Genomic DNA, 72,089 nt, shown 5'->3' on the forward strand with positions numbered 1-72,089 from the left:
TGGCTTAAAATCTAGAGAAACAAGGGTGGTTCTACCGACATCAGAGAGGTGTTGGACAGAATGTCCAAAAGAGACCCAAATCTAATGTTTATATTATTATATTTAGATATATAGACTTTTTATATTTTTTATAAGGTTAAATCATCATAAAAATATGATAAATCGAGGAAAATCCCTTGATGCAGAGCACATGTTTGATTAAATACCTCAAAGAGGCTGGAGCAACCAATCTCGATGAAAACTTGATCAACCTCTAAGCTAAAGTTAGAGTACCGATCGCCGCCCCCTAACATCAGTTCGCATATCTTCCCTTTCTTCTCTCCCGTGCTGGTATAGTTCTTCGTCTTCTTCAATCTCCTCTGGCGCCATCTTGAGATTTAGGAGCAGTTGGAGGGGTCTCACTCCCCTCTTCTTTCTCACACAACCACATGAAGGGACCTCCGCCATCGCTATGGATCTCGGTCAAAAGATGCAAAAATTAAGGGCCTTCGAGCCCCTTTAATGGCTTGGAAAGGACCTCCCAGAGCCGTTGATGGAGGGGGACGACCCTAGGGATCCTCCCAGGCCATCAGATGGCTTGGCAGCCCTCCCTGCCAACTGAAAACTGTCGTCCAACAACGACGTCGATGACCAAGGGCGGAGATGGACGGATCTGCCCTTGTTAGTCAGATCTCCATTATAATTTGTCCAACAGCTGCAATTAAATCGCAGCCCTGGACCCTTATTATCCGGTACACCCATCAGCCACGTTAGGCACCCCATCACCCTGCCCCATCATCGTTCCTCCTTGTGATTTGCCAGTTCGTGTGGCCCCTCCTTCACTTCAGCGCCTTACAACCAATTAGAAGTTTACGAAAGATAAAAAAATGTTTAAAATTTGTGTGTACTAAATCTCACTATCTGATCTTCTTTAAAAAGATTGAACAATTGAGATTAGATCAACTTCTTTAAGAAGTCCCATTATGACTTAGGCTTCAGGCCAAGTCGGCTCGAGGCCTGTTCAATATTTCCTATATTCTTTTTAGGATTGTGGCCCGTTGGGCTGCAATCAATCGTATCCTTATCAGCCCGGCCCAGTGTGTAGCTGAAAGAGGTAGTTAGCTGCAATCCCATATCTAAATAACTTAAAAAATGTAATGCTGTATTACTCGTGTTTGATTTAATCTACTGAAATAATTAAGACTTCCCTCTCATTCGCGTGCACGAACCTCCATCTGGACCTTATGTGGACCTTTGTGTGATGCCTTAGGTGCAGCAGTGCTAACCAACTAAAGGTAGGCATGAGTGCCTTTGTACTTGCCTGCTTGTGTCCAACTTGAGTGCTGTTGTGGCCTACCTATGGCCGGCTGCACTCCCCTGCTCTGCTCATAAACCAAAATTATTATTATTATTATATACTTTTTATAATAATTTATTATTATAATTTTTATTATACTTTTATCTTTTTATCTCTTTCCCTAACATATTAAAGGGATGAGATAAAACCATTAAATATTTTAAGCATATGCTCAATAAGAATTACTGGGTTGGTGAATTATATATTTTAGGAAATAAAAGAAAATTTGAGGAACTATAGTACTGATTCAAGGAAAATCAGCTTTAATAGGATATTTTTGGTAAGGTTTTGGGGATTCTAAAATATGTAAAATTCATATTTTTATATTAGAAAAGTGATAAAATTAAGCCTACAAAAGGAGATTTTGATAATTTCATTATAAATATTAAATATAATAAGAAATAATATTTTTTAGGGATTTAGAAATATGTACAGTGAATCATGTATATTGTTTTGAATGGATATCCTAAGGATAAGATTTATAACAATCATAGGCATTAATTGGGTTGACATATTTTTCGAGCAAATGGTACTAATATAAGAAATAGATGGAGTTCCTAATGGATTATATTATCATATCTATATATATATGGATAATACACACATATGTTTGGGTATGGACAAATGAGCATCAAAGGTGGAAAACTCATATTTACTTAAGTTATGACTTGATATCTATTATCTTTGTGATGTAGCTCAGAAGCCCATTTATTGAGAGACATTAGCAAGTGGTGTCCCAAGATGAAGATCGTTCTGAAAGCTGACATTCTCTGCAAAAAAAAGGCCTAGAGACCCACAAAACTCTCTAACAGAGTTTTCTCAATTGGAGTTCTCTTAGAGATTCTTCTTTTGCTAGAATCTGAAGAATATCTCTGTTCATGTATCACTTGATACGGATGACTTATCTGCCGGATCACATGGTACTCTGATCGAGCTACAAGCACGAGTAGGTAGGCGTCTGCTAGGGGTTAGGCTGTGTTGCTTGTTCTCTTTATTTACTTCGTAACCTACTCTCACTATGCCAAACTTCTATGTAATCGAATCCAGGTCAGCCGAGTTCTTATTCCTAGGCCCCTATGCCGTGACTTCGACCTATAGTATGATGATATAATGGAAAGATATTTTTTATAGAAGTCCCACCAACCTAAGAGTTCGTATCGTATTTTAAATATGATGTAATACGATCCTGCCGGGATCGACGGCTCGTATTACGTCCCAGTAATGATAATGAGTTGAGTTTGTAAGCTTGTTTAAGTGAAATGAAAGTCGTGAGAAAAACCCCGGATGAGCAATATAGGGCGTCTACGACTAGGATGAATGATCAAAGACCTTTCAATGAGGAAGATATTGATCAATCTCAGACTCCCAAAGACCCTTAAGACCACTTACGACGACTGCGATGTAAGGGGCGTCTAACGGCCCTGAATTGTTCCAGCCTAAGGATCAACGATTAATCTTTATACCCCAAGAAGTCCTATCTCTCGACAAGTGGCTAACCTATAGCAATGCTCGTGAAATCTTAGGCAGAGGAAGCGATAGCAGAAGACGGCACTGCAATAGGTAATAATACTGAAACGTAATTGGGGGGGGGGGGGGGGAGACGAGGAGATACCTGGTTGACGACGTCCACGACAAGTTGTTCAAACACGACTTGAGCAAGGACAATGACGAGGTACTGAGAGGGCATGACGTCGGTGATAAAGAATCACGCACGGGGTTGGTGCGAGGCGAGATTGGGCGGCGCACGGACGGGTGGAGCCAGCTCGCAAGGCTCATGGGTGTGCGCGCCGAAGGGCGCAGAGGGCCGCGGGCGCGCGGGCTCTGACGAGACGACGCCCCGGCCTGGATGTTCTAGCGCGTGGCACGTTAGCGCATAGCACGAGGACGGGCAGCGCGAGGGCGAGCGGCCACGGTGGGCGCGCGCGGGCGTACAGCCACGGGCGGGCGGTGCGTGGCATGCGGTGCGTGGCGTGAAGTCTCGGGCGGGCGGCGCTTATGAGCGTGCGGCCGCAGATGCTCGGCTCACGGGCGTGTGGCCACGGACAGGCATCGCGCGAGGCGGGCGCGTGCTCGTGCGTGCGCAGGCTGGGCGTGAGATGGCGAGTCGACGCTTGACGGAGGAGCGGCCACGGGCAGCAGCCGAGCGTGCGACAGAAATCCGGTGTGAGAGCAAGGGCGGCTCCGCGGTGATACCCATGAACCTGGGTTTCTTGAAGGTTAACCACCCAAGAACCCCACGGATAATGACGATTTTCTTGATTCTTGGAGATTTCTTGGGCAAGATCGACGGGTCTTGGCAGATGATGACGGCGGCACGTCCTCGGAGTAGTCTCGACAAGGAGAGGCTGGCGGTATCAACATCCAAGACTGCAATTCTTGGATCTTTGGAAGACGACCTCGGAGTGGTCTCGACGAGGAAGCAGTGATGAATCCCAAGAACTGCAATTCTTGAATCTTTAAACTCGACCTCGGAGTGATCTCGACGAGGCCGGGTGATGACGACTCACGGAGTAGTGTCGACGTGAGGTCATGAGGCGAAAACCCACGGAGTGATCTCGACGTGGGACGGGACATCCACGTTCCCTCTACTCTCTAGATTCTATCTATCTCTATCTATCTAAGAACTAAGGTAGGAAAGAACACAACTTTTCAATTCAACAAAAGCCTCTTCCACTTGGGCATGCTATCCCCTTATATAATGAGGATAGGTGCCAAGTGACGTCATGTAGAGGACGAACCCTCGCAAGATGTGGTTCGACCTCTATTCAACGGTTACAAGAGAAAAGGAAAAACACAACATGGACAAGGCCCAAACACCAGCCCAGTCCATGAGATCCATGAACAAAAATACAACCAAACAAGACAAAAATAAAACGTGAAATGAAAAGATACTCACGCAGAGTACTTGAACCCCGGATGGCGAGCGTCGGCGCGAGCAGCCCGGTCTGGTTGGACTCGTCCCGTCCCGGTGTCAACTGGATGGTCCCCCATCAAAATACCTTCAGCACAACAGGTTCTTAACATCCAAACATCACAGAGATAGATATAGAGGTGAGAATTTGTTGAACGAACTGCACTCCTTCCATCCAACATAAGCAAACTTTTTTGGTATTGGTTAGGAATGGGCGTCAATATCCCAGCTCGGATCCAGCCATTATTTACTTCGTAACCTTTTGATGGGGTACCATCCAGTTGACGCCAGGACGGGACGAGTCCTACCAGACCGGGCTGCTCGCGCCGACGCTCGCCATACGGGGTTCAAGTACTCTGCGTGAGTATCTTTTCATTTCATGTTTTATTTTTGTCTTGTTTGGTTGTATTTTTGTTCATGGATCTCATGGACTGGGCTGGTGTTTGGGCCTTGTCCATGTTGTGTTTTTCCTTTTCTCTTGTAACCGTTGAATAGAGGTCGAACCACATCTTGCGATGGTTCGTCCTCTACATGACGTCACTTGGCACCTATCCTCACTATATAAGGGGATAGCATGCCCAAGTGGAAGAAGGCTTGTGTTGAACTGAAAAGTGTGTTTCCTTCATATCATAGTGTTAGAGAGATAGAAATAGCTAGAGCTTAGAGAGTAGAGGGAACGTGGCCGTTCTCATCCTCACGTCGAGACCACTCCAAGGGTTACCGCCACACGTCTTCACGTCGAGACCACACCGTGAAGTCGTCATCATTCGCCCCGTCGAGATTACTCCGGGACGCTTCTTGAGGAATCAAGATTCACAGTTCTTGGAGGCTGTTGTCGCATCGTTTCCTCGTCGAGATCACTCTGGGGATTTGCTGCCGCCCGCCGCCGCCATCAACAACACCATCTAAGGCGTCAGCCGACGTCGCGCTACAAGAACTCCCAAGACTCCAGCACCCACCATTTCCTTATTGGAGTACTTGAAGCGGTTACTTTCAAGAAACCAAAGATTCTTGCGACATCACCGCCGCCGACTACGCCGTCACCATCGTCGCCAGCATCTCCGTCCACCTCTTGCGACTCCGGTGCAGTCATCCGGCGTCTCGTTGCTGCACCTGCCCGCGCGCCGGCATTCACCACTCGTCTGTACGTCGGCCGCCAACAGCTCGCCTGCGTGCCGGCCTTCAGCCACCGCCCGCGCGCTGGCCCTCGGCCGCCCACCCGTGCGCCTGCCCACGGCTGCCCGCCCGCATGCCGACCATCGACCGCCTGCCAGCGCCAGCCCTCAGCCGTCCACCCGCGCTGGCCCTCAGCCGCCACACATTCGTGCACCCCTGCCTGCTGTCTCACGTGCGCCCAGGCTGCGTGCCACTGTGCAAACCCACCGTGCCCCCACTTGCGCCCGCGACCCGAGCGCCCTGGTTCGTTCGCACGCCACAATCCAACCCGTCGGTGTCTCGCCAATTCTGGGTGTCTCTTCATCGCTCTGATTGCGTCGACCCGGATATTCTTGTCGTGGACCCCGTCAAAATCAGGTATCTACTCATCTCCCCCCCCCCAATTACATTTCAGTATTATTACCTATTGCAGTGCAGTCTCCCGCTATCAATTCCTCTGCCTAAGAACACGACGATAACTGCTATAGGTTAGCCACTTGCGGAGAGTTAGGATTTCTTTGTGGTAAACGATTACTCACTAATCCTTAGGCCTGGAACTCATCAGGGCCGTTAGACGCCCCTTCCACCGTCGTCGTTGTGTTTAGTCTTAAGGGTCATTGGGAGTTTAATCTGATCAATATCTCTCTTAGTGGACGTTATCAATTGTCACTCCTCATTCGTACTCATCTCGTATTGCTCAATTGGGGTTTTCTTATCGGCATTCATTTCAACGGATTTATCAAACTCAACTCATCGTCTTGTTGTGACGTAATACGAACCGTCAATCCCGGTGGAGTCGTATTACATCACCTTTCATCATTCACCTTTTTTGAGGTGAATTTATTCTGCTTTGTCTAATCAAAATGTTCCAGATTGTCGGGTGTGGTTGTGAAAAAAAATAACAAATGTGTCATTCCTGATATTCCAGATTCTTTCAAGTGATTGACAAATAAGGCAGGAGGTTATTCTTTAAAAGTAAATGTTTATTTTTTAAAGAATAACCTATGGATAGAAATATGAGCACTATTTCAGTTTGAGATTCAGAACAAATGTTTATTTTTTGTTTGACTTGAAAATATCAGGATCTTTTTAATTGTCTTCATATAATATTTTTAACATATCTTATCAACAATAAAATAAAATTCATGTTATTATTGAAAAATTATGATAAGTAATAAACTTATGGATAGCAATATGAATCTTTTTGTGACTGCCAACATTCAAAATGTTTGACTTGTGTGCTTCTCTTAGTATGGTACTTTGGGATTTATTAATTAATATTAAAACTTATTTATCAATCTTTATGGGCTCAAAAGTTTTGTCTTTATTCAAGTCTGTCATGGGACAAATTATGTCAACTAATTCAGCCAATACATGCGTTCATATTTTTATCCTTGTTTGACCCAATTTATTAAATAGGTATCCATTTTAATAGCCTTTTATATAACAAAATTTGGCAAATTTTATGCAATTATCTCCCAATTAGATAGGCCCATAGTCTAACATAAAGTCAATATTTATCTTCCCATGATATGAGTTTAGTCGATTATTGTGAAAATGATTAAGTCTGACAATATTTCTAATACATGTGTATCTTATTTTTTATACTACCTTAAATATTGATAGATGATCCTAAATGATATCTAACCTAAAACATCCTCAAACATATCCCATGATTCTACATTTCCAGCTGAAGGTGTTCAACTATGTTAAGGTGACTTGTAATAGCTTTTATGGCTTCCAAGATATTTTTTATACAATTTTGAGCAAAAACAGTAGGTATAACTGGAGAACCATACAATAATTATCAGATGTTATGTCTTCACATAGCAACCAAGTCAAGTATCACATTGTTTTATTGGCCATAATTATTGTGGACTACAATGCTACAAAATTATTATTAAATTGAAAAAAGGGTACTCCTCCACACATAATCTCAATAATGATATGTGTTTATCTCTTTGGGAATCACCCTTGATCAATCTACTTGCTTTCATATCACATGATAGCATTTTATTAACTCACTTTTAACCTACTTCAATTTCATGTGATGTGTTGTGGTGTGATATTCAATCCAGTATCTTAGAAATTCCACTAAATTATTAGGACTAAAATTTTGTTTAAACTCTCCAAAGTATATTCGGGGATCATATCAGTTTCAGTAAATACATACTATATTGCACCGATAGATTTAATAACTCAAATCAAGTTTCATATGATAATGAACTCAATTTCCTTTAAACCACCTGAATTAATATCTATCCATCTACTAATGCAAAATATCGAAGTGAGGCAGCCTCAATGCACAAGGGGTTTTATACATACCACTTAAGGTTCAGGGTTGTCCATAACGATAACACCTTTGAAAAGACAACTTGAAACATCAAGAGAAAATAACACTATAAGATAAAACAGAACATCATAAGCCTGAAAGGTCTGAAAAAGTATATTCTACACATTTTGGGGCATTCTGTCTGAAGATATCGTGTGGGTCTAGAAGATTTTGATTAGACAAAGCAGAATAAATTCACCTCAAAAAAGGTGAACGATGAAAGGTTACAAAGTAAATAATGGCTGGATCCGAGCTGGGATATTGGCGCCCATTCCTAACCAATACCGAAAAAGTTTGCTTATGTTGGAGGGAAGGAGTGCGGTTTGTTCAACAAATTCTCACCTCTATATCTATCTCTGAGTTGTTTGAATGTTAAGAACCTGTTGTGTTGAAGGTATTTAAAATACGATACGAACTCTTAGGTTGGTGGGACTTCTATAAAAAATATCTTTCCATTATATCATCATACTATAGGTCGAAGTCACGGCATAGGGGCCTAGGAATAAGAACTCGGCTGACCTGGATTCGATTACATAGAAGTTTGGCATAGTGAGAGTAGGTTACGAAGTAAATAAAGAGAACAAGCAACACAGCCTAACCCCTAGCAGACGCCTACCTACTCGTGCTTGTAGCTCGATCAGAGTACCATGTGATCCGGCAGATAAGTCATCCGTATCAAGTGATACATGAACAGAGATATTCTTCAGATTCTAGCAAAAGAAGAATCTCTAAGAGAACTCCAATTGAGAAAACTCTGTTAGAGAGTTTTGTGGGTCTCTAGGCCTTTTTTTTGCAGAGAATGTCAGCTTTCAGAACGATCTTCATCTTGGGACACCACTTGCTAATGTCTCTCAATAAATGGGCTTCTGAGCTACATCACAAAGATAATAGATATCAAGTCATAACTTAAGTAAATATGAGTTTTCCACCTTTGATGCTCATTTGTCCATACCCAAACATATGTGTGTATTATCCATATATATATATAGATATGATAATATAATCCATTAGGAACTCCATCTATTTCTTATATTAGTACCATTTGCTCGAAAAATATGTCAACCCAATTAATACCTATGATTGTTATAAATCTTATCCTTAGGATATCCATTCAAAACAATATACATGATTCACTGTACATATTTCTAAATCCCTAAAAAATATTATTTCTTATTATATTTAATATTTATAATGAAATTATCAAAATCTCCTTTTGTAGGCTTAATTTTATCACTTTTCTAATATAAAAATATGAATTTTTACACATTTTAGAATCCCCAAAACCTTACCAAAAATATCCTATTAAAGCTGATTTTCCTTGAATCAGTACTATAGTTCCTCAAATTTTCTTTTATTTCCTAAAATATATAATTTTCCACCTTTGATGCTCATTTGTCCATACCCAAACAGGTGTGTGTATTATCCATATATATATAGTTATGATAATATAATCCATTAGGAACTCCATCTATTTCTTATATTAGTACCATTTGCTCGAAAAATATGTCAACCCAATAAATGCCTATAAAAAATCATATAGATGTTGATTCAGGGATGGTATATTGAATCAGTTATCCATTTATATAAAAAATACCACAACTCAATTAGGAAACTGATTGGAGGAGATCGTAACATAAATTTATTCAAGTTTGATGAATATAATAATATTAATGAAGGAATATTTCTACTAGAAGTTGAGAAGAATAAATTGGGTGTATAGATAAAAAAATCTGAATATAAAATGACACATTAATACCAGAAAAGGAAAGATAAACAGTCATTAAAAATCAGTGGGAATCTCAATAAGAAGTAAATTAAAAAAGCAAAAATCAAAAACATAGGGACTCTTACTGTAGAAATACTATCAAATTTGAGTGCAAGTTGAATAAATCTTGGTAGAAATATTTGAATCTCAGAAATGGAGGAGAGATATACTGAGAGAAAATATCTGAGTGAGAGTAAACTAAGAGAGGGATCATAAAAAGGATACTGAGAATAATGAATAAAGTTAATGTAAAAAAATAGAGCTAAATAATGAAATGCGTGATATGAATGATAGAAGCAAGGCAGCCTTGGAAAGCAGATAGATATTGAAAATGAATAAAAGGTAAGAATAGAAATATTTTGAAATGAGAGAGAAATTTTTTTGAGAAGAATAACCTGTATTTTTAATATGAAATAAAAATTATAACTCAGACATTATTTAACAACTAAAATATGAAAGAGAGCATAGATGTTAGGAGAAAATGAATAAAGATATATATTGATAAAGTGTATGTTCATCGATTTCAAAAACCTATCATTAATTGAGACAAGAGAACTGAGTTAAAAAAGAACCTCAGTAATTAGTGGGATACATTTTTCCAGGAGAAAAATTAATTTTGTGGTGTTTACCTTGTTATTATGAGTTGTGGTAGAAGCTTTAGTGTTTATTCTCCCTTCAACCTTCAGCTGGGTTACAATAAAGTGTTAGTCATTTCCCTTGCTTTATCTTCTTCTTTTATTCCCTTTTTTTAGTTTTAATTGTCTTGAGTTTATCATTTCTATAAGTAAATATAGTGGGCCCAAAATAAAAGTCAGCATGATAATTAAAAAGTCAGCAATGAGAGTGCATTATGTAGTTAACAAACTAATGGGCCTAAAATCACATCGTGGCTAAAATAGAGCTAAAATAGGAAAGAAGGTGTTATGTAGTCCAATCATTCTGAGCACAGAACAGGATAAAATATTCATTTTTAAAAATCAATTTAATAAGTATGAATGAAATTTTCAAGTTCCAAATCTCCAATTTCGTACTGATCTTTAGTTATCTAGGCCAAATTGATCTGTCTATACGTCACCTATCAATCTATGTAAATATTTAGCAACATTTATGTCTATATACATGTCTGTATCTATGTCTAACTTTATAACTACCATTTTGTAGACCACGATTGAGACTCATTTTATAGACCATTTTGGATGGATACAGGAGTGAAAGATGAAGCTGCCATCAAAATTTCAGCTTGATCAGCTTTTTAGATTATCGAATATCAAGCCTTAAAGTTGTATGATTATAAGCTGTTGATATAATCCAAAGATTTCTCTCTCCTCGTTGTCGCTGTCACCTTGCATTTTAGGTTTCTCATCCTTAATCCCTCAATTATTCCTCCCAATTATTGGCCCTGAATTTTCACCTCATTGTGTATCAATGGCTCTCATTGCAGCACATGTCCCTAAGCCATATAAGAATAAGAAAAGACAAAAAGTGGTTAAATAAATGTGTGCACATGGCGACCCATCAGCGCGTGCCACGTCAACCTTTTTTTTGAAGCACCAATTAGTTTTAAGGACATGCTCACCATGAATACATGTGTGCGTCATGTGTATACGTGGCAGCATTATCTGTGAGACATGTAGGCGGCCACCTAGTCTTTGACTGTTCAACGACAGAAAAAGTAATAAAGGATGAATATTGGAATCATCTCTCATCACTCCACGTGATGGCATTGCTTGTAAAAATTTGCCACTTTTTTCATAATGCCACATCACTGCTGTCCATAAAAAAATTCCTTTAGTAATGATTGGCCCTTATGGCATCGAAATTAGCAATACCATGATGCTCTTTCTCACAGTAATATCTTGTGCAAACCATTTTCCCTAACAGTGATTGGTTGTCATTCGACAGATCGAATGGAGATACATAGCCGGTTGATAAACCCAAATATGTTAATTTATTCATAAAAAATCATATATCATCTAAATAAATATATATATATATATTGACTTAGAAACTATTATTTTGGAGAATTTATTGTCAGAAAATTCAGGGAAAAACATACTTAGACTTAGAAAAATTTATTGTCAAAAATCCTTTACATACCTAAACATTCAAATTATCATTCTAAAAATAAATTTAATCATTTTAGAATGGATATCACGTATTTATAATTTTTTAACGTTATTAAACATGTAAATATTGCAATATGAACCCAATATTTGACATATTGTCAATAGAAAATGCCGATGGTGGGTACATAGTATGTAAAACATACTTCCAATCTTTGGTCTAGGCTGAAAATGCAGACCAATAATTTTGGTTTGTTTTGTTCTCACTAAACTTCAGATATACCGCGATGTTCACCGATAAGATCTATCTATGTATATATTTAGAAATATGTATACTAACTATCTAGCTGTATATATGTCTTTCCATATATCTATATATATCCATCAATAAATATATTTCTATATCTATTTTTTAGGAAAAAATAATTATATTGATTTTGGTGTTAAAAGTACATGTTGCAGCCAGGGCCGCTTGGGTATGAATTACAATGATTGAACAATATCAACTCTTCCGACATTGAGAATTTCCATAAAGCTTTGTAATTCCATAAAGATATGGTCATCGTCTCGATTATCCAGCACTGTGCCCTATGACTCTTGAATTTGTGGTGGTCTTAACTAAACACGATCGGCTTTATCCTCATGCTTCTTTATAAAAACAAATTTATATATCAAGAGGACCTTGAATAGTCATGAATATTAGTAGATATCTCTAAACTGGGTAGATGAGCATCTACTATAGAAATACCAAATTTATTCCCTTTCATATTCTTTTTAATTATATTGGAGGTTGTTATTCTTTTAATGGTTATTGCATTTGAGTTAAGGTATTCATGTTGCCATGGATTTGGATAATTTGAAATAGGGAACTCTCAATCTAGCCGTTTGGTTTTTGTCCTTGTAAATTGTACGGGTTAGTAGTGCATCAGCTACATGATTTTATTCTTTGTAGGTATGTGCCAATTAATAATCTTGCTAATTTGATTATCTAATAACTCTCACCATACCAATAATTTCTATATGGTGCATGCACAACTAGTCATCCTATGATAAAGAGATGCAGAGATTCCACCAGTAGGATACTATGCCCATTTGGTTTCAGAGCTCCAACCTATATAAAAGTGCAGGACATTCAAGTTCCATGTTTGTTCCCTCTTGTGACCTCTCTATAACTGTGGAAATTTAAAGTGTATTTGATGTTTTACGTCTTGAAGAATTCCTTCCCATGCATATTTTCCTGGATTTCCTTTAGATTCCCCATCAATGTTTAACTTAAATAAGGGGAAAGGTGGTGGCATGTACCTAATTATGCATATTGTATGTATGCACTGCAATGGTCCTAGTTGTAAATTCCAAACCTTTTAGACCATACAATTTCTTGTTGATTATGACATCCAAAGGTTTTTTAAGATATTCCCTATACCTCATCCATGTCTGCAATTGTCGGATGATGGACCAGTACCATCTGGTGTGTGTATTTCCCATTTCTTCCTATTCATTACTCCCATAGTTCCCATTGTAAGAGTAGGCATAAGCATTTCTTGACTTGGATTTGATTTTAACAAGCATTTGATCCTATTCAGTGGCGAAATGTCTGTTCTACTTGACATTACCCAATTGTATGCATGTTCCGCCCATTTTCCTTCAAAAGAATGGTTTTTTGTCCTCAATATGTTCGCCTTTAAATAGTGAAGACATTTTGACGCCATATGAGTTCCAATATCTAGGAATTGCTGTCTATTGGTTAAGCGTTTTAAAAACAAATCCACATAAAAATTGTATAAGTACAGAGATGAGTTTTCCACATCTCTATAATTAAGTAATTATTCAGATTATTGATCCAAACATATTGTCATGCTGATTTGGAAGTGAAATTTCCATTTTTAGTGAGAGTCCAATTTGTTGAGGCTTGGCCATCAAACAGATGGGTGTTTCTACTGCTCATTTGAAAAATCACATTTTCTGGTATCTCTTTCTAGCAAAGATGCACATTTTGTTTTAGGATGTGTTTGGCTTCTATTTCTGCGTCTTTCCATGTAGAATCCACAAACTGCCTTAGATATCACACTCCCATCTGATCAGTAGTGCATGCATTTATGTTACCGAAAAATGACATTTTGTTGATGGCAGTCAGGGCTTTTTTTAACTTCATAGACTAAAGGAATATGTATGGGGATACTATTCAAAAAGTGGTTGATCAGCATAATTTTTCCCATAGTGATATCCTTTTGCCGTTCTGTCCTTCAATTTCCTTCAAAAGATTAGTGGTTGTCACGATGTTTGGACTTTGGTTAACCTATCTATATCTATCATCTATATACCGAATTATCTATCTGTTGATCAATCTATTTGTTTGTCTATCTATCTATATATCCATCTATCTGTCAGTTGATCTATCTATCTATCTAACCATCCATCGTATCAATCTATCTATCTATCTATCTATCTATCTATCTATCTATCTATTTATATATCTTTGTATCTATCATTTATCTATGTATCTGTCTGTCTATTTTCTAAAAACATTAAACTTAAATAATATTGTTCATACATATTGTTTTTCTATCTATCAGCTATCCCTTTTTAAAATAAAATTTTATGAACTCATTGCAGATATTCTTTTGCCCCAAAAATTTTACATCTTCAGGGGTACACCAGTAAGTCATGCAACATATCTGTTTTTTTTTTCATATTACATTGCAGAGTCATATAGACAAATGTCATGGTACCCACTTTGACAAGCCAAGTGGATTTTTTATACAACCTATCTATATATCTGTATAATGTGTGTCTAAAGCATCTATCTCTTCATCCTCTATCATTTTTAAAATTAATGTTCATTTGACATAGAATTTTCACATATTTGTTGTCATCGTAAATTTCAGACCAATACTCTATGAGGCCATTGAATTCAAAATGCCAGTTGGAGGTGCTTCCCTTAACAGTCTTCTAGTTGATCGATGATGAGTTTATGGATGCGCAAAGGAGACCTTTTTAGGAGTGCTCTTTCCATGACTCCCTCCTAGTGTTGTTGTGATGAATCATGTAGTGGTTACCAGTGTTATCATTTGTGATTTTACGTGTGCATGCCTTGATGCTACTAATTTTGGGGTTTCTTTTGCTTTTATTTCTTACCAACATTGCTATAGTTGTGCTAGCATGGCCTTAAGCTCAGCCCAATTTGATGATGTGATCCAGTGCTTTACTTCCAGTTAGTATGCATTAAGCCTTGGAAGCTAGCACAACTTCTAGTTAATATGATCAGAGTTATGGGCATTGGCTAGCTGCTGGTGGTGGCTTTTGTTGTGTGTGGTAACGGCTGGTTGCTGCAGCAAATATCATGCGGCTTATTGCTGCTGGATTTTTTATATTTGCTACTGCTATGTACTACTACTAGAAGTGGCTATGGGCTACTGGGTTTGATTGCTACAAGCACAGCTGCTTGTTGTTGTTGACAATGGTTAGCTGGTGATGTTGTTGGCTGCTACTTCTTGTGGATGGCTGGTTTCCACTGGCTACAAGAAAGGGTTACATGTTGATGTTATCTATCCATCTAATTGTCTATTTTTCGTATATACATAGATATACATACATAGGTATGTATATATGAAAAATATGTGTGTGTGCGTGTCAGTAGTCTCATTATATTTAATCTCAACTTGAAAACGCTTGTAATGATTTAAACAAACAGGAATAAGCTGAGATTGTTGACCTTACTCCAGTATCCCATCCCAAATGAGATGGTGGGATTTTATAGGCTAACATCCTAAATGAAAGGAACCTTTTGAGAAGGATCAGGTCTCTAGACTTGGAACATTTAGAGATATTGTCCTTATTGTGTGATTCACTTTCTATCTCAAGAGGGAGAATTTGAGAAAATAAAACCAGTGTTCACCTTTCAATATCTTACAATCTGATATCAGTCATATAGGAAAATGAAGATGATATCAGATGATGCTATCAGATATCGGCCTAATATCAGATATTTTCCTAATATATGACATAGAGGTTGGAACAGTGTAGACGACCTTATCAAATATCAATTGCCAATGTTCTGATATCACAACCAATAGCGGCGCCGAATATTGACTTCTAAATCTTGAATATCGACACCCAGATGTAGGATACCACTATCTAATTGTCAAATTTTAATGAAGAGATATTGTCCCTTACGAAACCAATTAAAAAGTATAGGTCTATATATTCTTCGCAGGGAGCCCTCTGGTGTATTAGAATTCTATCACAGATTACAAATCTCCACATGTAACGGTCGTGAGACTAGTCAACTCAAACCTTGAGCATGTAGAGAACTTAACGGTTGTGTTCAGTCTGGGATAACTTGTCCTTTGTTGACTTTGACCGTGAACTGTCTTGTCTCAGTTCTCAAGAGATTAGTTTTTCCACCAAGAAAAATACCCACTAATTTGTCCCTTATTGACCTTTAACTTTGTCTAATTCCTCCAATAAAAAAACTATTGTGTTATATTTTGTCCCTTTGACTATTTTTTTATTTTGTCCCTTTAATTACGTATTTAAAATTTATGAAGTAATACCATTTTTTTTTCAAAGTATAAGTTGGATATAATAAAAAATGATATATGTGACTGATATCGAATACCGAACCCTTGAGAAGAAGGTGCAATCTGACATTGTATGTATCGGATATCCGTAATATAGCGACGATAATCGATATCATCATCTGATATTCATATATCGAAAAGTGTGTGTATTTGATTTCCCACGTCTTATATTTATTTGAGAATTCATGCCGATATCATCATCCAATATTGACGTCCAGATGGGGGAACACTAACTGAAGCAAACATCTCCATTTTTTTAATTGATTCTCTAAGTGAACCCTACGTTATATGACACGCCACCCGTGTATGTCTTAAACTCTTTAAACTGTTAAGCAATGGTCCCATCCCCAAACCGTCGGTTCGATGATTCATAAATTCTTAACCCTTAACCATAAACCCTAAACCCTAAACCCGTACTCCAGGTACCTATCTAGTGTTGGCGTGACGCATCTGTCTCAAGGATGAAAAGCCTCTTGAAAATGAAATTAGGTCTTAAATATGCACTTTTTTCTCTCCCTCTCCTCCTCTTCCCCCTCTTTCTCCCTCCAACTCTCTCTATCTATCCCCCAAACTCTCTCTAACTCTCTCTCTATCTATCCCCCAAACTCTCTCTAATTCTCTCTCTCTATCTATCCCTCTAACTCTCTTTCTAACTTCCTCTATCTCTCCCTCTAACTCTCTCTAACTTGTTTTCTCTCTCTATATCTATCCCTCAAACTCTCTCTAACTCCCTCTATCTCTCCCTCCAACTCTCTGTAACTTGCTTTACCTCTCTATATCTATCCCTCAAACTCTCTCTAACTCTATTTCTCTCTATCCCTCCAACTCTCTCTCTAACTCCCTCTAACTCCCTCTAACTCTCTCTCTAACTCGCTCTATCTCTCTCTATATCTACCCTCAAACTCTCTCTAACTCTCTATCTCTCTCTATCTATCCCTCTAACTCTCTCTAACTCTCTCTATTTATCCCTCTAACTCTATCTAAATCCCTCTAACTCTCTCGCTAACTCGCTTTCTCTCTCTCCGGTCCCTTTCTTAACCTCCCCCTCTCTCTCTCTCTCTTTCTTTCCCTCTTTCTCTCTCTCTTGGTCTCTCTCCCCCCCCCTCTCTCTCTCTCTTCCCTTCTCTCTCTCTTTCTCTCTCTTTCTCTCTTTCTTACTCTCTCTTTCCCTCTCTCTCTCTCTATCTCTATCTCTGTTTCTCTCTCTGTGTCCGCGGCAGATCAGCCTCGCCATCTCTTACCGCTTCTGATCCGTCTTCAATTGCCCCGGATAATTGGTAAGTCCAACTTGGTTAACTAGGATTGAAACGTAAACTACAGAAGTAATTATACTGTTCGAGGTTTTTTTCTTTTTGATTTCGGAAATCGATGAGTGAATGCACATTAGATAGAGATATGATAGATGTTCGAGATTTCTCCGTTCTTTCTTTGTATAAAATCAGATGTTAAAATCTCTTGCGAGTTCATTGAGAAGATTTAGTTTATAATTAGATTTACCTCAATGGATAAACGTAAGTAGAAGGATGATCATCAATTTAGAGGTTTATGTAAATTAGAGAAAGAGATTGTTAGCTTACCGATGCAAGTTCTAGCCTGTGTTTATCTCAGTGAAACTGTGATTTTTGAGAAATGCAAAATTATTGTAAACTAGCAATAGATATGTTTATATTTTTCAATATCTACGTACAGTATTACTCAAAATAGATAATTTCTTGGGCCACTGTTTGGTGATCTGCATGATGGGCGTAGAACTGGGTCTTCCCGTCAGTTCTTGAATTGAATGATGGAATGGTGTTGATTCCACGAAAGACGATCAATGTTAACTTTGTCATATTTGTGTCATAATGATCGAATTCGGTTACTTAAACTTATTTGGAGATTACGCATTACGGTGATGAATTATTCAGACTTTTTTTCATCTAGATGGTTTTGTTTTTTCATCGTGTATGCAACTGGTATCATGAGATTTTAGAATGATTTGTCTCGTGTGCATGTTCCTATAAATGCCGTATTTTTCTTTTCCATTTCAACATGGAATCATTGGTTAGTCGCTTCAATCTGGTTGAATGCACGCCTAGTTTTTAACTGATCATTTTCATCTTGATGGATGGATGGTTGGATGAATGGATGGGTGGATCATCGATCGGCGGATGGATGGACGGATGAAGGTGGATGGTGGATGGAGGATAGATGGATCATGATCAACAAATAATGGATGTGTGGGTCGATCATAAACTGACTAATGGATGGAGTGATGTTGGATGGATCATAGATGGATTAATAGATGGATGGTGGATGGATCTTTGATAGATTAATGGATGGATAGATGGATCATAGATGGATTAATGGATGGATGGATCATTGATGGATTAATGGATGGATTGATGGTAGATGGAGGATGGATGAACTGTTACAGATAGATGAATCATTTGATGGATGGTGGATAGATGGATGGTTATGGATGGATCAATGGTTGGAGGGACGGGGGATGGATTGATGGAAGATGAATGGAGAATGGAGGATAGATGGATGGTTAAGGATGGATCATAGATGCATTAATGGATGGATGGATGGGGGATGAATGGAAAGTGGATGTTGGATGAAGGGATCATTGGACAGGAGATGGATGGTTTTTTTTTTAAATAAAGATTTTGACATTGACTTTGCCGTGCAGGTATTCTAGTCTACAAAGCCATTGGATTTCCCTTCACTAACCCATTATGTCGTTCAACTTTAGGTTACTCTGGGTTTTTTTAAAAAAAACACCCATCAACAAACGATCATACACTATCAACGAAGGCGATCAGTTTCTGTTTACTCTGCTGGAGAAATGTCCATGGCGAACAGTCAGTCACTAGTCTCTGGACTCACTCAGAGGATTCCATTCTCCTCTGGTAACCCTAGAATTGAGGAAACCAGGGGCATTGTCCACCTTTACCCTGAAGATCCTATGGCTTCTCGTCTCCCGGTAAGGCTCTTCTCCAACCTTATCAGTGTAATAAATTCTGAAATTGTTTTTCTGTGTCAACAGATCGGGAGGAAGCCGCTCGTTTACGTGCTGGATGTCCCTAACCACTTGACCTATGCAGATTTTTGTCAGTTCTGCGGATCATTCATCCAGCACGTCCTGGAAATGCGTGTCACGAGGTAGTTTCTACTTCAGATATTGCTCTTGCCTCTTGTGTTTGTCGACAATGACAAAAAGCATCATTGTCATCAAAAACCTGTCATGGTCATCTGAGTGTCAATAGCCATTTTGTCATTGCCTTCATCATTCCACAGCAGATGAGTGATGAAGATGATGATGATTTCTTCATTTTCGCCTGGGCGAGGTTAACAAAGTGACAATGATGGGAGTTGACAATGAGACAAAATTGTCATCATCATCCGAGAAAGAATGAATGACAGGCATTGGCAATGATGATGTCTCATCATCGGTGATGACAAACACTGGTTGCCTCCTTTGTCCTTATCTCTGGTTCTTGATTTGAATTCAGGAATGATGGCGATGAAGATCACTACGGTGTTTTGATGAAATTCAGCAGTCAGATCTCTGCAGATGAGTTTTACAGCCACTTCAACCGGAGTCGATTCTCTTCTTTGGAGGTTCACTATTTTTTCTGTTGGAAGTTTCCTGGGCTGTGCATGATATGACGTTCAATCAACTGAATCTGCATCAAAAATTTAATCTCTGAAACAGGAAGGTGTTTGCCACATGCTTTATGCCATCGATGTGCAGTTCACAGGATCTATCGAACATGCACAAAGCTCAAATGTCTCAACGGAACAGGCTACTTGTCCAGTCTGCCTTGGTTAGTCGCCAGATAATCTCCCAGGTCACCTTAGCTTCTAGTTTTCGTTCAATTTGATTCAAATGTGTTTTTAATTGGTGTCAAAGATCATGAAGATCACTTTATAAGGAGATTTAAAATATGACTTTTAAAGAGATTCAAGAACTTGCACGCATCAGATTTTAATAGCTACCCGATTCAAAATTTTCAATCAATCATATTGTCTGGGATCATGATCTGATCATTTGTAGATCTGATCAATCAGATTTAAATATGCAATCAATTACTAATCCCTAATCAAAACGTGAACCGATTTGAGTCTGATCAGCATAATTAACTCTCATGATCACTTTTGAAAAAAAATTAAGCTCACCCGAGACTGGGGATCAACCTGATGCTATTAAAATTGATGAACAGTCAATACATACGATGGCAAAAATAACCCCTCTTCACTCCTTTCCATTGAGGCCGTCTGCCCCTTAAACACCGCCTCACTGCAGTGCAGATAGATCGCCCATAGCACTGCGTGAAGCCTTCCCTATTACATTATTCACCTGGATCTGTATTCCTTGTAAAGTCCCAAAAAGCATCATTAGAAGAGACATCCACCCCATTGATCTGCTGCAATGCCCAGATCACATGGGCAAACTGACATGCAAAGAAGAGATGAGAACAGTCTTCCTCGCCCCACAAATGCAGACTTGTTTCAATTGATCAGTAGGCCAGAAAATTCTGCAAATAGGTCTAATAATGTAGAGAGACTGCCTGCATCCCCACAGAGCCTTCCACAAAGAATGTTGTGTCGTGCACGGGCTTTAAGGGTACACGTTGCCAAGACAAACAGTAATGGTGCTAAAGGATATCCCTGGCTGACCTCCCACTCACAAGGATCAAAAGAGAATGGGAAGTAACACATCAGTGCACCCATCTCACCCATTCAGCAGGAAGCCTTTCTTCCTCATTGATGGCCATAAGAAATTCCAATCGAGGTAATCATGTCTTTGTAAAGTTGGCTTTCCACGTGAAGCCCTTTGTCCTATTTATCTTCTATGCTGCTATTATTTTGCCTGCCACAACTGTGCCATCAACCTGATGCCTGTCAAGAATGAAGGCCAATTGAAGAGGCTCAACTCGATCTCCAATTGACCCCCTCAACCTGTTGGTCAAGACCTTTGCGATGATGAGATGTATCACGATAGCGATGTAGGCTTTACTCACATGACTACTAGAGATTAACTAACATTAAACAGGAATATTCTATGTTTCATGTGAGATGCAATGGCAAAGGTAATTCTAATTGTTTCATGTCTTATAAGGAGACAGTATGAGTTACCGTGAAACCAAACTGTTTTTCATTCATTTGTGTGCAATATTTTAGATAACTCAAAGACCTCTTATTATTTTGTGAAGGTTTTGTTTCTCTTTTGGATACCTTTTTTTTAATAATCAGTACTAACATTTTTCAAATTTTTTTGATTTGTTGTACAGAGAGATTAGACCAAGACACTGGTGGAATCCTAACCACGATTTGCAATCATTCTTTCCACTGTTCATGCATATCAAATTGGACAGACTCTTCTTGTCCGGTAAGCATATATAAACAAATAAATTGATGGAATCATCTAAACCAAGTCTCGAATCTTTCCCATATATCTATATTCCTAACTAACCCGAAAGTCCCAGACTTTCTGTTCCCGAAGATCTTAAATATTTTGATTAAATTTATTTTAATCATAAATTAAAATTACAGTTTCCATTTTTCCACTTAACAGATTTTTAGGTGCTCTTAGTTTCGATTGATTTTTTTTGAACAATAAAGAAGATCACCCAGCTTGGTGAACCTCCGTACACGTGGACAGGAGGGATCTAGGCCAAAAACAAATGGCCCCCATACCCTCCACCTCAGCCAGGACCAAACCAACAGAACACAAGTCTCTCCACTTCATTTATAGTCCTGTCCACCGACATTGCCGTCCCTTTGAATAAGACCTCATTGCGGTGGGACCATATTGCCCAAAGCACCGCGAATCTCAGCCCCACGTTGATGCCACGGCAGTGTGGCCCATAAGACCGAGCTCGACGTAATCTCTGGTAGCCCCTGGCTAGCCCATATTGCATGGACAAGCCGACATTAGAAAAAAAGATGCTCGCACTCCTCTTCCTCCTCCGTACACATAAGGCACAGTGATGATTCTTCCAGGAAAAACCTTCGACGTCTCACGCGGGTCATTGTCCGCTTCCTGGCGAGCATCCAGACAAACACCATAACCTTCATAGGTATCTTTTGCCTCCAAATCGAGCGACATGCCCCTAAGATGATCGGGTCCTCATTGTGGTGTGTTCTCAACCTCTGGTATACTCCTAGAACGGGCCCAATGCCCATATCCACCCATCTGTCATCCCCTCCATTGGCCTCCAGTTGCCTAGTGTTTGCTGAAGGCTTAAGAAATACTCCACACGCTGATTAGATAAGATGGCCGCAAAAGTTGGGCACCACACACCATCCCAGCACTCTTCCACCAAAGCTTGCCGATGACGGGCTAGGGCATACAGGCGAGGGAAAAGGTGTCAAAAGTATCCATGCGACGTCCAATCATCCATCCAAAACCTAAAGCCGGCGCCATTCCCCAATTGAGCCCGGAAGAATTCCCTAACCAAGGGGAACACCTTCCTCATCCCTCTCCAAAAGGCCAACTCCCCCTCACCTTATCCATCAAATTCTCCCAGCCCAAATTGGAGCTGTATCTGTCCCGCAAGACATCCTTAACCAAGTCATCCTCCGGTCACACGATCCGTCTAACCCATTTCATCAGTAGAGCCACATTCATTGTATCTAGGTGAGGTACTCCAAGTCCACCCTGTTTAGTTGGCGTGCAAATGTCATTCCATGAAACCAACGCCATGCCACGCCCCTCCCCTGCATTGGACCCCTTCCAAAAGAATCTCCGCATGAGCCCGCTCAGGCGTTTCTCAACACCCACCGGAAGTTTAAACACGGATAGATAAAAGGTTGGTATTGCTGATAGTACTGACGGCAATAGCACTAGTCTCCCCCCTCGCGATAAAACTCTCTGTTTCCATTCCTTCAAGCGTCTCTCCACCTTCTCCACCACTGGTTGCCAATCTGCTTTTTGTAAGTTATCGGTAGATAGGGGTAGCCCCAAGTATATTATAGGCAGTGATCCCACTGGTGTTCCAAGCGCAGTAGCACACTGGGCCTCCTCCGACGATAGACCAAAACCCACAAATTCTGATTTTCCCCTATTGATGTGTAGTCCCGAGCAATCTGCGAACACCTGCAGGAGTGCCGCCAAATTTTTGGCCTCCTCCACCTTTCCTCGATGAAGAACAATGTATCATCGGCATACTGTAACAGAGGGATGCGCAATGGATGGCTCGGCGTCTGGAACCCTCTAATACATCCCCTCCCACATACCAAGGATGTACTGATGGCTAATACATCAGCTGCCTGAACAAAAAGCATCGGTGCTAAAGGACACCCTTGTCTGATCCCTCTCTGCGGTCTAATCCACCCCCCTTCTGGGCGTCCATTTACCATCACCGGTAAGAAATCAGTGGGGAGGAGATAAAGAGAGAAAGAAGAGAGAGAAAGTAGAGAGGGAGTGAGAGAGTGGAGAGAGGGAGGAAAAACTACACACAAATTAGGGGCCAAAAAAGATCTTACTTAGATCAGAAAAAGACCCCTTATTTATAGCTTTACAATGAAGAATCAAAGGGAGGGAGGTGACCATACTAGGGAGGTGACCAGACCCCTTCTAACGGCCATATTTTTTAAAAATATGGCTGTTAGAAGGGCCTGTCCAACGGCTATAAATTTATAGCCGTTGGACAGGATGGATTTATTGGGTCATTTAATGACCCAATATCCACCTTTAGTGGGTTTAATATTGGGCCCATAGGGACCCAATATTAAACCCTAATCGGGCCCACTATTGGGCCCTTAGTGGGCCTTACGTGGACCCTTAATGGGATTTGGGCCTGCCCTTTTCCTGCATTTATCTTGGTCTTTTTTATATGATTACAATGGCCTTAGGCCCACTTAGTTAGTTGTTTCATCTTGCTTCTTGGGCTCATGATCTAACACCCCCCCTCAAGTTGGGTATAGATGTTAATCATGCCCAACTTGGACACTAAAGCTTGAAATTGGGGCCCCGCAATGCCCTTGGTCAGCAAGTCGGCCGTCTGCTCCAGAGTAGAGATGTACTGGGGAATGATGAAGCCTTCGTCGATGCTTTGTTTGATGTAGTGCCTGGCCACCCGTGCATGCTTGGTGCGCTCGTGCTGGACTGGGTTCTTGGCCAGTGCAATGGCTGACTTGCTATCTGAAAACAGAACCATACCCTTGTCTTGGTATAGTCGTAGGTCTTGTAGAATGCCTTTAGCCACATTCCTCGCAAACTCCTTCTTCAGTGCTCGAAGCTCAGCTTCGGCACTGGACAGGGAGACCTCCTTCTGCTTCTTACTGCGCCATGTCACCAAGTTCCCCCCAATGAAACTGCAGTAACCTGAGGTTGACCGGCTGTCCTCGAAAGAACCTGCATAGTCCGAGTCAGTAAACAAAACGACAGTAGGCTCACCTCCAGATCTGAACAATAGGCCTTGTCCAATGGTCCCCTTTAGGTAGGCCAGAATGCGGTTTGCGGCCCCTTGGTGTGACTCCCGGATCATTCATAAACTGGCTCAGGAGTTCACTGCAAATGCTATATCTGGCCTGGTGTGGTTCAGATATAACAGCTACCAATGAGCCTTTGGAAGGATGTCTTGTCGATAGGTGCATCCTTGTCATGTTGTTCCACCTTTAGCTTCACGCTACATCGACCGGAGTGGCTGCGGGGCGGCAGTCCAAGTTCCCTGTCTCCTTTAGTAAATCAAAGGTATACTTATGTTGGGTTAGTACAATTCCTAATTTCGAATATACCACTTCAATTCCTAGGAAGTATGTCATCAATCCCAATGATTTAATATCAAAAGAGGACGACAAGTGTTTTTCAAGATTCTGAATTTCTGCACTGTCATTTCCCGTGATGATAATATCATCTACATAGTCTATCAGAATTGCTATGTTACCATTATCACAGTGCTTAATAAAAGAGTATGATCACCCTCACTTTGCAAGTATCCTGCTGCTATCATTACCTTTGAGAATTTTCCAAACCAAGCCCTGGGGGACTGTTTCAGTCCATAGAGTGACTTCTTAAGGTGACATACATCTCCTAAATTTTTACTTAGACAATAACCTGGTGGGGGTGCCATATATACCTCTTCCTCTAAATCTCCATGCAAAAAGGCATTTTTTACATCATATTGATAAAGTTTCCATCCATAAATAGCAGCAAGTGCGATTAAGATTCTTACCGTGTTCAACTTGGCAACTGGGGCAAATGTCTCATTATAATCTATGCCATATGACTGTGTATACCCTTGGGCCACCAGCCTGGCCTTGTATCTGGCAATGGATCCATCTGAGTGGTGTTTGACGGTGAAGACCCATCTACTACCCACTACCTTCTTTCCCTGTGGAAGTGGACCCATCTCCCAAGTCTTTTTCCTTACTAGTGCCTCCATTTCTTCATTCATGGCTTGCTGCCATTCCGGTAAGGACATAGCTTCTAGGAAATTCTTAGGGACTGATACCGTCATTAGTGCATGAACTATATCTTTATATTCAGGTGAAAAACGGGTATACGACAAATAGTTGCTTACCGGATACCGCTTGGTCTTGGTGCATTGCCGTGTCCCTTTCCGGACGGCAATGGACCACCCACTGTCGCTCGGATGAGTCTCAAGAGCCTGGACTTCGTCCTCACATGGGCTGTCCTCTGGTGCTTGAGATCCTTCCCCTGCTGAAGTTGGAATATCAATCTCAGCAGAGGTAAACTCACCTTGGTTTGATGATGGGATCATTCTGAACTCGTCATCTTCAGTCCTTTCCTCAGATTTGTCCATGTAGGCCTCAGCACGCTCCCTTTCGTCATGGTACATGTGCAATTCATCAAACTGTGCGTCTGCCGAGACGAAAAATCTTCTCGTTGGTGGATGATAGCACTTGTAGCCTTTCTGGGTGTTAGAGTATCCCAGGAAGATGCATTTCAGGGCTCGATGATCCAATTTTCCTGCATAGTGATCGTGGATATATACTGTACAGCCAAATATCCTGGCTGGTAAGTTAGTCTTCAAGCTTACTTTTGAAAAAACAGAAGATATAAGGTCAATTGGGGCACTAAAATTCAAAGTTTTAGATGCTGTTCTGTTTATTAAATGTGTAGCCGTTGCTACTGCTTCTGTCCAATACCTTTTTGGACAATTTCCTTGGAACAATAGGGCTCTTGCAGTGGACATAATATGTCCAATTTTCCTCTCAGCAAGCCCATTTTGCTGAGGGGTGTTTACACATGAAGACTGATGAACTATCCCATTTCTTCCGAAGTATTGATTGACTTCCTGGCAAAAGAATTCTCTAGCGTTATCCGATCTAAATCGCTGGATTTTTTTACCAAACTGATTGTGAATCATTTCACAAAATAGTTGGATGACTGCTGGGACTTCATCTTTGGATTTCAATAGATATACCCATGTATATCTAGAGAAATCATCCACAAAAAGGATGAACCATCTGTGTTGCGTCAATCCGGTATGGAGCATGGTCCCCATACATCACTGTGAACGCATTCAAGGCTGATAACGCCCTATGATTTGTATTAGGGTACGATGACCTTTTGTGTTTAGCATATTGACAACTTTCACACATAAGTTGATAAAAAATAACCCCTTTAAATAAATCCGGATACGAATGTTTTAAAATATGAAATGAGGGATGTCCTAGACGCCTATGGAGAAGGGTGATGCGTTCTGCACTCTGGGCAGCATAGGTCACCCTCTGCTCCCCACCTTCCCCTAGTCCATCCAGCATGAGAAGTCCCCCTCTCCTGCTAACTGAGGAAATCTTCTGCCCGGTGCCCTTTAGACAGAGAAAACACTCATCAGAGTCTAGACTAAATTGCCACCCAGTATCATCTACCAACTGAGTTAAAGACAATAAGTTTGCCTTTAAATCGGGTACATGTAACACCCCCTTCAAGATTTTCCCCTTAACCTTAATAGATCCTTTTCCATCTACCCTTAATATCCCACCATTAGCAGTAAATACCTTTAAATTACTAGTTTCGGTTTCATAAGAGAAAAATAAGTTTTTGTGGGGTGACATATGATCTGTCGCCCCTGAATCCAAAATCCAATTTTCAGAAATAGCTGCATTATTATTAAAGGTAGTTAGTGCGAAGATTTTACCTGTCTGTGCCAGTGAGGTGGAGCTGAATTTCTGCAGCAGTTTGTTTACCTCAGACTGCATTTGCAGAATTTTCTGAAGGTCAGCATCTTCTTCCTTCTTCCCGGAGGGTTGCGTTTCCTCCCCTTCACTAGTCAGGTAGGCTTTCTTGTGCTGTCCAGGGTTCCATGTGCCTTTCCGGACCTGCTCCTCTTTCCATGCCAGTTTGCACTCCTTTTTGATGTGCCCTGGCTTCCTGCAATATCCACAGATGAGATCCGAGGTGTTACCTTCTTTTGGTGACGCCTTGGGCTGCTGTGGAGCAGTGGTCTGTGCTGCTGAAGAATTCGAATTGCTTTGTCCCTCCTTCTTTGCCAAGTGGACTACCGTGGTTGATGTGGTGGTTCCACTTCCCTTGGTGCTGATTGTCTTGCGACTTTCAGCACCTTGCAACTCCGAAATTGCTTCCTCCAAAGTGGGAAATCGTTCCCTATGGAGAAGCTGACTCCTGAGCACTTCATACTCCGGGTTGAGAACCATCAGGAACTGAATTGTTCTGTAGGTCACCTCCCGGATGTAGGAAGGGTGGTCCCTATCCCCGGCAGGGAATAGAAGGTCCAATTCCCTCCAAATTGCTTTGAGCTTTGCTGAGTAGGAGGAGATACTCATGCTGCCTTGCTTCAATTTCCGCTCTTGTTCTCGGAGATCATAGACTCGGAAGTACTTGTGCACTTCTGCACACGACTTGTTGATTTCCTTCCACAAATCTCGAACAATGTTGACCAGGAGGTAATCATCCTTCTGCTCTTCCTCCATATTCTTTATCATCCAATTCATGATGAGGGCCTCTTCGGAGTCCCAAATATCCATTGCGTATGCGTCTTCCATTGGTGGTGCTTCAGTCAGATGTTTCCCAAGGTAAGCTGCCTTGAGAGTTCTTTGGGCCAGCGTGACCCACTTCTGGCCGTTGCGGCCATTATACTTCATGTCGAGGTCCGGTAGAGTGATCCTGACCGGGGCAGGTGCAGGGGCAGAGGCGATGGCTGCTGCACTTGCTGGAGCCACTGGGGCAGCAGCCATGGCAGACATCCCTTTCAGCTCTGGCACTCATCCTGGTTCTGGTCTTCCCCATCAACTTTAAGCTTTGATCCCTCTGAAGTGGAGCTTCAAAAAGAACTGCAACTGGAGCCTTCAAGTCCCTCAAACAGGGCTTCAATCTTGCTGCAAAAAGGGCTGCTTTTAGGGCTGAAGAAGGACTTCAGAAAGGAGCTGCAACTAGGGCCTCCAAATCCTTCAATAGCACTTCAATCTCCTGCAATCAGGGCTGCATTCAGGGCTGCAAACAGGCTCAGATCGAGCTCTGCTCTGATACCATGAGAAATCAGTGGGGAGGAGATAAAGAGAGAAAGAAGAGAGAGAAAGTAGAGAGGGAGTGAGAGAGTGGAGAGAGGGAGGAAAAACTACACACAAATTAGGGGCCAAAAAAGATCTTACTTAGATCAGAAAAAGACCCCTTATTTATAGCTTTACAATGAAGAATCAAAGGGAGGGAGGTGACCATACTAGGGAGGTGACCAGACCCCTTCTAACGGCCATATTTTTTAAAAATATGGCTGTTAGAAGGGCCTGTCCAACGGCTATAAATTTATAGCCGTTGGACAGGATGGATTTATTGGGTCATTTAATGACCCAATATCCACCTTTAGTGGGTTTAATATTGGGCCCATAGGGACCCAATATTAAACCCTAATCGGGCCCACTATTGGGCCCTTAGTGGGCCTTACGTGGACCCTTAATGGGATTTGGGCCTGCCCTTTTCCTGCATTTATCTTGGTCTTTTTTATATGATTACAATGGCCTTAGGCCCACTTAGTTAGTTGTTTCATCTTGCTTCTTGGGCTCATGATCTAACAACCGGAAAGGATTGAGAGGTCACGCATCGCTTCACCCATTTGATCCATTCCTCCGGGAAACCCCTCCTTCGTAAAGATGCTCATAGGAATCGCCAATCCAGAGAGTCATATGCCTTCGCAAAATCTACCTTCCACATGAACCCCTTTGTCCCATTTTCCTTCCACGAAGCAATAATCTCCCCCGCCAAGACTGCACAATCAACTAGCTGTCTACCCGGAACAAAGGCAGATTGAAACAGACCAACCAAGTCTTCAAGCACCCCTTGTAGTCAATTGGCCAGTACCTTTGCAACTGTAAGATATATGGAGTTAAATAGCGATATGGGCCGGTAGTCACCTACATTTTCTGCCACTTGCCGCTTCGGTAGTAAAATAGGAAAAATTTATTAATCTTTTCCATATTTGCTTGAGGGTTTCTCAGCTCCCCCAATGTGGCCATCACATCCTCTTTGACCTCATTCCAGAACTCCTTGTAGAAAAACACCGGTATGCCGTGTGGTCCCGGGGCGCCTTCGCCATTCAATCCTGCCATAGCTGCCCGAACCTCCGGCATATCAAAAGGCCGCACCAGATCATCTCTCTGGTCTTGGGTTAGTTGTGACGCCCCCTGGCCCGTCCACCGCCATCTGTTGGAGGCCCCCCTCCGTGACATCGAAAGAAAATGCTCCGCATTGCTCGACTCACTGCATGCGTGCCGGTAAACCTCTGTGATCCAACCTTCACTGACAGAATCTGATTCACTCTCCGTCGTCCATTTGCTACAAGGTGGAAAAACCTCGTGTTGGCGTCACCCTCCTTTAGCCAGAGCTGCTGGGACCTTTGTCTCGAATCCATTTCCTCTTTCCTATCTTCCACTGCCACTACACTTTTCCACCTCTTTCGTTCCTGAATCTCCTCAACCATTAATGCCCGACTGTCCTCCACATCATCCAGTTCTCTAATCCTTGTGAGGGCCGCGATTCTCACTCTACTTCTCGCCTCCCTTATCCTCCTTCTGTAGCTCTTCAAGTGATCTCTCAGCCCATCTATGTGATTTGCTATTCTATTAGCCCCTGGCTCCTGCTCCGAATGTGTCCGCCATATATCCTTTACCTCCTCTCTGAACCCCTCTTCTCGTAGCCATGACTTGTCAATTTTAAAATACATGGTCCGCCCATGGCCCTCATGAGACTGCCAAATGGTCGGTGTATGGTCCGATATAGGTCTAGACAGGGCGGGTACATCTGCCCCCGGGAACCTCTCCATCAACTCCACTGAGCATAAGAACCTATCCAGCTGCGACTTATATGCCGCTCTTAGTTTCGATTGATGGGAAGGATGTATAAACTTTTTTATTATAAAACACGTTATAAAATGATTTGAATTCCTAGAATCATCGTTTTCCCACTTACAGGTTTGTAGGTACTCTTATCTTCCATCGATGTATCCCATGGGAACCACAAACACACGGACTCTATTTTTGAATATTTTAATATTTAGTAAAAATGATTTGAACTCCTAAAATAACCGTTTTGCCACTTACAGGTTTGCATGCTCTCCCAGTTTCATTGATGGCAGCAATATAAAAACGGATAAAATTGAGGGAATCGTTTAAAGAAATTTTCTACTTTTCCCGTTGATCTGAATTCCAGATTCCCACGACTACCCAAAATTTCTGTTCCAGAAAATAGCAAAATGAGTTTGATAAAAATTTTGGATAAAATGAGTTTAACACCAAGAATCACTGTTTTGCCCCGTAAAGGTCTGCAGGTACTGCCAGCAGCAGCCGGAGAAGTCCACATGTACGGTCTGCGAGACGACCGAGAATCTCTGGATGTGCGTCACGTGTGGCTTCGTTGGCTGTGGACGGTGAGGTTTCAACAATGCTGCATCATCTACGGTTTTACCTATTTATCTTTTTTGCCACTGTTTATACATGGCAGGTACAGGGGAGGCCACGCCATTAAGCACTGGAAGGAAACCCAGCACTGTTATTCTCTTGAGATTGAAACTCAAAGGGTCTGGGACTACGCCGGGGACAACTACGTCCATAGGCTGATACAGTCTAAGACAGATGAGAAGTTGGTGGAGTTTGACTGCACACATGCAGCTGGCACGTGCGAGTTCTGTGATGGCCTCGTTGACCAGGGCGTCAACGAGGCTCTTCTCAATAGTAAACTAGAGACCGTAAGAGCTTCTTAATATTTCATTATTCAAACTTTTTAAAATTTTAATTTTTTATTGTTTTAATTTTGTGCTATTATTTGTGTTTTACCCTGTGTTGATGGCCTTTCCTCCCTAAAGATTTTTGAGGAGTACAACAAGCTTCTGACCACTCAGCTAGACAACCAAAGGAGAGTGAGTGATCTTTTCTTTCTGTCTTTTATGGATTGGGGAACAATAGGAGAAAGTGGACTAATTATTAATCCATGACAGTATTATGAATCGATTCTTCTAGAAGTCAGGCAGGAAACAGAGAGAGAAGCCGAGGAAGCCATCAATAGAGCTTTGAGCCAGAGGCTGCATAAAGCGCAAGCACGACTGGAAAAGTATAAGCGAGAGAAGATTTTTCTTGATGAGGTTTGTGTTTACAGACGATAAAAAAAACCGTCATCTTCATCCAAATATGTATCATTGTCATCGTTATTATCTGCAGCTTGTGTTGTGGATGATATTGTTAGCCTGCTCATCTGCACCTTGACTATTGGTGATGAATTCATCATCTACATCGTCTGCAGTTTGATTGTCTGTGCCGATTTCATCATCGCCATCTGCAGCTTGAGTGTTGGTGACGATTTCGTCATCTTCAGCAATGTTGTCTGAAGCTTTGGTGTTGGTGATGATTTTGTTATCGTCTGCCGCTTGAGTGTTACTGATGATTCCCTCATTATCATCCTGCTACGAACAAGGGACGATGATAATTTTGCTATGTTGTCTTGCCATCTGAGCGAGCTTAACATAGAGATGATGGCAATAATCAATAATGAGTTAAAATCTTCGTCATCCTGGCAAGTACAGAGACAGGATCATCATCATCATTGTCACCTCTTCATTGTCTTGTGTGATGCCGAACATGGGATGAGGCGATCCCGGCAATTTTTTTGAAATCAATATAACACGTTTTAAAATATTCATAAATCTGTGTTTTCTTTTGCTCAGATAAACGAGAGTTTGATGAAAAACCAGGAGGCATGGAAAGTTAGAATACAGGAAGCTGAGGAGAGGTTAGCTTGGGGTCTCCATTGTATTATTTTTTTGTTATTTATTAAGGAAAATAATTGAGAGGAAACGGTTATTTTTCTTGCATTCATCAGGGCAGAATTAGCCATCGGATCCAGGGATAGGAGGATACATGAACTCGAGGAGCAGGTTTCACTCTCTTCAGGCGTTGACCTCCACAGAAAAAAAAATTAATAAATGAAAATGATGTTAAATTGTTAATGTTTATTATACCTTCAGGCGTTGACCTCCACAGAAAAAAAAAATTAATAAATGAAAATGATGTTAAATTGTTAATGTTGATTATACCTTCACCTCTGCAGCTTGTAGGACTGATGGCTCGTGTAGAGGCGGCTTCATCAGAGCTCAACGTAGATGTTGTTGATCAGAGGACGGGGATTTCTTCATCTTTGCAAGGCGGTGGCAGTGGGGGGGGGAAACAAACTTTAACAATCTCGTAAAAGATGACATTCATTTGCTTCCTTGGCAGGGACTCCAATTTAGAGGTCAGTTTGGATCAACCCAGTATTATATGTACATAAAAGAATATTCGTTAGCAAAATTCATTTAATCAAAATTGAATTTGGCAATAATCAGAAAAGACGTTGAGACAAGAAGAAACATGTAGAATGAATCAGGAAAGGGCTCTTTCGTATTATTCATCTTGCAATGAATATATACATTCAGGAAATATAACTGTAAGCTATGATGACTATACTTGCCTAGAATGGCATGCAGAAGCATAAAACAGTAATAACTGATTACAGATCCCCTCAAGCTGGGGAATATATGTCCTTCATGTCCAGTTTAGACACCAAAAAATTTTTCATGATCTCTTGATTGGCCCCTTGTAATTTGTGTTGACAGAGAATCTCGAGTATCCCTGTCTCCAAATTTTCTTTGATGAATTGGTGGTCAATCTTTATATGCTTGGTTCGGTCTGGCCCAATGGAGTCATGGGCAATATTAATGGCCAATTCATATTTCAACAAAGTTGGCTATGCCCTGAAAAGGGGATGCCCTATTTCTGGAGAATACCCCCAATACAGAGGATTATACATATTCCTTGTCAGAGAGTCCTTAATTCAGCCGTACTACTTGATCGAGAACGACATGTCACCTCCAGTAATGCCAAGTAATTAGCTCGCCACAAAGAATTGAGCAATAACAGTAGTGGTCTGGCCATCAACATGTGATCCAGCATCATTAGTGTCAGTGTAAATTTTCAGGGTCTATGGTTTACCCTGTTGGAACGAGAGGCGAAGCCCAATAGTCTCTTTCAAGTACCGAGCACTCGATGTGTGACCTGCAACTCATACAGTTTAGGTTGATGAACTGGGAATGAAGCTGTTCATCTACTATACTAATTCCAAAATAGGTATTCCATGTAGTTATGATGTCATTAGCATAAACAGCAGATTAACCATGTCTGAAGTGTGATTGGCATGAAGAGTGACCATTTCAGCATCCATTCATGTTCCCACTGTGCCTGACTGACGGCCTCTTGAGCAATTCGTGGGAAGGTTCTAAGATTCATTTATGAACCATAATTTAAGATTCAATTTGTGGGAAGGTTAAATAACATCGTTTAACACTTATGATTTATAAAAAATATATTGATTACTCTCCTTATGAACATAGAGTTAATTTTAAGTTAAATATCTATGTTTTTGGAATTAAAATAATTTTTAAAATAATAAAATATAATTTAATAAAAGGAACTATTAAAAATTAGCTCAAAATAATTCTAAGACGATAAGTGCTAAAGTGGGCGAGTGATTTGGATTTTTTGTTGCCGATGGTGATGGAGATGGAGGCAGATACGTGTTTTTTCTTTTGAAAGAATGGAGGCAGATACGTGTTGACCAGAGGTGGAGTTGGTCTTAGTGTGCAGAAAAGGGGAAACCTAGGCTATCTTTTACGCTGATAATTGAGGAAATTGGATGAAGACGTGAGTTTAAAAAAGATAAAGATCACACTAAGCTCCTCTTTGTGTGTCCAATAGTTTGAGTAGTGCTTTATCTTGATGAGTCTTGATCAAAACATCATTCCTTAAATCCTTCACTCTTGGAATGCAAGAACAGACCCAATGAGATTATGAATGAGAAAATCACATTGTTAATCATAATTAAGGACAAAATACAATGGTGCCTTTTTACAAAGATGAGTTGGTCTATTATAGATCAAAAGGATATGGAGTAGTTATTTTTGGTATTTTTTCAAATAGAAATTTGATTTAAGATAAGAAAAAAATGATGAAAATTCAGATGAGTCTGAAGGCGTTTGATGAGACACATCAGTGAGTCTGTTCTAAGAAATGTGAATGAAAACTCTATTCCTAATGCTAATTCCAACAATATAAATACAGATACCAGGGTTTAAACTATTTAGTTATATTTACCTGATTCAAAGAGCAAGGATGGGGCGCCAACCGTCACCCCTAACCTTGGTGTGCTTCCCTTACTCTTCTCTTCCATCCTAGAGAAATTCTCACGTGTACTTAATGCCTCTTGATCTTCTCTAATAGCGTCAAGATAGTTCAGAGTTGTCACATTCCTCCTCCAACTCTGCGAAACCTCAGAAAGAGTCATCCACACTTTCCCTTGTTCTACCAGAGAAGGCATTGGGAATTTTGGGCCTCAATTGACATGATCTAAACATGGTTGCACAGAAGATCATCAAATTTAAGGTAGATCTAAAAACCATTAACATATGATTTCCTAGTTCCCCAAATGAGCATCTTCAAGCCATTTATATGTCCGGCCTCTAGACATATCCATGTGATTTTCAAAGCGTTGGATATCCTCATATTTTCGTGTACTGTGATGTTGTAAATCATATTTCCTGTACATCTAGTCTCACCAAAAGCAGTCTTGGGAATACGAAGAGAACAAAAGGGGGCACTCTAACTATATCGCGTTGTTATGAAATGAGGGTGACCCTTATATTTGTATTATTTAGGGATATTTTCATAAAACTCCCCAGCCTTGGAAAAAATGAATAAAAGTCTTAAAACTTTGAGTATATTCACCAACATCCAAAAACCTTTAGTGTATTGGCCCTTTAGGCCCATATATCACTCCAGTTAATAACCTCAATGACCTAATAACCTTTATTATGCTGACCTTATTATTTGACTATATCGTGTATAGATTAATTATTCAAGGATTGATTTAACTCAATCAATTGTTTGAGTCGCCCACCCATGGGATGCCAAGTTACAACATGTGTCCTAGATGAAACAAAGGAGTATGTCAAATCTTTGATTAAAATTTTACCATCTTTGTATATCATGTATGTATAATCATCCATATGTACAAGAGTCCCCAATTACTTAAGGTAAAATTAATCATGAAACCCTAATCGGTCATCCAAGTAAGTATTGATGTGTGGTGAAATCGTTGATGAAAACTTTCTCCAATATTTCGATGACCCTGCCTTGGGATTTAATTTCATCATCTTTCTTGGGATTTAATTTCCTTTAATACTAGGGACGTATGATCCCATTCTGACTACAGAATCACTTTTGTAGACTTGCTGTTGCATCCAAACTAGGACAGTTAGGAATGTCATGATTAGAGACTTATAAGTCATAGACAAGACATAACTGTTAGTTAAGTGCTTATCCTCCTCTTGGGCCCTATTCTATAAGCCCTTTAGGAGCTCTTATTTCCTCTCACTCATAGGGTATAAATACCCTAATGTAAGCCACTTACTTCCTTATGTCAATCTAGTCTCTCATTTCTCAACCTCCATCGACCCTTCTTCTCCTCCAAACTCTCTAGGGTTTGTCATGGTATCAGAGCTCTAGGGCTCCTGATCTTCCCTCTCCTCTCTAGGGTTTGACATCACCCTTTAGGGTTTGAGATCCCTTGATCTCACCCTCCCTCCCTCCTCACAGCCAGCCGCACAGCAGCAAGCCGCGCAACAGCAAGCTGCCGCGCAGCCCGCTCCGCAGCCAGCACAGCAGCCGACCAGCCGACCAGCCGACCAGCCGACCAGCCCGTCGCACAGCAGCAAGCCGTCGCGCCGCCCGCGCAGCAGCCAGCACAGCGCGGCAGCAAGCCGCGCGACCAGCCAGCCGCGCGACCAGCCGCGCGCACAGCCAGCCGCGCGCGACCAGCCAGCAGCGCAGCAGCCAGCCGCGCGACCAGCCGCGCACAGCCAGCCGCCGCGCGACCCCCCAGCAGCGCAGCAGCCAGCCGCGCGACCAGCCGCCGCGCACAGCCAGCCGCCGCGACCAGCCAGCCGCGCGACCAGCCAGCCGCGCGACCAGCCAGCGCGACCAGCCAGCCGCGACCAGCCAGCGCGACCAGCCAGCCGCGCGACCAGCCAGCGCGACCAGCCGCCAAGACAGCCAGCCGCCGCGACCAGCCAGCAGCGCAGCAGCCAGCCGCCGCGACCGCCAGCCGCGACAGCAAGCCGCGCAGCAGCAAGCCGCCGCGCGACCAGCCAGTCGCACAGCAGCAAGCCGCCGCGCAGCCCGCCGCAGCCAGCACAGCCGCGCAGCAGCCAGCCGCCGCAGCCAGCCGCCACCAGCCAGCAGCGCAGCAGCCAGGCGCCGCACAGCCAGCCGCGCAGCCGCAGCGCAGCGCCAGCCGCGCAGCCAGCCCGCCGCCCAGCCAGCCGCACAGCCAGCCGCACAGCCAGCCGCCAGCGCGCCAGTCAGCCGCAGCTGCGGCCAGCCAGCGCAGCCGCAGCCAGCCGCGCAGCCAGCCGCCAGGCCAGCCAGCACAGCCAGCCGCAGCGTCAGCCGCGAGAGAGCCGACATAGAGACCATGCCTTACACAGACCGACTTTGCGGAGAAGCCGCTCTCCTACAAGATCACTCATCCGTTGCCTCTGGTCCCGGAATCAACTCTTCTCCGCGGCCCGAATCTTCTGCAGTGGTCTCGCTTCATCGAGACCACCTCAAATCCCGTCAACTGTACAAGCACTGCACCGAGCATCCCTTGACCGCCGATCACCCTCACTATGCGGCTTGGGACGCCGAGGAGCAGTTCATCCTTGGGTGGCTGTCCACGTTCACATTGGCCCCCGATTTCCGCGACCGCTTTCCCCATCAGAAAACGGTCAAAGGGTTTTGGGACCAAGCCACGAAATTTTGGCGGGCGGAGAATGATTGGTGGCGCATCTACGCCCTCGCTGCTCAAGCTTCCAACCTGAAACAGGCTCTGTCGATCTCCGACTATGCTCCCGCACACAAGAAGGCGTGGGATGAAGTGGACCACTACCTGCCAACGGACGACCCCAAGTGCAAGACCTATCAGAACATGCTTATCCTGCGCATCATGGGGTTTCTCAACGGCCTAAACCGGGAATATGAGGCCATTCGCCGCCGGGCCCTGCACAACAAAGATGGCCTCCGGATCTCGAGACGTTGGTTCAGGAGCTCCAGGAGGAAGAGAGTCATCTCCTTCTCCATGGGACTCCCACCTCCGACCCGGCTGAGTCCTCTGCGCTTCTGGCAGCACCTGCTGCCGCTGCTGGGCAGTCCTCGGCCCTCTTATCGACTCCGCAGCCGCTGCCCGCCTCTGCAAAAACACCCGCCTGCACCTATTGCGGGAAGCCGGGCCACTGGAAAAACAAGTGCACTAAACGCCTCAACGACTGGCGAAAGAAGAAAGAGGCGGACAGCAAGGCCATGTTGGCCCAATCTGAATCTTCCCGCCCCGAGCACGCCTACCACGGCTCTGGACAGCATCCAAGCCGAGCTTGCCCGCTCCGTGATCAGGTGGCCGCCATGCAGCCTTCTTCGACCGCCTACTTCGGCACATTTGCGCGTCTCCTCCCCTGCCGACACTTGGTATTGCGGCCATACGGCATCTCACTCGCCGGTCGACGGACACGACTTGGGTGCTTGACTCGGGGCCACTGAGCACATGACCCCTCAACACTCGGTTCGTCTCACGTCCGGCATAGTGGTGCACGACTGTTCTCACGGCCGGGGTGGACGACTCACGCGTGGCTGGAATCGGGCAGTCTATGTGGACGGCCTTGGTGTGGTCCGCAACGTCCTCCACGCTCCCGACCTGCGGGCTGTACTTCTGTCACCACAACGCCTTGTTGATGCCGTCCAGTGCTCATTTCATCTCCAACCTGACGGCATGTTTCTGTCGACAAGGTCGGCCGGACTACACGGATTAGGCGGGAGAACGGGCTGCTGTTGCTGGATGATGGGGACGGTCGCAGTGCCGCGTGCACCGCCACTTCGGACGGGGCCGAGCAGCGGTGGGGCCGACTCCTGATGACGCACCAGCGGCCTGGGCCACCCGCCTTTGCGACTCTTCACCGTCTTTCCTGAATTATGTTCTGGCTTGGACCTTAAGACCTTGGTGTGTGACGCTTGTCAGTTGGCGAAGCATCGCCGTTCTTCCTTCACTCCGCCCTCGGCTCACACATCTGTCCCGCTGTTCCGGTGCATAGCGACGTGTGGGGACCTGCCCGAAACCTAGCTTGAAAGGTCATCTGTACTTCCTTCTACTTGTGGACGAGGCAACTCGCTATACGTGGGTCTACCTCCTCACCGCGAAGTCGGAAGTTGCGCAGAATGTCCGTCATTTTTGTGCGATGGTGGCGACGCAGTTTGGTCGGGGTATCCAGCGGTTTCGCTCGGATAATGCCCGCGACTTCTTCAACAACGACCTCGACGCCTTCTTCGCCGCCCGGGGGATCCTCCACGAATCTTCATGCCCTGCCACCCCGGAGCAGAACGGACTAGCCGAACGTCGCATCGGCTATGTCAGCTCGGACGCCCGACGCCCTTATCGACGCTAAGGCCCCATGGCGTATTGGGGTGATGCCGTCCTGACGAGCACCCATCTCGTCAATCGCATTCCCACCCAGCTGTTGGCGTTCTCTACCCCCCTGGACCGGATGAGCGCGGCCTTCCCCGACACGTGCCTGCGGACGGGTCTCTTGCCACGGATATTCGGCTGCACGGCATATGTCCACGACACGTCTCCGGGCCGGACAAAGCTTGACGCTCGTGCTGTTCGGTGCGTCTTCGTTGGGTACTCCTCTCTTCAGAAGGGGTATCGGTGCTACCATCCGCCGTCTCGGCGATACTTCATCTCGGCAAATGTCACCTTTGCCGAGCATGAACCCTATTTTGGGGACCACTCTTCCTCATCCCGCCTCCCGTTGGATGCGGCCCCCTCGGCTCCCCACTTGGGGCCCGTTCCTTTCTTGGAGCCCACCGCTCCCGCATCTTCTTCCTCATTCCATGATCCCTCTCCCTTTGATTCTTCTCCGTGGTGACCCCGAGGCCTTTGGACGTGCTGTCCTCCCCATCTTTGCTTCCCGCCATCCGGCATGCTCCTCCTCTTCCTCCTTCCTCCGATCAGTCCCCTCTCGAGTCATCCTCCTCGCTTCCCGTTGCGCCTCCTCCCCTTGATGACCCTTTCCTTCCCTCCCATGACGCGTCTTCTTCCCCTGCTCCGTTATCTGATTCTCCCGTGGAGGTTTCTCGTCCTCCTCCCGAGGACTCCCCCTCCCCCACTGCTTCCGCTCATCTTCCATTGGCCGAGCCATCCTCAACCTCTCTCGACGATGACGACCAGTTGGGATGGCCCATTGCCCTCCGGAAAGGGGTTCGTCAGTGCACTCAGACGCCCCGTTATCCTCTTTCGCATTTTCTTTCCTTCGACCGGCTGAGTACTCCCTACCGGCTGTTTCTTGCTCGCATCGAGTCGGATCCCATCCCTCGCCGCTTAGCCGATGCTATCGCTTCTCCTCATTGGAAAGCGGCGATGGACGAGGAGATGCAGTCCCTACTCCGAAACCGCACTTGGAACATCGTCCCCCTCCCTCTTGGCAAGCGGGCGGTGGATTGCAAGTGGGTCCACACCAAGAAGCATCATGCGGATGGCACCCTTGAGCGCTACAAGTCTCGACTTGTGGCTCGCGGGTTCACCCAATCTTACGGAGTGGACTACTTCGAGACGTTCTCCCCTGTGGCGAAGATGGAGACCGTTCGCCTCCTCCTGGCCCTCGCGGCTCACTTCCGGTGGGCTATCCGACAGTTCGACGTCAAGAACGCCTTCTTGCATGGCGACTTGACGGAGGAGGTGTACATGCAGCAGCCCCCGGGTTACTCTCTCGGCCCCCCTGGCCACGTCTGCCTGCGCGAAGTCCCTTTATGGACTAAAGCAGTCTCCGCGCATGTGGTTCGGCCGGTTCTCCGCTGTTCTGAAAGCCGAAGGGTACACTCAGAGCAACGGAGATGCCACTTTGTTCTTCCGCCACCGTCCGACCGGGATCTCCATCCTTGCTGTGTATGTCGACGACATCCTCATCACGGGATCAGATGCTGCTGAAGCCGTTCGTCTTAGCACCGCCCTGGCCAAGGAATTTGAGATCAAGGCCCTTGGCCTTCTCCGATATTTCCTCGGCCTTGAGGTGGCGTACTCCTCACGGGCCTCTTTGTTTCACAGCAGAAGTACGCCGTCGACTTGCTGACTTTGACAGGATGACCGGGTGTGCGCCCGTGAGCACTCCTATCGACCCCAACGTCAAGTTGGGCAAGGGCGAGGACTCTCCTTTGACGAATGCTCACCGCTATCAGCAGTTGGTGGGCAAACTCCTCTACCTGACTCACACTCGGCCCGACATTGCATTTGCGGTCAACCTGCTCAGTCAGTTCATGCACTCACCGAGGGAGATCCACAGTCAAGCCGCCCACCGGTACTTTCAGATCTCAAGGGCTGCCCGGCAAGGGACTCCTCTTCCTCATAGCTCGGACAAGACGGTGAAGGTGTACACCGATGCCGATTTTGCTGGCTCCGTTGTGGATTGTCGGTCTACCACGGGGTACTGCACGTTCGTTCTTGGCAGCCTCGTCAGCTGGAAAAGTAGCAAGCAGGACAAGGTGTCCCGCTCCAGTGCCGAGGCCGAATTTCGTGCTCTTGCTGATGGGGCAGCCGAGGGACAGTGGATCCACAACATCCTCGCCGATCTTCACGTGAAGTATGTGGGACCAATCCACTTCTTCTGTGACAACAAATCCACTATCGCCTTAGCCAAGAACCCCGGACAGCAAGGGCGCATCAAGCACATGGAGCGCAACCGCTATTTCTTCAAGGAACGTATGGACGAGGGGCTCTTCGACCTCGAATACGTCTCCTCTGCTGACCAGGCAGCGGATGTCCTCACCAAGGGACTGTCCCGGCCGCTGCTTCAACGCAGTTGTATCCAAGCTCAATATGGACGACATCCATACTTCGCTTGCGGGGGGGTGTTAGTTAAGTGCTTATCCTCCTCTTGGGCCCTATTCTATAAGCCCTTTAGGAGCTCTTATTTCCTCTCACTCATAGGGTATAAATACCCTAATGTAAGCCACTTACTTCCTTATGTCAATCTATTCTCTCATTTCTCAACCTCCATCGACCCTTCTTCTCCTCCAAACTCTCTAGGGTTTGTCAATAACCATCCATCTATAAGGCAGCTTTGATGTCTCTGGTCTAAAGACCACTTACACAACCGTCACACGAATCAACCTGATTGACGATAGGTATAATACCATTCAGGGATTCCAACGGATCAATTCAATGAACTCTTTCCCTAAAGAGCACCTACTATTCTTAATGTCATCATCATAATGGCTACGTATCAGTCATATCCATCATATGAGTGGGACTAGACATGGCTATTCTATCTGAATATTTTGATGTCCTTCTTGAGTATCATTCAAATAGAAATGTTTCGAGCACATGTTTAAAATATTTATATAAAATAAGATGTGGAATGTGGGGTTGGCTTACATACCACATATATTTCCAATACTGAGTTGACCAACCAAAGCACAAAGTAGTAGAGTTGGCCCAAGTTGTAAGGGGGGTAAGAAGCGCACCTAGTTGCCCAATATCTGTAAGAGCTCTACAAATATTTAGGGTATCAGCTTCCAGGAGCAGACTGTTAATCTTCCATTTCACCCACAAAGGCACCAAGATTTGTGCGTCACAGGCAGACAAAGACAGTGTTGATAGTGGAGAAATTTTGTACAATGATTGCGATGGAGCGCAATATGGTGGCTCTCCTTCTAATGCCAACAGTGATGTTAGTAGAGACCTTCTCTGCAGTGATAACCATGGAAACCAAGACATGGCCCATCATCTGGCATCAAGAGTGAAGGTGGTTTATGTGCAGAGTCAGAGTAGAAAGAAATCTTGATAAAGCCGATATGTTGAGATGTGGCACCATTGATGGTGAGAGAACGAGGGCGGTGACTTTTAATTGATATTTAGGGAGACCAGATTTCGATAGAGCCAAGTTAGAGGATGGGGATTCACAAGGTGGCAACAGTGTTCTCATCATTTGGGCCTCAAAGATTTACTATGAGTTGCCGCTTGAGCTTTGCAGGCTCTTCTACGATGTCAATAATCTGGAGAAATGTTCACTAGAAAAGAGACACAAAATGAATCAAGAAAAAATCTCAATCACACCACTCATATTGAAACAAATAAATAAATTCAGGAAATACGACATTAAGACATAAAGGCTATTTTTGCCTAGAACAGCATGTGGCTACATATAATAGTTATAACTGATACGTAATATAATGAGAGGAGTGAGGGGGAGAGGGAGAGAGAGAGAGATGCACTAAGGAACAATCATATCTTAGAAGAAATATGTATACAACAAAGATGAAGATAACCTTCATTTTTAAATTAACTCTTTCCCTCATCATCTTTTTCCCTATCTTTTTTTCTGTTTTATTGATCGCCTTCATTTTCCCACATTTTTAATCTTAATAATGATTATCACGAACTAATAAAACCAATATTTACTTTTTGCAAAAACTTTCCTACACTACCCCTCTTGGGCTATGTACAAAGTAAATACAAAATGAACTACACATTAATTAAGGGAGAGGAAACCCCCTGTTTCAGGATGGACTTCAACGAGTGAGTGCTACTCCCATTCCTTACTTTGGTCTGAACCGACCGAATCCAACCTGTTTGCTTGGTCACTTGAAGGGTCAAGAGCGAGCAGCTAGTTTAGAAGGAAGAGGTAAAAATTTCTATAACACAAGAAAAACTGTTATAAGAACATATTTTCCATTTAATCTATTTTGAAACCATTGGTGGCGTGAAAATTTCCAAACTCCACCCGAATAGAACTAACCCCCTGATCGACATATAGTTCTGCACCAACAAGAGTCAAGGTCGGATCAGCAGTTAAACCTCACCCAAGCTGACCCCTGCCTTTTTGTTCAGATTGGGTTGGAGTGCCCGTCACTCGTCACTGCATCATTGGCAGAGATAGCATCTTTCACCGGTTAACTTACACAGAGGCCCTGCCCGTACTAATGTCTTCGACGAGCCCCTTTAGCTTTGGAAAACGGTCACTCCACCGCCGATAACCTTAAACAACCCCCCCCCCCAAAAGAAAAAGGAGTCAGCTAATTATCTATGTTTAGTGCTCGTCCTCACACTGATGGGGAAAAAAGAGCAATAATGACTCATCATTATAGTTCAGGGATGCAGACGGGATGATTTTTTCGTCCCGGGACGAAAAAATCGTCCCGTCCGGGGATGCAGACGAATTTCGGGATGAAAATTCGTCCCAGGGACCACCGGACAGGAAGGTTTTTGTCCCGTGGGTCGAAAAAACTGTCCGTCCAGAGGTCTGGGACGATGGACGGACGGATGTGGACAAAAAACCGCCGGATTCACAGTCCGACGGTTGAGATCTCGCCACGTGGCCTCACTATGACAATTTGCATCAAGGTCCCTGTATTTTTTCGGGCGTGCAAACTGACGCCGCTCAGAATTAATGGTACATATGTCCATTTGCATTATCTCTCCTCCATATTTCCCTTAAAAAACTTATAAAACTCTACATTAATATATTAAAAATCTAAAATGAGTTTTTTTCGTCCGGGACAAATTTCAGGAAAAAAATTTGTCCCGAGAGGACTGGACGGGACGAAAATCCGTCCCGGTATGATTGGATGGAACGGTTTTTTTCATCGTTGGACGAAAAACCATCCCCTCCTTCGTCCCTGAACTTACTCTGGACATCAGACGAGACGAAATTCCCGTCTCGTCCATCGTCCACATCCGGGACGATCCGGAACTATACTCATCATCATCTGCATATGGTTGCAGGATGACGATGACAATTCGTCATCGTACTGTCACTTCCTCTATTTTTACTCTTTCAGAAGACAGGGACTATGACAACTTGTCATTGTCCTTTGATGGTTGTCACTTTCTCTATTTTTACTCATTTGGATGATGGGGATGAAGTCTACTTGTCTTTTGTCTGCGATGGTTATGGATGATGATGACCACACGACAATTTACACACGTTCAGTCTTTCATATGACAGGGATGACAACGACTCGTGGTTGCCGGATGACATTAACCACTCGTCGATTTCTTTATTTCTATTCTTTTAGATTCAGATGATGATGACCACTCGTCATTGCCCGCGTATGGTTGCTGTCCTCTTCTCACTTTCTCTATTTTTACTCTTTCAGATGACAAGGACGACGACAAAGTCATCGCCCTCATTCTACGTGCGGATGTGGACGATGTATTAGTATTCCTAGTCATCGTCCCTCAGATGAGGAACATGTCATAGTCACTGAATATCATCTACGTTTACCCACAATGGAGAGAAGGAGATACCTGATGAGACGATTTCTCCAAGGTCCTGCAGGTTGTTGACATCATCAACTTTTACCTGAACAAGTGATGTGGATTAGTTGACGTGGACATTGCGAGCAACAGAGGGAGAGAGAGGAACCTGCAAGCTGCTAGAGAAAAGCAAGGAGAGCCGTTGGATCAAAGAAGAGTCGATGTGCCCATCATCAAGGAGGGCCTCCTCTGATGTCAGATCAAAGACCAGCGAGCAGATACTGGAGGCCATCATCATCATTGATCGGTCTGCTTCGCACTCTAAGATAAGCAAGAAAATTATTTAAATCCAAATTTCTGACATTTGCAGCTTGTCAAGGATGGATATCAGAAAATTTTACAAAAATCTCGCATTCATGGACAGAAGTTAAGGCTATCCTAAAAATCAGAAAAATAAGCTTTTTCAATGCCGAGAAACATTAATTATGTTTTTTTTAAGAAAAAACATTAATTATGTTTGAATAAAAGTTTGGAGAAAAATAGAAATTAAACGCGATGGATTTTGCAATCCCATGCCAAGTCACCATGGCAGGAAATTATTAAATAAAATAAGAATTCCTCGACAAAAAAGAAAGTCCAAGGAATGCCAAAGAGGACATACCTGCCCACAACACAAGAGGACGCAGCAGAAGGGCAAAGTGTGACGCGTCAACATGATGCCTAATTTTCTCCCTCTATGCAAAAGATAATTTATTCTACTTAAGGAGATGGAATATATAAACCCAGATTAGAGTATTATTTCCTCCAATAATTAGGCAACTTACGTTCAGGAGAATATTCATAAGGGTGTCGCACCCCAAAAGCACAATCCCATCATCTTCACCGGTGTCTTGTTTTCTCCGATCATGGGTTATTGTTCTTGCCAGAAACTCTGCGACCTATAAAAAAAAAAATAGATATAAAGATAATAAATAAATGCACAACAATGTTATTAATCTCCATAATTATTTTTCCTAGAAGGTTCTTATGTTGTTGGACAATTTATCAACCCCATGAAGAATATGAGCCGAAGAGAGAAAGAGAGAGAGAGAGAGAACAATAATCATAAGAAGAAGAAGAACAATAATAAATACAAATATAAAATTTTAAAATTTTCCAGAATAAATTTCCATCTTAACTGTCCTTGCCCCAGGAGATTCGTAGACTTTTGGACAATCTACAAACCCCATTCGAAATATGAACAAGTGCAGAGAGAGAGAAAATAGAGGTAGAGGGTGGGAAAAAGAAAGAGGGAGAGAGAGGTAGAGAGAGAAAGAGAATAAAAGGAAGGGAAAAAAGATAGGGAGAGAGAGAGGAAGAGGGAGGAAAAAGAGAGGAAGAGAGAGAAAGAGACTAAAAGGGAGGGAAAAAAGAAAGGGAGAGAGAGAGAGAAAGAGAAAGAGGGAGGGAAAAAAGAGAGGGAGAGGACGGGATAGGTAGAGAAAGAAAGAGAGAGAGAGAGAGAGAGAGAGAGATGAGAAGGGTAGTGAAATAGATAAAAAGGGAACGGCCAAATAAAACATACGCGTTGATGCCCTCCAAAAGAAGCTAAGGCATTGCACCCGTCAATATCCATCGTCCACTGACAGAGCATCGGAAGCATGAATTGGATTGTAGAAAGAGGGCTGCATTTTATTCAAAAATTAATATTAGCCTATATATTATTTGATATCAGCAAAAACCATGCCATTAGAAAACTCATTGAACAATGGAAAAAAAAAACAAACTGGCACCTGGGCTCCTCTCCACCTTCTACTGAAAGAATATATCCTAAAAGTTCTCTCATCCTGTCTTGGCATGCAGAAGGGGCTTCAGCAAGATATCTAAAACAAACAGAAAAGGTCCAGATAAATTTTTTTCGATGAAAATTAATAATAATTAAAATATTAATTTAGAGTGCACCTTCCAATAATTCGAACTGCTGCTAAGAGATCGTCACCTTTCCTTTCTCCATGATCCTGCAGCGGTATGTTTATTTCCACATATTCTGACGAAATCAAGTGGGGATTTTTTCCTTATGTAATAAAGCTCAAATACCCATGCGTCCTGCAGGAAATCAAAAACCAGGCCTGTCGTCTCGTTTAGCCCTTCAATCATCCTCAGCAAAGTTTTCTCCTCAACTCGGCTACCTGGATTATTTTCCAATCACTGGCAAATTATTTCCCAAATTATGATAAACCACAATCAAACCTTGATTTTCTGATGAATGACATATTAATTTGATGATCTTCTCCAACAGAGAAAATAGCAGAGCCAGGTTCGCCTGCTTGGTGTGGATGGGCTCAGCGGAGGAGCTGCTGCCAGATTCGTACTTTAAGAAGGCAAGTTCATTGAGATGGACTGCCACTTCCACCCTTGTAGTCTCCAAAACAAGCAACAAGCATCTGAAAACAGTAAGACTAAGTCGGATACCAAATAAGTGTTTAAAATGGTAAGGACATGTTTGCAATTTGCCTTAGGTTTTCATATTCCTACAAGCCCGGAAACCTAGGCTCCAAGTGAGTTTGGTTTTCATCACAAAAAGTAAGTAAAAATAAGTTTGTGATAAGATCCCAAGAAGGAACCTGATACGGTTCCCATTAGAGTGTATGAGAAAAGAAAAAGAAGGGGGAGTCAAATAAAAAACGTTGACGGGTCAACAGGCACCAGGGGACCTGATGCCCTTGTCCTGCTGATGTGGCCACGAACTCCCAGTCTTGACTGGGAGTGGTAAGGAAATAAAGGATGCCTATAAATAACAGGTGAGACCTCAAAGAAAGGCATCTGCTGGCGGTTAGACTTCTTGGAGGGTGTGGGAGATCTTGGAGAGACCAGCTGTATGAGGCAAGGGTCTTCTGAGGGCACTCATACCAACAAGAGGAGCTAGCTACAGGAGGATTGGCGTCCACTGGGATTCTGAAGAAGGATCTGGCTTTGGAATTGCAACATTACATCTGTAAGTTGCATTACTTGATTTTTTTCTTACTGATTCGATACAGATCGTATCAGAACCCTACCAGAGAGAGATTGGAGGAGTGATGGGGAAGAAGAATTTTGGTGAGATCGTCATCCTGACGGATGAAGTAGGGCCGCTACTGGTAGGATGCAACCGGGGGGATAGAGAAACCACTAAAAACTTCTTTCGTTAATAGTCCTTAAAGGGTACTTACAGCCAAAATAGAAGAGAAGGTCCATGAGCCAATATTTACCCAGGCCCAATCCAATGGGCCCGGGCAAGTTCCTTTGCCTTCTTTCCTATAAGTCCTCCTAAGGATCTTATCAGTGTGTTAGATAATAAAGGCTTGTTTACAATTTGCCTTAGGGTTTCCAATCCCTGTATAAGGGTAGGATAGAGATATGTGCCTGGTTTTTATATTTTTTTTAAAAGAAAAAGAGAGAAGATCACCTGAAATCGGTGATTAACCCCACTTAGAAAACATTAAACTTGCGTTAGATGATAGACACATGCTTGCAATTTGCATTAGTGTTTCCTATCTCTATGTAAGGGTAGGGGAACATAGGTTCTGGGGGTCGTTATCATATCGAGAAAACAAAAAAACTAAAAAATGTGTTAGATAATAGAGACCTGCAATTTGTCTTTTTAATATCCTGTCCTGATATATGAGTAAATAACCTCAGCTTTGATAGACAATTGTTTGAAATTTATCTTTGGATTTCCTATCCTTGTCAGGGAGAGAACCTAGGCTCTAAGTGAGTCTGCTTTCCTCTTCAGCAATTGATCTCCTATTCCCTAACTTTCTTCTTAATCTCACTCTCTCTGTGTTCTATAGTTTATCTTCCATCTTTCTCTCTATACCTACAGTCAATGGAGTTCCACGTGGAGTTCAATGGCTATTACGAATTTTCGGCATGAAAAAAAAATTTGATCATCTTACTTGTCTACAGAGAATCGCTTTAGATCATGGTGTTGATGGTTGTAATCTAACAACCACGCTTCGCCAAAAATGGACATCATGGCATCAGCCAATGACAATGCCCTGAGTTTTTCAGCACACACTGCAAAATTGAGCCAAAACTCATCAACATGCTCATATGTACGTCGTGTTCTATATTTCAAATATAATTATAGTTCCAATTTTTTAGTTGTTTTCAGAAAAAGCCAGAAAGTTCTACAAAAAAAGAGTATGTGAAAAAAATGAAGAAAAAAAATGCGGATGTATTTTCTATTTATGGGTTTTGGGTTCTGGATTTAGGATTTAGGGTAATGAGGGGTAGCATCAAGGAAAAATGTATCCAACTTGGCCACATTGCAGTAAACTCACCAACACGATTCTGCAGGATATCCAAAATACCAGTAAGTACGTAAACCGGCCATACTTCTCTCTGTGAGGACCTAGAAAAACTGTGTTTCACGTCCTGCTAGATAATATAGACATCAATTATGTGAAGGGTAATATAAACATCCATTATATAGCAGTAATCCTAATTATTCAGAATAAGAAAATTTACTCTACGTGGCAGAGTAAATAAATTCACTTACAGCATCCTTGAAAGATAAAATGGTACCAAGCACATGTAGTGCATCAAACTTGAGAGAAGTATGTAGCACAGCAAATTGTTTTGCAATTGTTGGCAACTGAAAATAAATAAATAAATTGAGGTATAAGCTAAGGTCATGAATTTAAATGAAAATATATTGGACAGAAGCGACACCAATTTAGATATCTCCACTTTATTCTGAGTCAATAGCTGCTCAGCAGGTACTTTCCCCAGGATCTGTTGCACGAGTTGGATCGCCATTTCCATGGATTTAGAGCCTACATAAAATATGGATGCAAAACGTATTTAATTCAATAGTTGAGAGTATAGAACTTAAGCCCATTGTCGTTTGCCTCAGGCGCAACTGTTTTGCACTAAAGTTGAAGAAAAAAAAGGGAAGATCACCCGGAACCGGTGAAGCTATGATTCATATATTCAAGGAAGAGAGATGATCAAAATATGGAGTTTCGAATTTAAGATCGAGGAGATGAAAGAGAAGAATCAGAGGGTGGCGGAAGAAAAAACCAAACTCAATTAACTGTAGGGTTCCTGCTCTTACATTAGGAAAGGGATATTACAGTAATACCCCTACTCCTAAAATGTAGAGATGTCAGTGACTTTTGCTAAAACCAAAGAACCCATTAAACATACGTTTCTTGCACGGGCCAACATCAATTACTTATGCTCGTAAAAAGACCTAAATACAATTAAAGTTTGGCTAAAATACACACTAGTATCAGCACACTAGTGTACTGGATCCCATTAGAACTCCGAAATTAAGCGTACTTGGGTGAGAGCAGTACCAGGATGGGTGACCGCCTGGGAAGTCCTCGTTGGTGACCACAGCATGGGCATGTGATCACAGTTCAAATTTTCAAAAAAAAAAAAGTTTGGCTAAAATACGAGGAAAACGAATGAACCACTTTTATCACTGATCCCGCTGAACTAACACAGAAGGAACCGCAATAATACCACTTTTATCACTTATCCCGCTGAACTAACACAGAAGGAACCGCAATAATACGGCGGATTTCAAGTAGATAACAATGCCAAAGACAGTTCTGCCTCATGCAATGAATACAAAAAATGGAGAAGGGCAATAAAAAACTGAGATTATTATAAGATGCTGAAATAGTACTTACCATCAGGCAATATACAAATATTAGAAGCTAGAACTTTCACGACTCCAGACTCGTACAATTTTGTAAATCCATCCTCTGATGCAGACGCAATTAATGATAAAAGTTCATAGATTTCCTCACAAATTTCCTGGTCTAATCTGCATTCAGAAGCGCACTAGATTAGTTACTGGAAAAATGTCCATATCAAATATCATAAAGGATCTAAACTCTGCAGATAACTGTCGTGGCTCCCGAGATGGAAAAATTTCAATCGAAGACAAAAAATAAATTTCTTTGAAATTGACTGATCTAATCATCATGTTAAAAGGGTATGATGGTACCTTGGGAAGTAAAAGATAAAATGAACAATTCGGAAGTCAGATTTTTTGAGACATTCTCATATCTGTTAATTCTGACAAAGAATAGATAACAACCAGACAGCAAGAAAACTTATTAAAATTGATGTAAGTTGACAGCAATAACCGTTAAAAATTAGCAAAATTGCCCAAAATAACAATACTCTACTTCTCCAAGGCACGTTGTTAGCACAAAAAGACAGGCTGCTCGCAACAAGCACTGGGTAGCATTAAGAACAAGCAAATCGACTGATTAAATCTGTCTGATCATCCATGTTAAATAACCTCATTCAGAAAAAAATTGGACACATACAGGTCATATGGGGCATTTCAAACCAACTGATTCATCTGCATGTAGAAAGGGTATGATGGTACATTCAGAAGTTAAAGATATCTAGGATAACAATGACCAATTGAAAAAAATTCTCGCCTCTGTTATTTGTGATAAAATCCCACTCCCACTTTAAAGGGTGTTTTGGTCATTTAGCTCATCAGAGCCATTTTGGTCTTTTGCGTCATGTATGTTTCCCCTTTAAATAGGGCAGTCCACTCTTTAGGAGGGCAGCCAAGCAGAAGTATGTTGAAGTTGTTATTCATTCTCCTATCTTATTCTCTCTCCCACGGAGGTGTTCTTTATGCCATCCTCCTTGTTCCCTTCTCATATCCTATCTTTGGTGACGATCTTACCACCAACGTTTTGATACGATCCTGGGTCGTGGTTGTATCGACTCCATGCTGTAACTAGAATTTGTACAAGACAAGTGAGAGGGAGAGATGGAAAGAGGTTCCCCGGGAGGAAGGGAAGAACAGGAATGGTCGGGGAAAGGCCAAGCAGAGGGGGTAGGGATTGGCCGGGGATGAGCCGCCTGAAGACGCGCTGATGTAGAGGCGATCACAAGGACGGGGATCGTAGAGGAAGACGGAGCATGGGTATAAGAAGAGAAGAGAGAGGAGGGAAAACCAACAGTCACTTAAGAAACAACTTCCAGTCTGCCCTCATAGAAGGAGGGCTGTGCTATTTAAAGGAAACATGGACGGGGAGGGGCCTAGATCCCCTTAATGGTCAAAGGATGAGAATGCCCCCAACGAGGGCCAGGGATCCTATCACGTTTCTCTCTCCCTTCTCCATTTCTCTGTCTCTATGTCTGTCCTAAATCAAGGAAAGACTTCCGTCCGTTCCATCTCTGAGAACATTTAGGTAGAATCCCAACCAGGATCCAATCATTCTGACATACCCATCTTAAAAAGGGAATAGGTAAAGACCAGAAAATTTCTTAAACTGATGCAAGTTGACAGAAGAAGCTCTAGAAAATTACCAAAATTGTCCAAAAAAACAGCACGCTACTTCTCCAAGGCACGTTGTTAGCACAAAAAAGTCAAGCTGGTTCATCACCAATGCAAAAAAACCTCATTCAGGAAAAGAAATGCTCACATACAAGTCGGAGAGTGCTTCCAATACGAGAGGAATATTTAAAAAAATTGTTCAAAAAATCACATAATAACAACACTCTATTTTTCGAAGGAACATTGATAGCACGAAAAAAAAAGTCAAGCTGGTTCATCATCCATGCAAAATAACCTCATTCGCGAAAAAATTGGCAACTTACAGGTCGGAGAGGGCTTCCAATACAAGGGGAATCTTCGAGATCATATCCACTGATGATGCTATTTGTGGGATACGGCAAAGTGCTGCCAATACAGTAACAGAGAGTCTTAGATACGCTGCCTGGTCCTCTCCTTTACCTTTCAAAGGTCTCTTCCCAACACCTGAGGACATCAAGAATCACAAAAAAAGATTGTGAAACGTCTATTTCGAGAAGTAAAACTGTAAATGCAATCCATATTTAAAAACTGATTTTCGGTTAGATAGAATGAATTAGAAAAAAATCCGATGAACATCAGTACAACCATAATCCTATGGGGAAGAAAAAATCTTGATTTCTGACAAACCAGAACGCATTCGGAGCTAAAATCAAGTGGGGAAGATCTTCTCTCCCTACAATATAAATCGAACCTCATCAGAGATGAATAACAAACCTGTCATCAGAAGTCGGTCAAGGAACCGACTCCCAACGGCTTCATAGGCCTTTAAAACCATAGCGTGATCATCAGACTGGAAAAACTTTGTGACGAGAAGGAGGCCGGCGAGCTTCTGCTCGTCGCGCTCTCCCCTCAGGAGCTTCAAGCAGTCATCCAGAGTGGTAGACGGGCCCTGGAATGTCCAAAATAACTTGTTGAAGACCAAATTTGAAATCCTTTTCAAAAAAATAGAAAGCATAGTACGATTTGCAGATACCTCAGCCATTCGCAAAGTGTGGATTGAATCGGTCTCCGTAATCTCGAGAAGAACACTCGTTCGATCGTCCTCTCCGTCGAACTCGATCCTCCGTTCTCCACGAAGAACAGCGCGCCAAAACGGTATCCTGGCCGAGGAGGCATTTATAGTCATCAGTCATCCGTCATCCGGTGCATGTAGTGGTGATTATATAGTGCCGGGACGCGACGGGACGTTTTTTCGTCCTCGGACGAAAATCGTCCCGTCCGGGGGCAAGGACGAAAATTCGTACGGGGGACTGCCGGACGGGACGGTTTTCGCCCTGTGGGATGAAAACATCGTCCGTCAGGAGGTCCCCGGACGGACGGACGAATCTGGACGGGAAACCATCGGATTCACATCCGACGGTTGAGATGTTGACACGTGGCCTGGCGAGGACAATTTATAATATATTATTATATATATAATGTATTTTTTCGTCCGGGATGAAAATTCGTCACGGGAGGACCGGAAGGGATGAATTTTCGTCCGGGGATTATTGGACGGGACGGTTTTTTTGACCGCAGACAAAAAACCGTCCCGTCCTTCGTCCATACTCTAACATGGGACGTAGGACGGGACGAATTTCGCCCCAAACCGTCCACATCCCGTCCCGTCCCGTCCACGTCCCTGCACTATAGTGGTGCTGAGCACTTGTTCAGTTTGAGGGTTGTTCTTAGCTTCAAATTTTACTGCTTTACACCCATGGATAGGCCCTTTAGGTGCTGGCCCTGCCAATTAGGCAGCCCTTTCATCATCTGAGTTTGGTGTCTTGCAGCTAGTCCAAACCATCATAGTTTTTCTCATTAGTCTTTCTTTTATGCCTTGTACCTTTCCAGTTATTTCTTTGTCCAAGTCAATTCATAAAAACCTAATCGATATCAAGAAATTCATTAGATACAAGATTATTTGTCTTAGGAGGTTAAATGAGATTAGACAATGTACTTTACACTAAAGACTGAAATTTTCAATGGTTACATACAGGGATTAACGTGTAGAATTATAAAAAAAAAACTAAACCGACTTAATTCATTAATGTATGAAATACTCATCTGCACAAAAATCAAGATAATGTACGTATTAATTTTGATCCTCAAGTATGGCTTGAGATTATAATAGTATACTTTCTTGTCCTATATTATTGTCGCTGCTTAGTAATCATGGTACTAATATTTTTCTCCACCTCTTTTTGACCAATCATGGTAGTAATATATAAATAAAAGTCAATTTGAAAATGAAAATAGTTAATCATGTGAAACATTTATTTGAAATTTAATTATGATACAGTATAGGTCATCACGTTTTATCTTATTCTAGAGCCAACTCCTAAAGAAATTTATTAATTTAAATATGAATTGACTGCATTATCTATCCCCCTTATATCTCTACCCTCTTTGTCCGCTATTTGATCTCAGTTATCTTAGTTCCTTGTTTCCAACAAGTGGAACAAAATTTGTGACCTATATATATTTTTTAATTCTGAAATTAAACATTTTTATTTTCAAATTGAACTGTATTTAAATATATATTTTAGCAAAAAAATGAGTGACGTGATAAGCGTCTGATAATAATGATATGGAATAGAATGTTATTGGATTTCCTAATTTTAAATTCAATTCGTATGATTATATCATAGATATAATTATATTATGTATCCTCATGTACTAAATATGTATCTGAAGTTTCACGGATTTTTCATTAAACTAAAAAAACATAGAATATCATTAAAAATATAGGTAAATGATGAGTTCATTCCACCTCATATATAACTGGGTATTTTTGTAAACATTTCACTATGAGATTACAATAACACATTGATACTTACATGTCCAAAATAAATGCTCCAATTTGATTTGAATAGTTATATCATAACGCTGGCATGATCCTCATACGTTTTTCTTCAAAGGAAATTTTTCAGTTGTATTTATCTAATGCCATGTGCTCCCTCTTTTACCAGGCCCTCGCATAACCTAATAAATGTGGCAATAAATGAAAAAACTTTTGATGCATGCCATTTTATGCCACATATAAAATTATAAAAGGGTGAGCTTACCTCTTATATCCATAATTTTGCATCATTAGATCTGAAATTTTGTTAGTGGTGAATTTCTGGACGAGTCCTGTTTGCTGATCTACATTTATTTCAAATATTTATAATCAATCTAAATAAATTAAAATAAGCATTGTGTAAAATACATTAAAGGTAAGAAAACTGTATTTTTCTGTTGTGTCTAAGAATACTGCGTTGGGAAATGCATGATATGGTTGCTTATTTTTCAGAGTTGGATTTAAGTTCTTTTTACCAATTTTTTTTTAAAAAAAAATTCAATCAAAAGATGATTTGTCTGTTTCTGCCATTGTATTTTTTTATTAAAATGCACATTATCAATACACGATGGTGAGTCCAAGGTCATCCACATGTATTATTGGAATTAAATCATTGTTCTTACATAACTTTATTAGGTATTACGGGTTATGGACGAACTGAGAACAATATCATAATAAAAAATCAGAGAGAAAAAGGCAATTAAAGGTATTTTAATTTCCAGAAAGTCTGAAGCATTGTAATGACGGAGACTTTTGGTGTAAAAGTATGAAATAAAAATCAACCTAGAAGCCACTAAGAAAACCAATGGATCAACATTGGACCTCAACTTCTCTACAGTTACATTCTGTAAAAAAGCCCTTGATTCAAGATCAATTTATCCCTCCTCAGAGCATCAACTCACAATTAATCAAACTCAGAAGAAATATATGGATCTGACATTTCCATCTGAGAAAAAACTATATTTCATACCCCATCATAATCATTCACAACCCAAATTATGTGTTCTTAAAGGCTTATTGCATACTGCACTTGCTAAAATCTGGATATTAAAGGCCTTTTACTCACTAAAAACTTTTATTCCGCAAGTTTTTTGTTGATCCATCAACTTTCCAGGTGGAAAGAACGTTTAGTAAACCCCATATTACTGATCTAAATAACAACTATTTAAATTATACGTTACAACTACTAATAACTATTTACAAAATAAATAAAAATTATGAAACTCAATGACAAATTATAATACCTCAAGGAAAATTCCAGAATAATTTTGGGCTTAATTTTCATGCATAATATTTTTATCCAATTATATTAAATTAAAATATAATTATGAAGCATTGTGTTTATGCATGAATAATGAGAATAAGTGTAAAATATGATCAAGATGGATTATTTTACCAATTCAGATGCATAAAAATGATGATAACTTATAAATGCATGATAGATGTGCATCTTATCAATTTTGCACCACCTCCTAAAATTCATTTCGTTTATTACTTTGAGGATAATACTATTTTTTCACAGAGAGCTAGACTCTAGCATGTATGCAGAAACTTCCTCAAAACTTTGTCTTGAATTTAATTCAAACATTTCATGATTTATATTCTATGGTATACACTTTTGTAAAATTTTGATAATGAGGTACATGTATAATACTTTGAATCAGGTAATTTGTTCAGCAGCATGATATTAGGAACAACCTGTTGACTCTTTGTAGAGTTGTATTCATTAACTTGGGTCCAGAGTTGAACAAATTTTGGAAGTGTGATAACACCACATTTAAGATATTAAAATACTGATTAATGAAGTATTTCTCATGCAATCAAGTCTAATTTAGTATTTTTAACTGTTAGAATTATCTACTTAGTTTTCTTAGTATGTTATGGAAATTATGGGACTTTTTGACACTATAACACTAAGTTGGAAGGTTAATAAAACACATATTGTTCTTGTATTTTATGATTTTCATATTATGTAAGGCCCATATTTTAAGATGTGGTGAGTGGTTCAGATTGAGGATTTTTGGCTTGTTAGATGAACCAAAAGAAAAACATATATATTGCAGCTTTGTCTAGTTCTACATCAAATATTAGATAATATTTTACGATATTAGTTAAGAACTAATATGCACGGCTCATCTCAGCTTTATACCTCGTCATATAATTAGTAACAATATGTGTTTTATTTTATGGTATGTGTACCCATGAAACTCAGTTCTGAAATCAAGGTCAAGTATAAGTTGAGTTGGTGAGTAAGAGAGATATAGCAGGATCAAAAATCATACTTTTATGTCCAATTTTTTGGGTAATATTGAGGAAACATGGTCAACTAAGTCTCTTACTTTCAATTCAATAAACAAGAAATGAATCCTGAATAAAAAAATTAAATTTGATAAGCATCTTGACCTGTCAGGATATTGGACCATCTTTTCAATAAAAATGTTATTTTGGTTAGTACTTTACATATTTAACCAATTAAGATCTCCATTTTTTTTTTGAGTAACTTTCAGACCCCGTCGTCAACTGAGTATCCAGCTTTAATAGATGAGTAAACAGACTTGGACAACAAAGCTCAAATATGATAAGCATCTTGACCAGCAGGATATTCAACCATTTTATGATGGAAATATCTCTGAGTAATTAAATAGCTCTTTACATGTTCGACTAACATAAGCTCCATCTTGTAGTAGGAACATCAAGAAATCAATTTTACTTTAACTCTCTGACTTTCAGCACATTAAATTGGTAAACAGACGTGGGGGAAAAAATAAAAATATGAAAGGCATCTTTACCAGTAGGATATTAAACCATCTTTATGATGGAAATGTGTTTTGGATAATACTTTACATGTTCATCCACTAAGTCTCCAATTTTCAGCCCATTAAATGGGTAAACAATGGTCTATAAAAAGCTTAAATATGAGAGACAGCTTAACCAGGAGGATATTCAGTCATTTTAACGTTGTGAATTGTTACAACCTAAGCTCATCTGGTGAAGGCAAAGAGATGAAAGCTAAGGAGAAGCAGGCGGCGGTGAAGGAGACAATGGAGGAGGAAAAGGTGGTGCTGGTGGTGATAGTAGTGACGGTGGTAGTCGTGGTGATGGAGGTGGTGATAATCGTGGAGGTGGTGATGGGAGTTGTGGTGATGGTGGTGGTGGTAATCGTGGTGATGGCGGTGGTGGTAATCGTGGTGATGGCGGTGGTGGTAATCGTGGTGATGGTGGTAATCGTGGTGGTGATGGTGGTGGTGGTAATTGTCGTGATGGTGGTGGTGGTAATCGTGGTGATGGCGGTGGTGGTAATCGTGGTGATGGTGGTAATCGTGGTGGTGATGGTGGTGGTGGTAATTGTGTTGATGGCGGTGGTGGTAATCGTGGTGGTGATGGTGGTGGTGGTGACGGCAGTAGTCGTGGTGGTGGTGGTGGTTGTGGTGGTGGCGGTGGTGGCCGTGGTGGTGGTGGTGGTTGTGGTGGTGGCGGTGGTGGCCGTGGTGGTGGTGGTGGTGGGTTAAGAGGGGCAAGATAAATTTGCACCCCATTCTTCTTTGGTGGAGGAGGAGATGGTGCAGGTCGCCTTTTAAGGATTCTTCTACTTGCAGCACCGGACGCTGATGGATTATGTCCTAATGCCCTGCTTCCATCCCCCCAACATTGTTCTGCATGCACACCGAGTTTTTCAAAAACTGCTGAAGAACATGTAGAATATCATAATAAGGTGTTAAAACATAGGAGAAAGATGGATATAGAGATAGATAGATTGAAAGATAGATACATAGATAGGTAGGTCGGTAGATAGATAGATAGATAGATAGATAGATAGATAGATAGATAGATAGATAGATAGACAGATAAATAGATAGATAGGTAGATAAATTTATAGATAGATAGACAGATAAAGATATACATACATAGATAGATAGATAAATAGATAGATAGATAGAAAGGTAGATAGACAGATAGATAAAAATATAGATAGATAGATAAAAATATACATAGATAGAGAGATAGATAGAAAGGTAGATAAATTGATAGATGGATAGATAAAAAGATACATAGATAGAGAGATAGATAGAAAGGTAGATAAATTGATAGATGGATAGATAAAAAGATACATAGATAGAGAGATAGATAGAAAGGTAGATAAATTGATAGACGGATAGATAAAAAGATACATAGATAGAGAGATAGATAGAAAGGTAGATAAATTGATAGATGGATAGATAAAAAGATACATAGATAGAGAGATAGATAGAAAGGTAGATAAATTGATAGATGGATAGATAAAAAGATACATAGATATAGAGATAGATAGAAAGGTAGATAAATTGATAGATGGATAGATACATAGAGAGATAGATAGAAAGGTAGATAAATTAATAGATAAAAGATAGATAGATGATACATGTTAAGAACTCTAAAGTTAAGTGCGCTGGGGTAGCGGCAATTTGTGATGGGTGACCACATGAGAAGTTTGTCAAAAGACTGGACCAGGCCAAAGGAGTTTGAAAGAAAGATGGATCACGAGATGTACTAATACCAGATCACATGTAAAAGTTCTGGGCAAAAATGAATCTTTATGAAAATCCGAATTAAAAAAGAAAAGAAAGAGAGAGAGATAGACAGATAGATGGATATAGAGAGAGAGATAGACAGATAGATGTATATATAGAGAGAGATAGAGAGATGGTTATATGTAGGGAGAGAGATAGACAGATAGATGGATATATGTAGGGAGAGAGAGATAGACAGATAGATGTATATATAGAGAGAGATAGAGAGATGGTTATATGTAGGGAGAGAGATAGACAGATAGATGGATATATGTAGGGAGAGAGAGATAGACAGATAGATGGATATATAGAGAGAGATAGAGAGATAGATGGTTATATGTAGGGAGAGAGATAGACAGATAGATGGATATATAGAGAGAGATAGACAGATAGATGGATATATAGAGTGAGATAGACAGATAGATGGATATATGTAGGGAGAGAGATAGACAGATAGATGGATATATGTAGAGAGAGATAGACAGGTAGATGGATATATGTAGAGAGAGAGAGAGACAGATGGATATATATATATAGAGAGAGAGGTAGAGAGATAGAGAGCGACGCGGCCCTTGGAGAAGTTTTTTCTGCTGACACGAGACTTGGCCGCGTCCCCAGGCTGGATTAAAAGGGAGAGAGAGAGAGGTGAGATATGGACATCCACGAGGCTGACAGAGAAAGATTGAAAGAGATAGCGAGAGAGAGAGCAAATCGAAGAGAGATATAGAGATACCGACATAGAGAGAGTTTAAGAGAGAGTGAGAAAAACTGTACGAGAGATAGGAAGATAGAGCTTGTCTGAGAGGCACGAAGAGGGCGAGAGAGATCGAAAGAGACTGCGAGTGAGAGCGAGAGATGGGGGAGAGAGAGATATAGCGCGCGAGAGAAATGAGACTATAGATCGAGAGAAAGAGAGATGCTTAGATAAAGAGAGCTTAAGAGAGAGAGATAGGAAGAGAGGGTTAGGCAAATTGTCTGAGAGAAAGGAAGAGTGATAGATTGTTTAACAGATAAGAAGATGAAGAGTGGGAAGAGAGATAGACACACTAAAAGAGAGAGAGAGAGAGAGAGAGAGAGAGATACAGAGAGAGAGAGAGAGCAAGAGAAAGAGAAACCTGAGAAGAAGCAGAAGATGGCAACGAGGAGAAGAGCCGTAAGAGCCGTCTGCCAGCATCGTCCAGAGAAGCCCATCGCTCCGTCCTTTGATTAGCGAGGGATGAACTCCTTCAAATACCGCAGAGTTTTCGGTGTTGGTGGCCTGATGTTGACTCCAGGGAAGAAATATTAATGACAACGCGTTTACTAAGAAGAGTCTCACTCCTTAGCAGAAGAACTTGACGTCAACGCGCAGTGATACAAACAAAAACCTACTCAGTATGAGGTTGGGATGCATCAATTTTAAATATTTGATTACGTCTTATTTTTAATTTATCATGGGTGAAGAAGATTTCATAATATTATATGTGTGTATTATCCACATAATAATCTATCTCCCTACCTACTGACCCTTTTATATTGTTATCTATGCTGGTATACCTCTGGATGTATCGCTGTCTCCTTTTTGGGTGTATTTACTGTTATATCTTCTCTATGTTCGCCCGTCTTCCTATGTTTGCTATATTCATCAGTTTATTTCTAATTTATCATGGGTTAACAAGATTTGTTCGTATCATATTGATATAACTATCTATCTCTCTACCTACAGACCCTTCTATATTGTTATCTATGTTTGTATATCTGTGGATGCATCGCTGTCTCCTTTTTGTGTATTTATTTGTCGCTTATCCATGTATATATCTTCTTTATGTTTACCCATCTACCTATGTTTGTTATATTTATCATGGGTTTAGAAGATTTCTTAAAATCATATCGATATAACTATCTGTTTATCTCTCTACCCACCGGCCCCTCTATATTGTTCTATATCTTTGTATACAGTGAACGTATTGCTGTTTCCTTTTTTGAGTATTTACTGTTATATCTTCCCTATATTTTCCATCCACCTATGTTTGTCATATTCATCAATTTATTTATAATTTATCATGGGTTAAGAAGATTTCTTAACATCATATCTGTATATTATCGATATAACTATCTATCTCTCTGCATACTGACCCGTTCTATATTGTTATCTCTCTCTCTACCTATGTTTGTTATATCCATCAGTTTATCTATCAATCTCTCTCTCTTTCTATTTATACATCCACCTGTCAACACAGACACATACATACGTATATGTGTAATTCAATTGTTCTATATAAAAATATTTCCATTGACCTATGGCTGATATATTTATCTATTTATAACCCCATATCATCAATTTTAACCCTCCAATATTTAAATAAATAAATGTCTCAATTGTTCTTTCCTTGTTCTATATTTATTATCCATTTATTTATTTATCTTTCTTTCTATACACTCATCTAACAATGTCCCCATCTACCTATGACTAATATATGTCATCAATTTATACATCCATACCCCTACCTTTTATCCTTCTATATTTAAACATATGTGCGTAGATCAACCATTCTATCCTTTTTTGTACGTTTAGTGTCGATTTATATATTTATCCTTGTTCTTTGAATATGCCCTTCTAAAAATGTTTTCCATCTACTTACGGTTGCTAGATTCATCAATATATTCATCTGTCTGTATATATATATATATATCCATTTCTTGAATGTTGATTCAACGGATTATATACATACCTAATTTTCTTAATGAAGGATCTATCTTGCAGCCAAATCTAAATGTAAATTTTAACCTTTTAATGTACCTACATTTTCTTAGATGATATGGAAATTTATGGGACTTTTTGACACTAGATCACTAGGTCAGAAGGTTTTTTTATTTTTATAGCAATTATTATTGTTCCTGTATTTTTTGGTTTTCATATTATGTAAGGTCCATATTTCAGGATGTCGTGACGAGTTCATATAGAGGATTTCCGGCTTGTTAGATGAATCAAAAGAAAAACATATCGATTTTATGACTAAGTATAATGCTTGATGGAGAACCAAGTAAGCACCATGCGGAGTGAGCAATTGGATCAGATCCGTAGTCCAACAAGATCAGGTCAGACTGTTGCATCTGAATTATGTTTAAGCCGTCCACCACATGGAGCAACCGCCTCCATGAAGGTTGGATATGTGTATCGTTCTTATTATCATTTTAATATACCTCTCACTGCATATTTTACATCCCATCTCTGCATATTTCAATGATCAACATTTTAGTTTGATCAATTTCGCGTACTTTACTCTATTAGATGGAGGTATGCCTCTTTGTCTTGTTCTACATCAAATATTAGATAATATTTTGCGAGATTAGTTAAGAACTAATATGCATGGCTCATCTGAGCTTTATACTCCGTCATATAATTAGGAACAATATGTGTTTTCTCTTATGCTATGTGTACCCATGAAACTCAGTTCTGAAATCAAGGTCAAGTATGAGTTGAGTTGCCGAGTAATAAAGATATAGCACTATCAAAATCACACTTTTATGTCCAATTTTTTGGGTAATACTGAGGGACCCATCATCAACTATGTCTCTTGCTTTCACTTCATTAAAAAAGAAATGAATCATGGATAAAAACTTAAAATTGATAAACATCTTGACCTTTGAGGAAATTGGATCATCTTTACAACAAAAATGTTATTTTTGTTTGTGCTTTACATATTTAACCAATTAAGATCTCCATTTTGTTTTGGGTAACTTTGAGACGTGTCATCAACTGGTCTCCTGCTTTGATAAATGGGTAAACAGACTTGGAAAATGAAGCTTAAATATGATAAGCATCTTAACCAGCAGGATATTCAACCATTTTATCATGGAAATGACTATGGGCAATAAAATAGCTCTCTACATGTTTGACTAATATAAGTTCTATGACAAGTTGACAACACATAAATTATGGGGTTAATTTGGGAAAGTTACACTTTTATGCATTAAAATGAATATAAATGCATTTATGAACCTTTAAATGATTAAAATCTATTTTTAATTGGTATATTTTTTTGTGGATGTAATCTTATTTTTAAGGACTATTCTGACATTGTATCCTTAAAGTTAATTTTCTGATTTGGAATATATTCTTATTTGAACTTATATGCAGAGATATATGAATTTTCTTAGTTAAAACATGTATTTATTATATTTTTATGACTTAGTATTTATATGCACTCACCACGTGTCGTCATTCAATTTGTCAAATGGCAACCAAGCACAAGTATATGCAATGATTAGCTGGATTAATCATAGCAAAAAGGTGAAATTGTGGCATTACGAATCACAAAGCCATATTAATCAAAGTGTGATCTGACATCCAATGCACTTTATTTTCAGGAGGCAACATGGACCAATAGAAAAAGGGCATAGTTAAATTGTAATAAATGAAATCCATAAACTGAGGGAAAATAATATAAAAGGGAAGAGAAAAGTCAATTATGGCAGTACACATGACTTGCACGTGTACCACCCCAAATGATTAAAAAAAGTCAATGTTGATGCGGCACGCAGAAACTCATGCCACGTCAAGCAATTATGAGTGAATCTTACCCTTTTCTAAAGAGAATGACACTGTCAGCATGTCATTCAAGGAAAAAAGGGAATGTTGTGATGTGGTGCAAGATGATGTGGTGCCATGTCACAACCATTAAAAAACAAAATTTAAAGTTCCTTTTTTGTCTTTTTCTCCTGCAAGTACATGTGGCATTCTTAGAGCGCGTGAGTGTAGAAGACGAGGTGATTGCGCGGATCATTAACTATGTGAAGATTAATAGTTAACTGAAAATGTAAAAAGAGGAAGTGTTAGAGCCGATGTGGAGAGAGAAAAATGGAAGTCTACGATTCCTCCAACTTCAAGGCACAATATCCAACAATCAAGAGGTCTGATTGAGCTAAAATTTTATTGGATTCTTCATCTTGAACCTCTATTTGTTGGCTCTAGAGGCATTGATCTAGATAAAGAATTAAAAATGATCCGTAGCGGAAGACCTTAGTGAAATCATAATTGTATCTCTGAAACCTCGGAACGAAGTACCTTGGCACAGATCGCATTTGTGATTCCTTTGAACCTCGAATGAGTCACATAGAGCTGCTCATGTGTGCAGACTCTAGGAGTATCCAAGCAATCCTCGGCACTTCAGATATCCTCCTCTTCGTTGTCGAGCCACGTTCAATCTCCATCCTTGTTACACTTTCCCGATCACATCGAGAGTGGAGAGGAGGTGTGGGGAGAAGGGAGAAGAAGGGGAAGATCCCTGAAAAATTCTGGCCTAAGTGAATTTCATTCAGGGCCTTTCTCTGTTTATGTTCATTTTGGGGATTTTTTACAAAATCCCCAAAACTTAAGTATATCATTCGTCATCCAAAATACCATTTGCGTGCGAGACTCTTGGTCCATGTATCAGTTCAGTTAACAACTCCAATGGCCCAATAAACTTTATTGGCCTCCCAAATTAATGAATTATATCATCATATAGATTAATTTATCTTAAATTTATTTAACCCAATCAATAGATTGAGTCTCCAAAGTGTGGGTGCCAAGCTATACCTTGTGCTCTAGAAAATACAAAGGGGTGTGTATCATCTCACTCATGGAGGTTGTTCGTCATCGGTTACTGTGTATGTGTAATCCCTCATCTAGTTGATGCTCCTAGGAAGACTTAAGGTATGATCAACTTTCAAACCCTAATCAATCATCTGAGTTAGTATTGATACGTTTAGAAATCATCAGCGAACTCATCTCTGATATTTCACTACCTTGGCTAAGGAATTCTTCGCATCGCCTTCCTTGAGCTCTCACCTCTTATATTGCAGGTGGATGATACCATCTTGACCACACAATAATCTTCATGAACTTATGAATGCACCCAAACTATGACTATTTAGAATCCCATGATTAGGGACACGTAGGTCATAGACAAAGTACAATTCTCCATCTACAAGACATCTTTGGTGTCTACGGTCTATGGACCACTTACGCAATCGTGACATAAATCAACCTGATTGACAGTTCAGTATAATACCATTTAGGGATATATACAGATCAATCCAGTGAACTCTTTCCACTTAAGAGCATCCACTCTCTATTATTAGTGTCTGCACGTTGATGGCTACGAGAATGACCATATTCATCATATGAGTGAATCTAGATAGTGTTATTCTATCCGGATACTTTGGTGTCCTTCTCATGTATTTTTTTAATAGAATATTTAGAACACATGCTTAAAGACTAGTGGTCTTCATATTACGATCTCATCATACTTTATTAAATCTTTTCATGTATTTTTGGACTTCATTATAACCATCACACATGCACTATAATGAATATGTTCTATCAATAAATATGGAACGAGATATGAGATGTATAACTGACTTGTTGGCCACATTTATTTCCATCACTCTCTCCATCCATACCCTCTTATCTATAAATAGGGGTGTGGATCACAATAAAAATTATCCTTTAACTTTTCTTCCTGTGGGCTGATTGAAAGATAGAAAGGATTTGAGATCCATAAGTGTGTTCATGAGTATCATGGGTGTATTGAAAAATGCAACAGATAAGGAGGGGAACTAACCTGCAATCGAAAATCATTGTGATCTTAGCTGAACGTAAGGATTTGTCATGAGTATATGTGCCTTACATTGCTCTTTCTCAACATCATCGGTAGCTTAGATCAATTTTAGTACGACATCTTGCCATCGCATCACCTCCATACTGATGGATATTACATGGCCAACAAGCTAAATCACACCACCACATTTTTATTAAGCTCATTGAATAAAATATTAGTTCAAAATTATTCTAGTGTGATGGTTATAATGAAGTCCATAAATATGTGCAATGACCTAGTGAATTATGATGAGATCATAATACATTGATCGTTAGTCTTGAAACATGTACTATAAATATTTCTATTGGATGGATAGTCGAAATGGATATCGAATTACCTGGAAATAATATCACTAACTCATACTACTTATATGATAAGTAGCTGATCATGTGGCTATTAGTGTGGTAACAGTAAGGACAGATAGTGAGTGCTCCTTGGAGAACGAGTTCACTTAATTTATCTATATAAATTCGTAAATCCTTAGACCTAAATGTCAATCAGCTCAATTCATGTCACTATTATATAAGTGATTTGTTAACCTGAGACACCAAGGACATCTTGTGGATGGACAACTTCATTTTTTGTACGACATATGAGTCTCTAATCATAATATTTGATGTCGAACGTTGTCGAGGGCATCGTCCGACGGGTAATTCACTAGGAGATGTAACTACGTGATGACATCAATTCTAGGTGGATGTATGTACATGCCCATACTCATGGGGAATTTTCTGAGCTCCCAGTTCTGGGAGGACGACCGTTGACGGTGACGGTGACCTTCAGACCCTCGTCGAAGCGATAATGGCAACTATGATGTTGAACGAAAGGCTTTCCGTGGATGCTCGCACATAACAGATGTGCTCGACTCGTACCAAAGAATTCACTCAATTCGTAATTTTCTCCATAAATTCTCTCGCCTAAACTAACTCGAGCGCGGTGGAGTGCAGCCAAAAAATATAATGTAGGATGCAATGTAACTAAAGATCAAGGGGACTGCATACATCGTTGGTGGCGTCACTCATTGTCGGGATCTTCATCAATGTAATCACCTGTGTGGGAAGCCACGGAGAGAGAGAGAGTGTCGAAAGTAGAACTATAGGGCTCGACAACAGACAACGATGAGGAACTAGAGTGGGAACTTGGAGGTTGAAGACGAGGAGAGATGACGATGACAGGGAATCGGCTCAAACAATAGGCTGAACTCGATAGGCGCACTCAAGGGAGGGATTAGCGTGAGTGAAGATGAACAGCAAACGCGAGCAGCATAGGTGTAAATGCGGTGTAGTGCTGTAATGAATTTTGCAGCATGCGAGAAGAAAGGATCTGGAACAGCCGTAGAAGTCTGAGATGTCGATAGCAGCAGGAAATCCGGGCGTGGTAGAGGGCGGTCGGAAATGAACCAGTCATGGACCGGTAGTCACCGTAGCCACCGACAGAGCTATGGCAGTCGGCTCAAATATGGCGTCAATCGGCGCAGATTTGTGGCGGAGGGAAAAGGCTGCGGAGCCCCCAAGCTTCATGCCGGGATCGAGAGATCCCAGCGGAGTAGGCAGCCAATAGTCTTCCACGCGCGTGGTCCGCTTGATCCACAGGGCGTCATTCCACAAGTCAAATATTACTGGCAAAGCAACGTTGTAGTGCACCGCCTTCGTTAACTTGAAGATTCGACTTCCATGCATTCGATGGGTGCAATAGGCATTGCTAGGTAAAATTTCTGACATACAATCAGCCATCGAAGAAAGTTGATCGGGCAATGGGCGGGTCTTCGTTCACTGATGGTGCGCAACAGAATGGTCGACCGTGCACCTAGGACCACTTGTGGCCGTCCGGAGGAGCCAGTAAACACCCGATCAGCAACAACTAAGCAACCATAGACGTTTGTCGAGGATCTCGATGGATCTACTGGCTGGTGACTAGTACAAACGGGGCAAAGGGAGCCCGTTTGTGTCCTTTTCCCCTTTCCTCTTCCTTTCTTCTTCTTCTTCATTTTCTTCTCCTTCTTCTTCTTCTTCTTCCCTCTTCTCCTCTCCTCCCCTTGTCCTCTCGTGAGATCTGAACATAGAAATGATAACTTCTACAACTGCAAATTCCAGATCTGAGATTTGGACATGCCCATCATGGCCTTATATAGGGCCATGATGGGCCCTTTACAATCAGTTCAACAAGGGACCCTACATGGGACCCCTTTTTACAACAATATAAAATAAAACGAAGGGGGAAACTTTAAATGACTCGAAGATAAATATGACGGATAGAACGCGACGATACGGGCGTGTCACGACGAGTACGACAATGTCTTCTATAAGAATACGAAACATAAAATGGGCATACAAAAATGAAAAAAATAAAACAAGGAACACATGCGCAGATGTGCTTTACTCGGGGTATTCAAACCCGCGCATCTTCACGAATGCTTTGGAGCGTCGGTCGGCCTAGACACGGACCGGCGGTGATGCTAATGACGATGATGGTAGCTCCGAAGACGTCTCCTGAGGGTCATTTTGGCATGCTCCATCAAGATTGAAACAAGTCATAGCTTAGATGTAGTAAGAAGCCCACGAAGATGATTGATTAATCAAGATAAGATCATACGGCCTTAATATAAGATGAGATTGACTCAAGGAAAATGATATACCAAATCCCTGGCCAAGGTAGTGAGGATATTCAAGAAGGTATTCTCCTATGATCCCTGTTACGCATCATTACTAATCGAATGACTGATAAGGGTTTGACGATCAACCATACCCTAAGTCGTTCGAGAGTCTCGCGTGGATGATGGATTATAATATGCGGTAACTGATGATGGCAAGGATTCCATGAGATAGTTCAAATACTATTTGGTATTTTCTAGAACACGAGGTGTAGCTTGACACCCCACATGCTGGAAAGTTAACCTATCAATTGGGTTTATGGAATCCTTAATGAATTAATTTATATGTTGATATAGTTAATTAATAAGGTTTGCCAATAATTTTTTTATTAGAACACTAAAGTTATTAACAACAATTATAAATGGGCCACACGCATAAGATCATAGGGTCATTGGTGAGTAGATTTTACTTGATGGGTTTTTTGAGAAAAACTTAAGTAAAATATAAATAAGGGAAGGGCCACCCACTTTAGGCAACCAAGCCAGCCAGAGCTGTGCTCTTCCCCCCTCCCTTCCTCCATTATCATCACTTCTCCAATCATCCAAGGAGAGAGTCTTTATGGTGAGAAGATCTTCAAGATTTTCAAAAATAGTGGGAGAAGAAGAAGTGGAGATCCAAAAGCAACGTGATCGCGTGGATACTTATAGAAGCCGAGCACGTGAATAGCTTCAGAACAATCTCAAAGTGAGCAAGCCAGTGCTGAAAAAAGTTCCCCACAAGGTTCATGTGACGTGTTGATTTAAAGATCAGTTTGTAATCGGTAATCACTTCTATTACAAAGAAATACTTGTTTTCTATGATTGAACCAAGGCACCATAACCCAACTTATAGATTCTCCAAATCACATCGTACTACCTTCAGATCATCATTTTATCATTGACTTACTCGTCAATTAAAGTATTTGACTTGTTCTCTATCCTAGCATTGTCATTCTTCTTGTCATTGTTATTTCATTCTCACATTTACTCGATCTTTTCAAATCCGAATTATCATTATCTTCTTAATATCACTATCTCCCCACGTATTTTCTTGTCACTTGATTTCATATTTTTAGTAAGTACCTATTCTCATCTCAATAATCAATATTCCCTGTGGAGACTATCCATAATCATCACTGGCTAAGATTACTAAGTGAGTGAAAGATTATATTTTTATTGAATAATCCCAAAAATATCGACGACAAGTTTAAACCCTACTTTTAAGACTATCATTCCATCTAGTGATTCGAACATCAATAGGAACATCAAGAAACCCATTTCCATATAAGTCCCTGACTTTCAGCGCATTCAACTGGTATGGATCTTTACTAGTAGGATAACAAACATCTTTATGATGAAAATATCTTCTGGATAGTACTTTACATGTTCTTATGCTGTCTCCAACTTTCAGCCCATTAATGGATAGATAGTGGTTCATAAGAAGCTTAAACCTGAGAGACATCTTAACCAGCAGGATATTCAATCATTTTAACGTTGTGGATATTTTTTGGGTATTGAGCTGTATATTTGTTACAGCCCATGCCCATCTGGTGAAGGCAAAGAAACCAATGCTAAGGAGCAGCAAGCGGGAGTGAAGGAGGAGACAATGGAGGAGGAAGAGGTGGTGGTGGTGGCAGTGGTGATGGCAGCGGCGGGGGAGGTGGTGGTGGTGGTGGTGGGTGATGAGGGGCAACAAAAATTTGCACTCTGTTCTTCTTTGGTGGAGGAGATGGTGCAGGTTGCCTTTGAAGGATTCTTCTACTTGCAGCACTGGACATTGATGGATTATGTTCTTCTAATTCCGTGCTTCCGTCCCACTGATGTTGTTCTGCATGCACACCCATCACTTCAAAAACAGTAGGAGAACTTGTAAAACATCATAAGAAAGACACTGACACATAAGAGAAAGAGAGAGATAGAGATAGATAGATATATAGGCACGTTTATAGGTAAAAATATACATAGATAGGTAAATAGATAGATAAATGGATGGAAAGATACATAGATAGGTAAATAGATAGATAAATGGATGGAAAGATACATAGGAAGATAATAAGACACATAGAAAGAAAGACAGATAGATCACCAGATGACCACGTGAGAAGTTTGTCAAATGACATGACCAGGCCAAACAAGTTCCAAAAAAAGATAAATCATGAGATCTATTAGTACCATATCACATATAAAAGTTCTAGGTAAAAATGAATATCTTTAAGAGTCAAAAAAGGTTTTAATGAGAAAAAGATAGATAAATAGGGGGAGAGAGAGAGATAGACAGATAGATAGATGGATAGTTAGAGTCCATGTAAGAAGTTTGTCAAATGAATCTACCAGGCCAAAGAAGTTCTAAGAAAGATAGATCACAATATTTAAAAGTTCTAGGCAAAAAGGAACATCTTTAAGAAACCCAGAATTAAAGAAAAAAGATATAGGTAGAGAGAGATAGATAGATAGATGAATGGATAGATAGAGAGAGACAGGTAGATAGTTGGATAGATAGACAGAGAGAGAGATAGATTGAGGGAGAGGGAGAGATAGAGAGAGAGAGAGACGTAGATGGAAAGAGAGATATAAAGATCGAGAGAGAAAGGTAGAGCGATAGAGAGAGTGTAGTAGATAGATAGATAGATAGATAGAGAGAGAGTAATAGAGAGATAGAGAGAGTAGTAGAGAGACAGAGAGAGAGATAGTAGTAGAGAGATAGAGAGAGTAGTAGAGAGAGAGAGAGAGCAGTAGAGAGATATATAGAAGGAGAGGTAGAGAGTTAGAGAGATAGAGAGAGAGAGAGGTAGAGAGATAGATAGAGGGAGAGATACAAAGATAGAGAAAGGAGTAGTAGAGAGATGGATAGAGGGAGAGGTAGAGAGATAGATAGAGGGAGAGAGATAAAGATAGAGAGAGGAGTAGTAGAGAGATAGATAGAGGGACAGGGAGAGAGATAGAGCGTAGTAGAGAGATAGAGAGTAACGCGACACCTGGAGAAGTCTTTCTGCGGACGGGAGACTGAGCCACGTCCCGACGCCGCTAGATTAAGAGAAGAGAGAGAGAGAGAGAGAGAGAGAGAGAGAGAGAGAGAGAGAGATTGTCCGATGGGTGGGAAGAGAGAGAGATACACTAAGAGGGAGAGCAAGAGAAAGAGAAACCTGAGAAGAAGCAGAAGACGGCAACGAGGAGAAGAGCCGTAAGAGCCGTCTGCCAGCATCGTCCAGAGAAGCCCATCGCTCCGTCCTTTGATTAGCGA

At 41.2% G+C, this 72,089-nt stretch overlaps 2 protein-coding genes and 1 pseudogene across 3 annotated transcripts; 2 read left to right on the forward strand and 1 right to left on the reverse strand.

The window, feature by feature from the left end:
* Window positions 1-16,978: 16,978 nt before the first annotated feature.
* On the forward strand, window positions 16,979-32,930 carry BRIZ2 (zinc finger (C3HC4-type RING finger) family protein). The gene is made up of 13 exons (XM_078582322.1): window positions 16,979-17,419; window positions 18,880-19,110; window positions 19,174-19,289; window positions 19,640-19,748; window positions 19,843-19,954; window positions 21,422-21,519; window positions 30,873-30,979; window positions 31,054-31,297; window positions 31,415-31,468; window positions 31,547-31,690; window positions 32,270-32,334; window positions 32,425-32,479; window positions 32,653-32,930. The coding sequence occupies exons 2-13, from the start codon at window positions 18,973-18,975 to the stop codon at window positions 32,788-32,790; spliced, it is 1,380 nt and encodes a 459-aa protein (XP_078438448.1). The 5' UTR covers window positions 16,979-17,419; window positions 18,880-18,972; the 3' UTR covers window positions 32,791-32,930.
* Window positions 32,931-43,325: 10,395 nt separating this feature from the next.
* On the reverse strand, window positions 43,326-53,349 carry LOC144708689 (neurochondrin family protein). 2 transcript variants are annotated; one of them, XM_078582109.1, is made up of 18 exons: window positions 53,205-53,349; window positions 52,946-53,120; window positions 52,516-52,675; window positions 50,574-50,710; window positions 49,606-49,709; window positions 49,433-49,528; window positions 49,215-49,308; window positions 48,828-48,948; window positions 47,143-47,336; window positions 46,990-47,081; window positions 46,855-46,910; window positions 46,686-46,775; window positions 46,478-46,577; window positions 45,738-45,851; window positions 45,575-45,647; window positions 45,083-45,234; window positions 44,965-45,019; window positions 43,326-43,692 (listed from the first exon to the last, which is right to left on the reverse strand). In XM_078582109.1, the coding sequence occupies exons 1-18, from the start codon at window positions 53,211-53,213 to the stop codon at window positions 43,613-43,615; spliced, it is 1,902 nt and encodes a 633-aa protein (XP_078438235.1). In that variant the 5' UTR covers window positions 53,214-53,349; the 3' UTR covers window positions 43,326-43,612. The 2 variants fall into 2 exon arrangements, with proteins under 2 accessions (XP_078438235.1, XP_078438234.1); XM_078582108.1 differs by having other exon boundaries at window positions 49,215-49,311.
* LOC144708972 (5S ribosomal RNA) lies at window positions 50,155-50,276 on the forward strand (annotated as a pseudogene).
* Window positions 53,350-72,089: the final 18,740 nt, after the last annotated feature.

The sequence above is a fragment of the Wolffia australiana genome, chromosome 10 (assembly GCF_029677425.1).
Source record: "Wolffia australiana isolate 7733 chromosome 10, ASM2967742v1".
In the NCBI taxonomy this organism is placed as follows: domain Eukaryota; kingdom Viridiplantae; phylum Streptophyta; class Magnoliopsida; order Alismatales; family Araceae; genus Wolffia; species Wolffia australiana.

Excerpts from the sequence above, each read along its gene's own strand:
- BRIZ2 (XM_078582322.1), top strand. The coding sequence starts at position 18,973 with ATGTCCATGGCGAACAGTCAGTCACTAGTCTCTGGACTCACTCAGAGG. Across the intron at positions 21,520-30,872 it reads GGACAGACTCTTCTTGTCCG|GTCTGCAGGTACTGCCAGCA; the intron begins GTAAGCATATAT and ends TGCCCCGTAAAG. Across the intron at positions 32,480-32,652 it reads TACATGAACTCGAGGAGCAG|CTTGTAGGACTGATGGCTCG; the intron begins GTTTCACTCTCT and ends TCACCTCTGCAG.
- LOC144708689 (XM_078582108.1), bottom strand. Across the intron at positions 47,337-48,827 it reads AAGCGATTCTCTGTAGACAA|ATGCTTGTTGCTTGTTTTGG; the intron begins GTAAGATGATCA and ends TACTGTTTTCAG. Across the intron at positions 47,082-47,142 it reads TCATTCATCAGAAAATCAAG|GTAGCCGAGTTGAGGAGAAA; the intron begins GTTTGATTGTGG and ends AAAATAATCCAG.